The sequence below is a fragment of the Vipera berus genome (genome assembly GCF_964194415.1).
Source record: "Vipera berus genome assembly, chromosome: 3".
Classification (NCBI taxonomy): Eukaryota; Metazoa; Chordata; class Lepidosauria; order Squamata; family Viperidae; genus Vipera; species Vipera berus.
The window spans coordinates 49,663,053-49,735,141 of record NC_138204.1 but is presented as its reverse complement, the minus strand read 5'-3'; the positions used below and the strand labels follow the sequence as shown (position 1 = coordinate 49,735,141).

At 38.6% G+C, this 72,089-nt stretch overlaps 1 protein-coding gene across 5 annotated transcripts; it reads left to right on the top strand.

Moving 5' to 3' along the window:
* Nucleotides 1-19,798: 19,798 nt before the first annotated feature.
* PACSIN1 (protein kinase C and casein kinase substrate in neurons 1) lies at nt 19,799-69,616 on the top strand. 5 transcript variants are annotated; one of them, XM_081322457.1, is made up of 10 exons: nt 19,799-19,864; nt 54,494-54,624; nt 56,220-56,376; nt 57,617-57,852; nt 59,424-59,579; nt 60,322-60,497; nt 63,476-63,596; nt 63,981-64,105; nt 64,274-64,467; nt 67,600-69,616. In XM_081322457.1, the coding sequence occupies exons 2-10, from the start codon at nt 54,562-54,564 to the stop codon at nt 67,707-67,709; spliced, it is 1,338 nt and encodes a 445-aa protein (XP_081178583.1). In that variant the 5' UTR covers nt 19,799-19,864; nt 54,494-54,561; the 3' UTR covers nt 67,710-69,616. The 5 variants fall into 5 exon arrangements, with proteins under 5 accessions (XP_081178583.1, XP_081178586.1, XP_081178582.1 ...); XM_081322460.1 differs by having other exon boundaries at nt 19,813-19,864; nt 56,168-56,376; XM_081322456.1 differs by lacking the exon at nt 19,799-19,864 and adding an exon at nt 20,264-20,340.
* Nucleotides 69,617-72,089: the final 2,473 nt, after the last annotated feature.

Below are 72,089 nucleotides of genomic sequence, written 5' to 3'. Positions count from 1 at the left end.
GAATCCAAGGCAAACCATTCAATATCACAGTAGTCCAAGTCTATTCCCCAACCACCAGTGCTGAAGAGGATGAAATTGACCGGTTCTATGAAGCCCTACAGCACCTTATAGAACTAACACCCAAAAATGATGTCCTTATCATCATGGGAGATTGGAATGCTAAAGTAGGAAGCCAAAAGATAACTGGAATAACAGGCAAGTTTGGCCTTGGAGTACAAAATGAAGCAGGGCACAGGCTGATAGAATTTTGTCAAGAGAATACGATGGTCATAGAAAACACTCTTTTCCAACAACCCAAGAGACGGCTTTACACATGGACATCACCAGACGGTCAACACAGAAATCAGATTGACTATATGCTCTGCAGCCAAAGATGGAGAAGCTCTATACAGGCAGTAAAAACAAGACCAGGAGCTGACTGTGGCTCAGACCATGAGCTTCTTGTTGCAAAGTTTAGGCTTAAATTAAAGAAAGTAGGGAAAAGCGCTAGGCCAGTCAGGTATGAATTAAATCATATCCCTGTTCAATATACAGTAGAGGTGACAAATAGATTTAAGGAATTAGATCTGATAGACAGAGTGCCTGAAGAACTATGGACAGAGGTTCGCAACATTGTACAACAGGTAGCAACCAAAACCATCCCAAAGAAAAAGAAATGCAAGAAAGCAAAATGGCTGTCTGAGGAAGCTTTGCAAATAGCTGAGGAAAGGAGGGAAGCGAAAGGCAAGGGAGAAAAAGAAAGATATGCCCAACTAAATGCAGAATTCCAAAGAATAGCTAGAAGAGATAAGAATGCCTTCTTAAATGAACAATGCAAAGAAATAGAAAAAAAACAATAGAATAGGGAGGACCAGAGATCTTTTCAAGAAAATTGGAGAGATGAAGGGAACGTTTCATGCAAAAATGGGCATGATAAAGGACCAAAATGGCAGGGACCTAACAGAGGCAGAAGAGATTAAGAAGAGGTGGCAAAATTACACAGAAGAACTATACAAGAATGACCTTAACGTCCCTGATAATCACAATGAGGTGGTCACTGAGCTCGAGCCAGACATCCTAGAATGTGAGGTGAAGTGGGCCTTAGAAAAGCTGAGCAACAACAAAGCTAGTGGAGGTGACAGTATTCCAGCTGAGCTATTCAAAATCTTAAAAGACGATGCAGTAAAAGTGCTACACTCAATTTGCCAGCAAATTTGGAAAACTCAACAGTGGCCACAGGATTGGAAAAGATCAGTTTACATTCCAATTCCAAAGAAAGGCAGTGCCAAAGAATGTTCAAACTATCGCACCATTGCACTCATTTCTCATGCTAGTAAAGTTATGCTTAAAATTCTGTATACTGTCGCCTTGCCTATTTAACTTATATGCAGAGCACATCATGAGAAAGGCAGGGCTAGATGAATCAAAAGTTGGAATTAAGATTGCCGGAAGAAACATCAACAACCTAAGATATGCAGATGATACCACTCTAATGGCAGAAAGTGAAGAGGAACTAAAGAGCCTCTTGTTGCGAGTGAAGAAGGAGAGTGCAAAACTTGGGTTGAAACTAAACATTAAGAAAACCAAGATCATGGCATCTGGCCCTCTCAATTCCTGGCAAATAGATGGGGAAGAAATGGAGGTAGTGACAGATTTTATTTTCCTGGGCTCCAAGATCACTGCAGATGGGGACTGTAGCCAAGAAATTAAAAGACGCTTGCTCCTGGGGAGGAAAGCCATGGCAAATCTAGACAGCACACTAAAAAGCAGAGACATCACCCTGCCAACAAAAGTGCGTATAGTCAAGGCTATGGTCTTCCCAGTTGCAACGTATGGCAGTGAAAGCTGGACCATAAGAAAGGCTGAGCGCCAAAGAATTGAAGCCTTTGAACTATGGTGCTGGAGAAGACTCCTGGAGTCCCTTGGACTGCAAGGCGATCAAACCGGTCAGTCCTAGAGGAGATCAACCCTGACTGCTCTTTAGAAGGCCAGATCCTGAAGCTAAAACTCAAATACTTTGGCTATCTAATGAGAAGGAAGGACTCACTGGAGAAGAGCCTAATGCTGGGAAAGATTGAGGGCAATAGAAGAAGGGGATGACAGAGAATGAGGTGGCTGGATGGAGTCACTGAAGCAGTAGGCGTGAGCTTAAATGGACTCCAGAAGATGGTAGAGGACAGGAAGGCCTGGAGGAACATTGTCCATAGTGTCGCGATGGGTCGGACACGACTTCGCAACTAACAACAACAACATGGTTTCTAGTTTGTCCTAAAGACTGAGGATTGGGAAAGGTGGGCCAGACTGACATAGGGAAGTAAAAATAAGTGAGAAAAGGAGATAGCAAACTAGAAGAAGTCAAGAGGCCATGTCTAACGTTAGAGAAAAGGTCAGGATGGTAATGGAAAAGGAATGAAACATGAAGGAAATCCCCAAGAAAAGGAGAACACCCCTGATGCTTTAGCTTATTTCCTGCTTTCTCTGCAGTAATGTTTTCACCTTGTGCTGTCAGCAAGTCATTATTCAGAGCATGGCCAGGGATTGGTTGGCTAAAAATGCCTCCCTAATCTCTGGGTTGATCTTTATCCCCCCACCCCCACCCCATCTGCTGTGACCTTCCTTTCAACGTGCACAGGCTCAGAAAGAAAAGCAAGAATCTTGCCAGGCAACTGGCATCCTAGATCACAAGTGAGCCCGGCAAGGTACATTGCTGCCAACTTGACCCGCCGTGGGATACTGCTTTTCTGCCAACATCCGATGGTCACTGCAGCCCCTCTAGAGAGGTATGTTATGAGCAATCCTCTTATCCTGTTAGGGAGTCTCCACCTTATGTCATCTTGAAAATGTATTCATGCTTTGCTAGGTGGTCCAGAGGACATTTGTATGCAGTTTATGCTTTGTATGCTTTAAGTCAATCTGCTGTGCTTTCTTATGAGCATTAGGCCTGTCATCTTCCATCAGAGCAAGGTAGCATCGGATAACTGCTAAAAATCATTACACTTTCAAGATTCTGTTTCTAATTGCTATGCTGCATTACTCTATTTTGTTCATGCTTCATGGAAAATATATTTTATGGAGGCAGCACCACTCCACACAAGGGTCTCACTTTGGTTTCCGTAGCATAAAGTACTCTGTTTTTGAGTGGTTCCATTCTCCGCTGTTCAAATTACTTGAAATGGCTCTTATTTTACTATTTCAGTTTCTCTGCTTCCCTCCTAGCACGATCAAATTCATTAGATGCTATCAGGCGAACAGAGCAGCATCACGTTTATTGAGACTTGTGGACTAAGAATGTTAACGGATGAATTGTGTTTGTAGGATGCTGGGAGGTAATCATCAGCAAAAGTTGTTATAATAGGTTGTATGTGGACTGCAATGTGGCAATAGTACAATGATGGCACTATAGATGAATATGTATGTCTGTATGTATGTGGATACAGCTGGTTCGCACCAGTTCGGCAGAATCGGTAGCTAATTTTTTTTTATTGAAAAGTTTTACAATACATTTTTTTTAACAAAACAAAACCCCTCCCAGCCCCCTCCCCTCTCCCCAACCCTCCCCAACACCTCCCTCCCTTCCGCCTCCCCCCTCCCCGACTTCCCAGAGCTAAATACAGGGTATAAAAATACAAACAATCATAATCTACCTTATGCAAACAACAATAAACTATTAAATCTATCGCACTTTAACTCTTATAAAATAACTACAAGCAATGTAAATATCACATCAATACTTATTCAAATGCTAGGTGAAACTTTTTAGTCCCATATTTATTCTGGATATAATCAATCCATTTTTTCCACTCCACAATATATCTCTGTTGCGAATGGTCTTTCAAGTACGCCGAGATCTTTGCCATTTCCGCCAGGTTGGAAACTTTTAAAGTCCATTCTTCTATAGTCGGCAGTTCTTCCTTCTTCCAATATTGCCCTACTAAAAGTCTTGCTGCTAATTTTTTGTTGCCCAGGCCCAGAATGGATTTCGGGAAGTGGCAACCACACAGAGAACCGGTTGTTCACATATTTGAATCCCACCACTTTGTGGATATATTGCATAAATATTATATAGATATTTATATAGATACACACTATAATTACTGAGTTGCATCTCCATCGTTATAATACTTGGATAGTCATCAGAGAACTATTTTGAATGCCACTCTGATTTGCTTACTTTGTCTCCTTGGAAATAGACTACTGGTGCTATCCTAAGATCAGCTGTTCCATAGCTTTAAAGCTCTGGCCCATTTATAGTACTTCAACACTATCAATCTGAATCCTCTTGGATTTAGCTTTATACCTTTTTATATGGCCAACTATTTCTGAAGTAGCAGCCCAAAGGATTGAAAACAGTTTACTGTAGAGGGAAATGGTCAGCTGCTAGATTGTTTGCCCACATCTCCCTTAGGACAATCTTCCCAGGAGTTCTTTATATAATAAGGCTGCTCAGTCTTGCTACAGTATAATAACAATTCTTCCCTCCTGCATATCAGTTATTTGAAAACACATAGAGAACCTTTAACTATAATGTGCTTTAATCCAATAAAAGTGTTCAACAGAACCATTCCTTAAATAATGTTAAATTCTACAATGTCATTGAATTTGTTTTCATTCAGTTTGCTTCACCTGCTAGTAATCTATGAAATATATTTTATATTATTAAATCAAATTAAATAAAAGAAGAAATGCTCGAGGCATGTGCCATAGTATTAACAACCTAATTACCCTTGAAGTTAATATGATAAAAAATGGGGAGATTAAAATCTTACGTTATTAAACAGTACAACTCCAAACGTGTATTACTGTATATTGCTTAGAAGTCTTCTTCCTTGCTCCATCTTCAAAAGATATACACATAATTCAAATGTTCACAGACAACATGTAACAAAAATCTATTGTTGCAAATCAGACATAGACTTCTCTTCCAATGTGATATAATATTTTTAATTAATCCCATGTCTGAGATAGAGTTCCTGATTTCTTGACTCCACATATATGGGAAATAGTCAAGAGTAACATATACATGTTTAACACATAGTGACTGAATCTGAATAACTATCCTATTGATTTCAGTCCAAAATGTGGCAATTTTAGAACAGGTCTAGAGAAAATGAGGTAATGTTCATGGTACAATGTTTATCCTTATCTTAACCCAGGCAGTCATCTTCAATCTTGTGCCCTAGATGGTTTGGGAATGCATCTGGCTGTAAATTCTGGGAACTGCAATCTTATCTCATCTACAAAGCACCAAGCTAATCTGTGACAATTATGCCCATTTTTAGAAAAAAAGTGTGCTTTTCATTAGCAAATCAAAGCCAAATAAAGTTTCCTGGCACATGTCTAGATTAAAATATGTATGACTTTGTTCACTTCTATTTATGCTTTCCTTTATATCTAAATGTTAACTTTTCTAGGAATTGGTATAACCATATGCTGATCTAATTTTTATTATAGTGCCTAAGCTATGTATCTCATAATATGTTGCTTTTCTTTTGGTATCAAGAGATATATAGAGGAAATAATATTTCCAAACAAGACAAACATTTTGATCAACCATACCTTAAAGTTGTCCATCTCTCTTCATGAAGACTGCTGGACAACTCCACATGCTCCAGCTAAAAGCACAAATTGTGAATTGGTGTCTGTACAACTGAGAGCTTTGTTTACTCTGTTTTCTCCTGGATTAGCTTGACATTAATCCTGTAGTCCCATAAGGTGATCGCCAACCTGATTTAATGGTTGAAAACTAATGTGCACAAATATCCAGACATAAAACAATAGACAAAACCATTCATGCTTAATGTATTTGCCTAAAATGTTTCTAGAAGTCACTGAAAAATTATGAAAAGAAAAAAAGAGGAATGTCTACTATCTTCTTTAAACCACCATATTTTGGTGAGAGATTGCAAACATTTTTCAGAGAAGTAGCGAGAAGAGAGAGAAAGAGAGAGAATTAACAGATTTCTTATGTATTAATTTACATGAAACATAATCCACTACATTTTAGGGAATTATGGATTTTTTTCCATATAAGTGTGTTAAAGTGCCATAAAAATATTTTCTTCCTTTTAGTGCATCTAGCACTTACGTTAGTAACAGAGCTGCCTCCTATTTTAATTAGTTCTGCTTTTATTTTTCAGGCAACAGTCTTCAAAAGACATTCAGACTGTATGTTTTGTTTCAGTTAGGTAATGCCAATCTTTCAAAATTAAAACGAGTAGCTGAAGCCACAGGGAAACTTAGTGGAGTGAAATGGGCATCCATATTAAGTCTCTTATTAATCACCTTTATATAATTTTAGATGTTATTATACTTTATATAATTTCAGTATCTACTTCATAATTTATATATAGACTGCACCCTGGATCTCACTCATAGATGCTAGTTAGGTTGTTTTATAAATGTATTTTAACTTTATCTTAAATTTTATTTTGTTTATTATCTATTAAGATAGGTATGTATGTATGATGAGTACAAGAGGAGAAGTCCCAGGGCCTGAAGGAGGATGTGGAAAGTAGAAGCCAAAGTTGTCTCAGTGGAAATAGCAACACTGGTGACTGTGACTCCTAAGCTAGGAGCAACATCAGAGGTCCCTGTCCAGAAAACTACAGTGTTAGGAACAGTTAAGATACTGTACAGAACCCTCAAATTCCCAGGCCTCTAGTAGAGGACCGGAGATTAATAGGAAGAAAATAGAAATGTGACTGTTCCTATCTTTAAAAAAAAATCTTGTCGCTCTTAAGATTTTGTTCTTTTTTTATGATATCAAATAATTTTCCCTGTGATTAAGGCTTCAGTTAAAACTTCCTTCTTTAAACAACAAAGTTAAAATTTCAGAGATATAAAGAAGATTGTTTGTGGAAAGGGGAAATTTCATTATTTGGGAAAAAGAGAAAACCAAAATAAGCAACAATCACATATAGAGAATTCTAAATTACAATCAATGATGTCAATTTAACTTATTTAGCTACTTATTTCTGCTTTTAATACATAACAGGGAAAAGTCTGTGAGAGTACAGGTTAGTCTGTTGTTAGGAAAGCATAGACTGGGAATCTGAAATTAATCAAAGGCAGGTCTATATTTGATTATTGTATTAATAAGGAACGCCAACCCAATGTAAATAAGCATGGAAGAAGGTAGAGCTTTTATTTTCCAAGATTTTTATTTTCCAGTGGCATAGGGACTGTTGCCATGAAGTGAAGAAACGTCTGCTACTTGGAGAGACTAGGACAAGTCTAGACAAATATGTAGAGTCATCACACTGACAAGAAAGGCATATGCTGTCAACACTATGATTTATTTTTGGCTTGTAAAAGAAAATCTTAGAATGGTGATGCTGGAGAAAAATGATTGAGAATATATTGAAGAACATGTCATTCAATAGTATAGGAGTTGAAGTAAAACCAGAATTCTCCAATGAAACTAAAGCTTAAGAATTCTGGATGCATAATGAGAAGGCATCAGAGAAGACTCTGGTACTTTGAAAAATCAAAGGCAATAGAAAAAAAGGTCAACAGAGGTCAAGGTGGTTAATATTTTCATGAATTACACAAGAACTCTGAGAATCAGTTACTGGCAGAAAATCCTAGTAATATCTATTGGATCCCAAAGAGTAAGAAACCTCTGAACCGCTGCACAACAGCAACAAACCTGCAGCAAAAAAATAAAATAAAATAAACAACCCTGTTCAGTTTGCCCACTTCTGGATTATCTTAAATTTATACTGTCAATTATTATAGCAGTTATAGTTATCACAACTATTATAATCCTAGTTTTCAAGGACACCATATTTTAAATGGATATTACTTTATTTATTTCAAAATGTTGTACATCAACCCTGTTACATATGGGAAATCTACTTATTCTGATGAATGATGAGAATTTCTGTTGCTCCCACTGCAGCACTCTGTACAAAATATTTGCTTCACTTTTCTGTGGTCATCTTTCTGTTAAAATGAAACTGTTAAAATACTGCCCAGTTCTGTAGATTGGACTCAACTCCCATGTTGTTTACTTAGTCCCTTCATACAGAATGGCAAAGATTTCCCAAGTTATGCTTTGATTCTGCACCAGCAGTCATAGATTAATTCTTTTGCTCCTATTACATTTCCTTTATAAAGTATTGCAAGTACCTTAATAGCCACATTAAGCTTTATCTGCCCATATTGTGACTTTTTATTCCTCTTCTTTGAACTGTTTTTCTGCTTCTGCAAAACAATGCTAACTACTGCCCTTTGCAAAAAAATGCTAACTATAGCCAGCATTCTGAAATCTGACAGAAAACCAATGGCAAGATTATCTTGTCCTTCTTCACCCTTTCGTCTTCTCTTTAGCAGTAGAAGAATGATATTTTAAAATACCATATTATAAAATACTATGATACATCCATATTCGTCTCTTTTATCTTCAGAAATAGAGAGGAAATTCAGGTGGTTTCTTGCCAAACTGACATTTCTCACTGAAGTTGGCTGGACCAGTGTTTGCAACATCTAAGCAGGAAGTGATCCATAACTCATCAGTTACATATGATCACAACTGGGGTCAGAATTTCCATTGCTAACTAATGCAGTTGTTAAGTGGAAGTAGGAGGAGTGTTAAGTCCAACCCGCTGAATTCCATGGACCCTTATCTAACTCCAAGGATATGCTAACTGTCAGTTGAGAAGATTCCTGGGCATAGGCTGTTTAGCAATAAATCAGTTTAAGTGGCCCTCCAAGAGTGAAACTGGTCTTCTGGCCTGACAGTGAGTTGCCTAAAAGGTTTTACAATCTTTTTACCATGGCTGTTAAGCGAATCACTACAGTTATTAAGTGAATCATATGGCCATTAAGTGAATCCAGCTTCCCCCATTGACTTTTTTTGTTGGACGCTGGCTGGGAAAGTCACAAATGGCAATCACATGACCCCTAGATTCTGCAAGCATTGTCAATACAAACCAGTTGCCAAGCAGCTGGATTTGGGGACTGCTGAGATGGTTGTAAAGGACTGGTTGTAAGTCACTTTTTCCAGTGCCATTGTAACTTTGAATGGTCACTAGAAGAATGATTGTAAGTTAATGAATAACTGTATGGTTGTTATCTAATTTATTTGCAAACAATTTCAACATTAAATAGTCATAAATTTAATGACTAACAATTTGGTGTTTTGCCCAAAATCATAAACTTTATTCTGCCTATTAAAATCACTGTAGCATAATGGCTAAGAATGCCTCTTCCTAACTTTTTCTTTAAAGAAAAAAGCTATTCTGTACAACTCATTGCCAACTTGCAACCTGATTTCTAAAATATATAAAATAGCAAAATCAGACATATGAACCATAGGGGAAAATATTCCTAAACATGATAGCAGTGTTCCAATATCTCAGGGGCCGCCACAAAGAAGATGGAGCCAAGCTATTCTCCAAAGCACCTGAAAGCAGGACAAGAAGCAACGGATGGAAACTAGTCAAGGGGAGAAGCAACCTAGAACTAAGGAGAAATTTCCTGACAGTTAGAACAACTAACCAGTGAAACAACCTGCCTCCAGAAGTGGTGAATGCTCCAACACTGGAAGTTTTTAAGAAGAGACTGGACAGCCATTTGTCTGAAATGGTATAGGGTTTCCTGCCTTAGCAGGGGGTTGGACTAGATGACCTCCAAGGTCCCTTCCAACATAATAATAATAATAATAATAATAATAATAATAATAATAATAATAATAATAATAATAATAATAATAATAATAATAATAATAATAATAAATAAGTTGGAAGGGACCTTGGAGGTCATCTTATTATTATTATTAAATGTCTACGTATCTTTAGACAGCCAACTGAACATTTACAAAATAATTGTAAGGTTTTAGGTTTCCATTAATATCTTTTCAGGTAAGAATAAATATCAAGTCTAGGGTGAAAAGAAGCAATATAGCTGTATCTAGCTGTGGTCATAACCAATTAGAGTCTTAGATGATCTATTGGAATATTTTGCAGAGATCTGAAATACAGATACACTAATTTTTGAAGGAAGCTCTGATCAATGTTGTGCAAAGTTTGCAGCACAAGATGTCACAGGCAAAATTCTTCCATTCAGATGTTAGACCTAGAATGAGATACACCCTATATGTAAACACATCAAGATTTATTTATTCCCCCTTCCCCCCAGAAAACAAGATTCACTCAAAGAGGGCCAAAGGATGTTGCACATTTCATTAGATGTCTTGGAAAGTAGAGAGTAATTTTCTCTAGCAAATCCATTCACTGATTCCCACTGGTTATGGTGGCATGGGTGCCAGCAGGGTAATTCCAGAGCACAGCTGTTCCATTCTTGTACATATGGTTTTATAACCTAGTCTCCAACATGGCTAGCCACTACATACACAATTCTAAAACAGCATTGCTAGCAAGCTAAAATATTAAAGTCTTCATTAAAATATCAAATTGCTAAAATAAAGCATAAAGACTGCATCATAGTTCTTTATGTAATAAATAGTTCAGATTTATGTAATAAAAACAAACAGTTCAAAGTTCAGATTCAGATAAATGATAAGGTCATCATTTTCATCCTTACCCTCCCAATTCTACTATTATTAAGTCAGACGGGCACAATTTTTTTTCCATACCTACTGTTAAATACAGACCCAGTGAAAATTAAGCCAATAGCCATTTAACTGATAAAATATATTATTTGATTTAGTCAACCAGTTATTTCTTCCTCAAAACATAAATACAATACAAATATTTGTAAAATATTTTGTAAAAATACAAAAATACCAATGTCTTCTATAGAGCTCTGATCCCACGATCTGGTCATACAGAACTATTCTAATGGTCTAAACCAGGGGTAGGGAACCTTGAGCCATGAATTCTGGGAGTTGAAGTCATAAAAGAGCCAAGGATCCCTAGCCCTGGTTTAAACAGTAAAGGGGCAGCTCGTAAGACTGCTTGAGAAGGTGGGGAGTTTTTCTGAAACTGCCCTTGGTCTCTTCATCTTGATGGGAAATGTGGTTCAGAACATTTCAGGAAGGCAGTTCGGATAATTGTCCCTGCCTATATGAAGGGACGCGGTGGCTCAGTGGGTTAGGATGCTGAGCTTGTCGATCAGATGGTTGGCAGTTTGGCGGGTCGAATCCCGAGTGCCGTGTAACAGAGTGAGTGCCTGTTACTCGTCCCAGCTTCTGCCAACCTAGCAGTTCAAAAGCACGTAAAAATGCAAGTAGAAAAATAGGGACCACTCTGGTGAGAAGGTAACAGCGTTCCGTGCGCCTTTGGCGTCTAGTCATGCCGGCCACATGACCACAGAGACGTCCTCGGACAAGCGCTGGCTCTTTGGCTTTGAAACGGAGATAAGCACTGGCCCCTAGAGTCGGAAACGACTAGCACACATGTGCAGGGGAACCTTTACCTTTACCTTTATATGTAAAAGTGGACACATGTAAAGCTCAGTTCTCTATTTGGAATGATAGATCTAAGAATAAAATGAATCGGTTAAGAATATAATTCTAACAGTTATTTGAGTGTGTTAGGGTTTTTTTTATCTACTCGTGTTTACTTTAAAAAGCAGAAACTGGCAATGAATGCAGGACAAAGGAACAAGGACAGAGAAGGTGAGAAGGGTCTCAAATAAATATTTTGTCTTTGGACCTTTTAGCCTTTCTGTGGATGATATCATACAGCCCCAATAAGAAGAAATGCTTAGTTATACTTCCAATAAATTACTTGCTTCCTATATTGCTTTTCTTCTTGAATTTTAAAATGATAATGCTCTGGCTTGTGTTATTACTGGTTCAGCAATGCTGAACTGAAACAATCATTCACAAGTAAAAAGAGAAATTCCTAACTAAAGGCAATCAAACAAACCATTTTGGATGGAAACATTTAATCTATGGTTTTCATGAATTGTAATAGGTTGTCAGAAACCTGTAATTCTGCTGTTAAGAACAAAGTTGGAAATAATTCTAATTAATTGCATAATCTGTGGAGAATACTGTATGGTGAAACATACAGTTGAAACTAAATCTGTGTGACATTATAGATTTCAGGATGAAAAGAGCATAGGAAACAAACACTGATGTTTTTAAAAAATAGTTAAATGCTTTCAAGCATTTCTATCTTGAAATGAAAATCTATCTTCAGATGAAAAGGTTCCCTGAGGTCAATAAATACAAGGGGATCCTGCTGGCAGAGTTACAATCTGAAAGAGGGAAAAGGGCTAAAGAAGGAAGAGAAAAAATAAACTCAGGCAATTAACAGTTTTAAAGTTACACAAAGAAATGTTGAATGTATAAAAATGAGTGGAATTAAGAAAGTACATTTCCTCACCTCTGCTTGGCAAAGAAGACAAGCAAAAGCATCTTCCAAAATGCTTTCTATTACAAAACATTCAAAGGAAGGATTGCCTGTCTTTTTTTGGTGAATTATATGCCTGATATATTTTTATGATACAGAAACTTATGTCCAGCTTTTTTCTATTTAGGAATTACAGCACTTTAAAGAATGAACAATTAAAATTACAAACATATAGTAATTATGAATTATGTATACAGTATATGAACATGGCTTAGCAATTATACTGGTTAAATGAGGTGATGATTGTTATTTTTACTAAGCAAATGTAGTGTGTGTGTGTGTGTGTGTGTGTGTGTGTGTGTGTGTGTGTGGTGGGAATGCTTATCAGCATATCAGTCCACCCTAAGGAATTTTTAAACCGAAGACTTGCAGAACAGAGGCCTTCACAGTACTATCTGGACTGTGTCCTGCCTTTCTCACAAAAGCCAAACAGATGCAAATGCAAGTGTGATGTCTTCAGCAGAGTGTTATGCACCGTGACACAAATGATTCTATGTACCATACTGGGAGGTCTCTTGAATTGGACCTCAACAAAATTAACAACAAGGCTGAGATCTTGGGAAAATAAAAGAACCCTTTTCCTGTCCTCACAAAAAGTATCTTCCCATAAAGTCTCATGCAGCTTGCCAGCAAACTGAGCCCTTCATGTCAGGGTGCGCGCCCCTACCCGGGAAAGGGTTCCGGAAGAAGCCTGAAGGGTTGGAAATTAGCAAACAAAAGGCAGACTGTTTTTTATGGAACTAAACTGGGGTTTTGTCGGCACCTGCACAATGCCATAGCCTTTCACAATTATTCACTTTCTGAGCAAGTAACTGCAGAGGGCCCAATTATTCTGTGCTTCTAATTAAGGACACAGATAGCCAAGCATTTGTGTTCTCCAGGAAGTGGAAAAGGGATTTTTGAGATCAGCAGCTTCTTGAGTCACATCCTTATTCAAGTGAAAGTAGCAACGAGACATCTAGAATCAGCAGTCAAGATCTGCTGGCATTAAACATGAAGCAAGGTTATAGGTAACTTTGGGAACAGATAGGTGAGGAAGTGTCTTATGTGACACAGCCAAGCTAAAGTGAATGCTTCAGGCCCGGGGAGACCAGAAGAAATAGAAATAGGCAGGAACCATCAAGGGAATAATGCAACTGTAAAGGAAGCTTTCCTGATCTACCGTAATAGCCTTCAGATAAATTGGATTACAATTCCCAGCATTCCTTGGAGTGGTAATTGTCACATGTCTGTAGACTACAAAGTGGAGATTGTTTTAAAGTATGGGCCAGAGGGAGTATGTATGTTATGTTATGCTACTTGGACCTTGATATGGGCAGTAGAAAGCTTTTTTAACTGCATTGGATGTTGTCTTGGCTTCTGTGCAATTGGCATAGCCATAATTGCAATAGTGCTTGTGCCAATGTGCCAAAGTCCCATTACTTTGGCTCTGGATCAAAGCCATGAGGCTGTACAGGAGACCATTTTAATATATAAAAGAGCATCATGGCAATACTTTTTGGAAGAACAGGGTGTCTGTATAGAAATAGGATTTTTATGGCAAGTAACCATGGTTCCAAATTATATCTTTATGGACACGTGTATGTGTGAGATTTTACACACATACATACACAATGTGCCATCATATTTTTTTTACTTCAAGCGACCACATGGAAAGATTTTCTCTATCCCTGTGAGAAAGACCTTCAGAAATGAGGTAAAGAGAAGCTGCCTGGGGAACAATCCGATAAGAGAATATAGCTCATAGCAACATCTTGGGCAGAGAAAGAGGCTGAGAAAAGATCCTCCCTAATTTCTCAGACTGTACAGGAGGAAACAGTGGGAGAATTGTACTTTTAGACTAGCAAAACTGTTAATGTAGCCTTACAATACAGTAGAAGTAGCTAGTCTGGTCAGTTTCCTATCTGGTAAACCTGGTAAGGCAGACAATCCTAACTTAGTTTTTCAGGTTTTCCAATGGTGCACTCATCACCACTGCAAATTAATCCATCCACTTTGCTGCTGATCATCTTTCCTTCCACCTTTCCCAGAATTAGACTCTTTTCCAGAGAAAATTTCCATTTTCATATAATGTATCCAAAGTAGATTAATCTGAAACACAAAGAAAAATAAAAGCAATAAAAGGCCGTGAGTCCAAATGTAAGAATGGCAGAGAAAGTCTTTTCCTCTATAACAATTTTTCCATTCAGAAGAATCCCTTTAATACGTTTTTCCACAAAGAGAAACAAGGCTTGGTTAGTGATTCTGGGCAGAAAACAAACTAGCTCAGAGAACTTGATAGCCATGTGGATGCTTTTTGGCTTAAGTTCAGTCTCTTTGAGCTGATTTTTATTTTAAAAAAATATGTAGGAGGGAAACCTTTCTCAATCTGTGGGGTTTCCCTTGCTTGCTTGCAACTGGTGACAGGTTGGTCACCAGTATGGCTTATCCAAATAAGTTGAACAATGCTGTGTCTTGCATTTCATTTTGAGATACTTGTGGAACTTGAGAGGTACTTCGAGTTTTCCACGTGATGGATAGATCCACCCCTTCCTGGTTTCTTTCACAGTTGAATGAGGCATGTATGGCCCACTCAATTCAGGAAGAATTGGGGGAAAATTTATTTAGGAAGTAATCAATGCCTTTGAAGCTTCCTTCTTTGAAGGAAATTGTAATTTGCTCTCTTGAAGAAACTATTTCAGTTCTGGTATTTTTGATAACATTTGTTTTTGGGGGAAATCTGTTGAGAAAAGGGAAGGAGATTCAATTAGAAACATGTCTGAAGGGAACAAATTAGATTTCTTTCAAACAGGGTTCAACCTCAGTCATGGGACATTGAACGTTGGTCACTCTAGTCAATAATCTTTGTCCAGATTTGGATGGGGAAGTCTATTAATCTCCTGGCAGCTTTTGTTAATGCTGGTATTGATACTCCTTGGTTGCCAGCAAGATTTGGGAGTAAAGGGCACCGTGTTATATTAATGATTGTGGGGGAATAATGGTCAAACCCTTGGATGCTCCAAAGTGGGATATCACAAAGCTCAGTCCTTTCTCATTTATTATTTAACACCTAGATGGAGCTTCTGGGAAAGGTTTTGGGTGAGATGTCATCACTAGGCTGATGACACTCTTAAGGTCTGAATAGAGAGAAATAAGCTCACACTGGGGTTTTTTTGCTTTTAATTGTTGACATATTCTGCATTCATTTGGTCATCTGTATTACCCACAAACAGCCCAAATGGGTAATCAACAAATTTTGTTCTTAAATAAATACATCTGACAAAGTAAGGCAATGTTGATGTGGCTTATAGTTTATAGCTGAAGCTGCAATTCTAGGTGTCCTAGGTTAGAAGAAAACTCCATTAATTTTCCTGGGAATATCTTTAAACTGACAAACTGAAGATATGTAAAGGTATACATGTAGGAATCTTTTCAGGACTAAGAAAAGGTTCGTATACAATTTTATAAATTATATACATGACAAAAATTATGGATACTTCTCCCAGTCTTGTTTGTAACCTAACAAAGGTCTTCTACTTACATTCAAGGCAAACAAATCTGGATGGAAATATTAAAACTGAAAAGTCACTGTGATGATACAGAAGAATTATCTGTGGTGCACAACAAAGCTATTTTTTGCATGTTCATATGCAACAGCATTTTGACTTGGACCTGAGAGTGCTAAGTGTAAATGAGAATGAAACCACATGCTGTTAAATTTAAAGAACTTTCTCTCAGCTATGACTATTAACAGGAAATACTGTTTTTATTAACACATCTATATGACACTTAAATAATGGGGCACTTATCCACACTAGGTATTTACAGATGTTCTGTTTCCCCAGGATATTAATATAAAAACCTCTACTCAGATCTGCTTTAAAATTGCTAATTTTATAGATCTAAAAAAACAGTCCACATTGGAAACCAAAACCAACACGCTCAAATGAACAATTTAAGAAATTCAGCAGTTGCAACCACAACAGAAGCCCCTCATTATTTATGACCTTTGAGCATAAGAAAGCATCACTTACTTATATTTATTAATTTATCAACAAATTAAACTGGCACAAGGGGACTGTGTAGCAAATGCGCACACAGCACTTATGCAGTGCCTGTATTATACAATTATATTACCAAAGCAGTTATTTTCCTCTTTCCCAGTTACCTGAGAAGTAGAAAATTCTGTAATGCCTCTTCTCCTCATCTCCATGTTCTTTTACTCCCTGCTTAAAGCCAATAGCACTGTGGCTTACCTGAAATGAAAAATTCAAGGAAAACCTCTGAGATCTTTTAGGAAAATTTTGGATTAAAATGATAGGTAGGGAAGATGTGCTGCAAGAATGAAGGAAGAGGATACCAGATGTAAGAAATTACAGGAGGAGTTTTTAATTAGCAAAGGTACAAAGCAGTGGAAGGCAGATGGTGACAAATTTCTCAAATTCCTGCCTCAGGGGAAAATAATGTATTTGTAACTTCACACCCTCTCTTGCTAAGCTAGGAATCTGGAAAATAAGGAGACAGAGGAAGAGCACTGAAGACTGAATACCCCATTGTGCTTCATTAGGAAGACAAATGAACTCTTTAGAAGAAAGATGAGACTTTACCTGAGACAGAACATGTGCGAGAGAGAGAAAGCCACAAGGGATATGGTGTATGTTCTTAAAGCAACTTGATCTTAGTGCTTGTGAAAATAACCCTCCTTAGGAGAACTGCATCGTTACTGCAGCTGATTCTAAGGCCAAGTTTTACTGCTCCGCCTGATAATGACATTAGATCTGTAATCTCCACTTAGCTAACTGAAAGAAAAGGGTGAGAATATTTGTCAGATGTTCCCTTAGGAACTGGAAATAAAGGAATAAAGAAAGCCAGAATCAGTGGCAAAAATTATTATAAAATAAACCTGATTAGTTTGTCCCACCACGATCACTCCGAAATAGAGGAAATATAAACTTTTGTGGTGCAGAGCACCCTGACAGCCAAAAGTGATGACAGGAAGAAACCTCAATCTGCCTTCTGATTTACCAGAAAAAGTGGTCAATCAGTCAATCAAATACAAAGCAGCATTCAAAAAACTAAGTAATTCTTCACATTATCTATGTAAAACCAAAGGAATGCCTTTGTATTTGTTGCAAAACACTAACTCAACTCCAACACCTAATGATGTCCTAGACCTACAGCAGCTTTGTTGGGAAAGGGACTGGGCAGATAGTTTTATCATATTTCCGCTTGTTGCTTTAAATGAGTACATTTGTACATCTGAAGAGTACTTGGCCTTTAATGATCCTATACAGATAGTCCTTGACTTATGACCACAATGGGATAGGAATTTTGGTCTTTAAGCAATGCAGTCATCAAACCCAATTTTACAACTATTTTTACCCCAGTTTGTTAAGCAAATCCAGCTTCTCCAATTGACTTTACCTGTCAGACATCACCCACAAATCACAACCAAAAATGCTGCAACTCTCATAAATATGGGCTAGTTGCAAGGTGCCTAAATTGCAAACACACGATCATGGGGGTGGTAAAATAGTTGTAATTTAGAACTTTTTCTGAGGCCATCATAACTTTGAAATGAACAGTCATAAGGCAAGGAATAAGGTAAAGGTAAAGGTTCCCCCACACATGCGTGCTAGTTGTTTCCAACTCTAGGGGTTGGTGCTCATCTCCGTTTCAAAGCCGAAGCGCTTGTCCGAGGACATCTCCGTGGTCATGTGGCCGGCATGACTAGATGCCAAAGGTGCACGGAACGCTGTTACCTTCCCACAGTAGTGGTCCCTATTTTTCTACTTGCATTTTTACGTGCTTTCGAACTGCTAGGTTGGCAGAAGCTGGGACAAGTAACAGGCGCTCACTCTGTTACGCGGCACTTGGGATTCGACCCGCCAAACTGCCGACCTTCTGATCGACAAGCTCAGCGTCTTAACCCACTGAGCCACCATGTCCCTAGTCAAGGAATACCTGTACTATATTTTTCTGAAGAAATCTCTATTGAGTGCAGTGAAACTTTCTCTTAAGTACCCACATATAGCTTTATAGAAACTTACTTTAAGAACAAAACCATAAGAATCTTATGAAACAAATGATTAAGTGGACCTGAGAAAACAAGTTTTTTTTTGAAAGCCAAGGCCTAAATCCCACATCTTGATTCCTATTTGTAATTGGAAGAAAAGAATTCCATGAACTTCCACAACACCAAGTACATTTGAATAAATTTCATTGGGTCTTTCTTTTGGTTAGGTTACATCAAATAATACAAATTCACCACAAAGATCTCTTAGCTACACCACCATTATCTGGTTACTGATTCCTGTATCTGAAAAGGAAGAGATTAGCATCTATCCACACATCATTCTCCAAGGACAGCAGCTATTATTCTCACACATATAGGATTCTGCCTCCAGAAAAGAAATTGAAATATTTAGCATACAACACAAGCAAATTGACAGCAACCTATAGTATGTCCATCTGTTTATTATTTCATCTGTTTTCATTCAGAAAGAACTTTCAGATGAATCTTTGCAACATTTTTTCCATTTGCAGAAGATATTTGGAAAGTTCTGTGGCCCAGCTTCCAATTCTACCTTAGGTCAGCCAATCCCTCTGACTGGTTTCACAAATGAAAGCAAACATACATGTCCCAGGATAATGTTGCAGGATCCAATCTGGGTTGGTCACAGGGACCACAGTTTAGTCTTCCAGTCTCCTGCTGAGGATGGGCCCAGCTTGGAAGACTATACTTCTGACTGATTTATCCAAAAAAATCTTGGGATTATGGGTTTCTCCAAGAATATCTGAGAAAAGGCAGAATTTATACAGAAAAGTAAAAGAAAGCTTAGGAAGCAGTGTTTGGAAATGCTTTGGGATACAATATTTGGTCTCTGAATCCACGTATTTCCCTGATCTGCTCCATTAAGAATGTCCCCTGCTTATCACACTATTCTTTGGGGGACAAATATTTTCCAATTCACAATCACACAAATATCTCCAACTCTTCTGCTGGGTTCCTATTGTGCCCAACTCATGCTATGGGCAGCAAGCTTTTTCATATCATTCCTTCTTCTGGGATGTCAACTAGACTCTTATTTAATGCCCTCTTCTTTTGCCGGAAATTATTTTGTGGTCTAGAATCTTGTATGTGCCTTAAGCGTGGCTGGAGCCCTGCTAAGAGATTCCCACGATCGTCGCTTTCCTTGAGCTATCCGCAAAGGGTATCCTTAGGGTCGCCTAGGAACCAACCTGCCTGTTTCACAATCTTGCAGCTGAAGCTCCGCCGGCAATTTGGAGCTTCGACGCGTTTGTACCAATCTGAAACGGAAGCGCGGGGAAAGGGCTACGCCCGGACGGGTAAGCCGCTCGGTCCCCGGAGAATAAAACCAGGTCCTCCCGGTTGGCTGAACCGGGCCGGTGTTCTTAACAGGTCATGCGAAGGAAGCATCATTCATACACGTGTCCCATGCCTCTCTGTAGTCACGCGCCCACGCGCGTGTCACGAGATCGCGAGGGGAGGAGGAGAAAATCTGGGGAGGATTCGAGTGGGGCTGCCAGCTGCTGCCGCCGCCGCCGCCACCCGCGAGCAGGTAAGTTTCGCCTGGCGCGCTCCCACACCCCCCCCCCCCACTCCCCGGGCCTAGACGGGGCTCGGGTGTCCGTGGGCGGGCGCGCACGCGCGCGCTGGGGTAGCGGGCGGGGGCGACGGTCCCCGCAGGCAGGCTGCGCTGAGCATTACCCAGTTGCCATAGAAACCAGCAAAAAAGAGGTTGGCGGCCGGCCGGTCGGAGAAGGAGGAGGAGGAGGGATGGGAGAGGGGAGCGATTTGCCCGCAGTCTTTGCGAAGTAGCAGCTTTAGCCGCAGCTTCGCCGGAAGAAACCGACGGGCCCCCGCAGGTAAGCCCTCCTCCCTCCCTGGTAAAAAAAAGAAAGAAATGCAGCAAGGACGTGCCCGGGGCGGACCTTCGGCATCTTCCCTCTCGTTCCTCCCCCCCACCCACCCCGACCGTCCCCCGCTCCCGGTGGATCGAGGCTGGAAAGGAGGGAGCCACAGTCTGGACGTCGTGTAAGGAATAAGGGCGCGTCTGCGAGACAGTCGGGGGGTCCTGTAGCTGGCACTAGTGGGGAACTTGTTGTGCTTCACAAGTGCTTGTCCCCTTCTTTCTTAAGATCGTCGCAGCCTTGTTGTTAAGTAATTAGTGCTGCTAATGTTATTATCCCATTCCTCCTGGCATTGCACTTGGCCTGGGCTGCATCCCGCAACGAGCAGGTGTGTCTTGCTCTGTCCGACAAGAATCTGGGCTGAAATGAGTTTGGATTACAACACTGTCCCCTGATGAGGAAGGAGAGGGGAGTGTGTGGCCGAAGGGGTTGTTTCTTTCCACCCTACATATAGACTTTGATCGATTGATTCGAGGGCTGCAGAACTGGCTGCCTGCGTGGGGCAAACAGGCAAACAAAATCACCTCCCTCTGGGTATTTTCCAACTGTGGTGACGCAGTGAGACTGACCTTTCAGGCTTTAGGTGTCTGTCTGCATCATTCCCTCTTGAGGAGAAATTGCATCGCTTTTTTATGGTGGGATTGGTGGCTTTTTTTTGTTTTTAATGGTTGGTTGGTTTTCTTTTAAGTGAGGTTGGGCTGTTTGCTGTGCTTCATCACCATGATGCCCAAAGAGTCTCCAGAAAGGAGAGGGCATTCTGTTTAGGTTTGTTGTTGTTGTTGTTGTTGTTCAAAAAAGAAGAATATAACTATTTGGGAGGGGGGGAGAACAATCATCTTGTCTGTTTTCATCCACCTTTCAACCTCCCTTTTGAAATTGATATTACTAGAGCAGCCAATTAAAATTAGCAGCAGGGGAAATCAAGGCTTTTATCTATCATTTGAGTGTTATTTTAGGGATCTGCAATTCTGCCATTATTAATCTAGGAATTTGGAAGTCAGTGTGAACATAGAAGGAAGCAAGATGCGGGGAGGCCTAGGGCACAGGATATGCCAAATTCTTTTTAGCTAAGCTATGCTTCTTGCTACATAGGGTCCAGCAAGATGCCCTCCAGGTGTCTTAGAACTGCATCGCCTAAAACTTCCATGCTGGCTAGGAATTTTGCCAACTGCAATCCCATTGCATCTGGTGGGCACCAGGTTGGGAAGGTCTAGTGTAATGAATGGTTTTCTTAGAGAAAAACCTATGGGTAAACATCAGAGCTGTCCCTTCTCTCAAACAACAATCTGGGATTATGATTAAATATGCCCTGTGATTAAAAAGAGACTTTAAAATCTAGGCTTATCAGTTTAAAGGAAAGAGCAAACGTAAAAAAGATGGACTGTGTCTCGTATTATATAGCATTCTTAGATACATAATCTGAAATCAAGATCCCTTGTCTGTCTTTATGCCTTCTTGTAGGTTGATTCATGCAGGGCTGTTAGGAATATTTTGAAGTCATATTGGCATTGTGTTTCTAAAATTATAACAATGTTTGTAAGTTTGATAGTAATGGTGATCAAAATGTGACCATTATTTACTTGGGTGGATTAGGGCATGAACTGACCACCATAAGGCGAAAGCTAATCCAGCAGCATTATGTTGATGATTGTGTGCCCAAATGACCATATAAATTGACCCTTTGATGCCCATTTTTTTCAGTTGCATCATTTTTCTGGATTTTTGAGCTGTAATCTTAAACACCATTTTCTAGTCATCACTGATGCACCTAATGCAGTCAGAGAATCGTATTCCTTTGCTCCTTTATAAAAACTATAAAAAATTAGAAATCAGGATTATTTGAACTGATATGTTGTCCTTAATACATAGCACACACTCCATTTTGAACTTAATGTTGTCTGACTTTGCCTGCAGCCCTGGCTACATTCTATCCAGTAATCAGTTCTCTTCTTGGGTTTCTTGTCTTCATACCTAGTAAATACATTTCTTTTATATTAGCTTGCTTCCCCCTCCCACATGACAATTGTCTTCCTCCAAACATCATTTTGTAAGTTCTTACACAACAGACAACAAGTCCTACAAATTAGGACATGTCAATAGGATTTCTTTGGCACAAATAGCACCCTGAAACAACTCTTTGCATTGATCCTGTATATGAATAAATGCAACAGATTCAGTATTCTGTTTCATCAATTGTTAATGAAATCAGCTGAAGATATCAAGATATTTCAGAAATTCAACTTTGCCATTATTGTAAGCTCCCCTAGGAAGGGATGTGCTGTACATAAAATAGAATGAAGTGCAGTAATGAAAATATTTTAGAGATCTATGTGGAACAGAATGTGGAGAGATCATTTGGAATGTCATTCTAGTTTTCTCATTTTTGGTTATTACTCTCCCAATCTTCAAAGTGGGGAAAGAATACTGTATATGCCATAATTTATTTATTTTTATTTTTATTTTAATTCCATTTATATCCCGCCCTTCTCCGAAGACTCAGGGCGGCTTACAAGCTTAGCAGTAGCCTTCATTCTATGTATAATGCAAATAATGCAAATAATGAGGAAAATGCATGTTTTCTTTTCCAAATGCTGCATTGGGGCTTGTCCAAATGCAAGTTCCAGGGAGATTGCAATGTTTTATCTCTGCATTAATGTGGCTAAGGAGGATTGATAATAAGTTATGTGTTATGACGATAGGTATGTACCTGAGGTCTTGTCATGGAAGAACACAAATGCAATAGCTACATATTCTTCTGCTACATTGTCCTTTGTCCATCAGGTTTCACTAACTGAGAAAATCTTTCAATGGCAACTATTTTGCTATTTAGGCAATCACCTACTGATGATTTTTTTTAAAAAAAATCAGTTTTTATTATTCAAAATTGGTAAACAATACTGGTTTTTGCAAGTTTTCGTCTTTGCTCCATACCCCAGAAGGAATGAGAACACATAGATAAAGGAAATAGAGGATAGCTTCAAGTTTTATTGGAGTTATTTTGCATCCAGAATGCTGAAAAGGAAAAGAAAAAAAAGATTAGCTTAAAGCAATCAGCATTGTCCCCAAATTCCATCTTTTCCTCTGTATGGAAGGATAAATGATAGACAAGAAATAAGGAATCACAGAAAGTTAGATCATCTGAAAAGCAGAAACTGTAATTATATAATACTGTGTAATGTGTAGTATTGCCCAGAGTTATAAAATATTGGGGTGGCCTATAAATTTCATAAATAAATACCCTTATCAAAAAGAATATCTTTTTGACACATTTTCATGTTGCTTATATTTTCTCTTTTATGATGTACATGGCAAACCTACTCTGTTAAGGTCCAATGACTGCTAACCAATAAAAGAGAACTTAAGATATTAAATTATGATCAGCCATTTTGAATAGATAGCTTCCTTAACCTATGGTGAGATCCATATTGCTTTTTGAGGCCAGTTGCACAGTGACATATAAACTCTAAATAACCGACAGCTTTTTCTACTGTGGTGACTGCTTAACCATCTTTATGGATATATATTTGAATAAGAATACTTAATTTATTGTGCCCTTATAATTAATTAAAAATTAAACTGCCATTATATATCACCTGCAAGCATTCACATACATAGTTTGATTGTAATGCTTTCAGCAGTCCTGAAAGGAGGTCTGGAATAGATTCACACATTCTGTTATGCTAGCTACAAATTCTTTGTTTATTCAAAGCAGAAATCAGGCTATGATTTCATGACAATTATTTTCCTTCATAATAAAGATCTTAGGACCAAGGTTGAAAAAGAGCCACCTGCTTTAAGATTACAGAAATTACCTGATTCATTGCACAACCTTTTAACCATGATGGTACATCTTTTCCTAAGAACCATAATTGATCTGAGGCCAAAACATTTTGGTGCCTGAGGTAAAAGGGCAAACAATGTCCTCCCCTAGTGTTAGTGAGCTTTAACTAGTAAGGTATTCAAGAAAAATTGAATAATAACATCTAAGCAGGTTGTGTCAATTCTGAAACTCTCCTCTTCAGCACCCCTTGTGACTTTTTAACTTTTTAAAAATATATTTTGATATAAAAGCTTACAGAAGTTCAGTAGGACTTTTGGTCATCTGTAGGACCTTGGCATTTGTACCTACAGAGCCTTGGTGGAGCAGTGGGCTAATGCCTCCTTAAGTAACACCAGCTGCCTGCAATTAGTGCAGGTTCGCATCCCACCAGGCTCAAGGTTGACTCAGCCTTCCATCCTTCTGAGGTAGGTAAAATGAGGACCCAGATTGTTGGGGGCAATTAAGCTGACTTTGTAATAATGCCGCTTGGGGGTGTGTGTGAAAGCCCTAATAAGCAGGCATATACATAGAATGAAGGCTACTGCTAAGCTTGTAAGCCGCCCTGAGTCTTTGGAGAAGGGCGGGATATAAATGGAATTAAAATAAAAATAAAAAAATATAGCATTTTTGTTCATGAATTATTGAGACAAAAATGTATGTAGAAATATGTATTATGCTTGTTTACTACAAATACCAGTAATAGCATTAGACTTCTTGGCACAGGATTTGAATTACCTTGGTTGAGAACTGTAGTACACAAAAATACCTATACAGGACCAAGCATAGCAGTTGCTGATGCTTAAAAGCAAATTGGCTCTAATATCTTATTTCACTCATTAGCTGAATGGGGGCTGAAGCAGGAAATTTAGTGTTTCATGGCACCATAAATACAAGTGTGGGGGCTTATGCACACCGCCTGGTTATCCTGTTGTCAGAACAGGCTGGCAACCAACAGCATACCATTTACAAGACAAGTGCTATTATCATTTATTCTGTTAATTAGTATTCATAATAAAGTTCTAAAATACATAATAAACCATAAGGATAGTAAGAAGGTGTTTTAAAATGCTTGTTATGTCTTCATGAAGGTGCATTTGTTACCTTAACTTTGTGTACATAAATCCACTTAAATTGTTTTTAGTTACATGTTGTTATGTTATGTTGTTATGTTGTTATGTTATATTACTATGTTTAATGTGCCAATTAATATATTGACAATTACTTTCCTGGAAGGAAAGATGGGAGGGCACAGCAGGTGAATTATCCAATGGGAGAGCATAGTGGCCTGCTATAGCAATAGCAATATACCGCGCAATAGTGATTTACAGCACTCTCTGGATGGTTTACTGTGTCAGCATTTTGCCCCTAGCAATCTGAGTACTCATTTCACCAACCTTGGAAGGATGGAAGGCTAAGTCAACCTGCTTTCTGGGCTGATATCTGCAAATTGTTGACACAGTATGCCAGCTTGGACAGTTTAAGCAGTAAGTGCAGATGCGTCCTTGGAATATTTCAGAATGATTTTTTAAAAATGCACTTCCAGAATGTGATTCTTGATATAATGATGATGTTTAAAGATAAACATGTAATACATTATGTAAATATTTTGATCAAAAAGAATTTGGCTCTAATTCATGCTCAGAAAAGATCAAAATTAGTTGATTTTCAACTCAAAATCACTATGTCTCAGCTTAATTTATCTCAAAGGATAGTAGTCAAAATAAAAAATGGACCTTTAATTTTGAGATTACATGATTTTAAAAAGTGACATCAACTTAAGGTCTAATAGCTGCCATTAATCATGAGCAACAAATGTAGCATATATCTTATGTACCTCCACATATCTGTGATCAAGGGGAAAAATCCAGAGAAGACTGCTTTTGGCTTCATGCTTCTTTATACACGTGCAAACTTTGGAAAATTATGTTGATTAGACAGGTTCCATGTCTAATTCTGCAGGGCTTAATATAAAGTCTAATGCAATGAAGGGAAAGAAAACACCTCAAGAAATTCAGATGCAAAAGAGTTAAATCTAAATCTGACAAGCTAGATAGTGGGCAGAACCAGCACAGTCTAGTGAGACTCAGACTCTGACCAGGAGCAGGAAACTTTCCATTTTTCGCTGATGAATTTTAAAAGAGGGATGGGGCCAGCTCTGTTTTGCCTTTTGTTGTTTCCTTTCCATCTCCAGAATACAGTATCTCCATCTGACTCCTGCCAGGTAAGAATAACTTATTAGCCTAGAGAAGAAGGTGGGAGAATCAGAAGAAGTTAACTATCTAAAGAAATGTGGAGCTAGATGTGAATGAAGTTCTTTTATTAAAAAAAATCAGCATTGTGGATGGATCCAAGCTGATTTTTTAATCTGTGTTGATCTATTTTGTTCTGCCTTGGCTGAGTGTGTGTGTGTGTGTGTGTGTGTGTGTGTGAGAGAGAGAGAGAGAGAGAGAGAGAGAGGGAGGGAGGGAGAGAGAGAAGGAGAATATGTATTTGTAGTTGGAAGTTTAGCTACAAAATGAAGTATTCATATTTTTCTCTTCCTTTTCTCCCACTGCTTTGAATCTTCAGTTAGGTCCTTAATCTTAATTTATATAATAAGCCACTGGAATCTGTTTTTGAAATCAGCAATCTTATTCTGACAGGGAGATAGAGTACAACGTATGTTGGCCAATTTGCGCATCTAGTAAGGCTAGTAGGCTAAAAGCAGAGAAGTTCCTCTCCCCTCACAAATAAAGGTACACGGGGGAATGCATAATTCAGATGAACACAAAATGGTCTTATTTGCAGATGACATTTTTTTGTTTATTTTTAAGCCTCACACTACCGGCCCAGTGTTGATCAAAAGATAGATGCCTTTAGCAATATCACAGACATGTCAAACTCGTGACGTCACCTGTTGTAACGCAACGTATCGGGACAGTTTTGCCATTGCCGGCAATGGGGTGGGCGCAGCTTCCGCATGACGAATCGGGCCCACGGGCTGGCAGTTTGACTCAATCCAAATCAGAACTTGTTCCTATAGGTGAAAATTTTGTTACCCATCCATTTAAGGAATATCAGTTCTCATTTCTACTGAATCCATTAAATATCTAGATACTAAAGGATCTAACTCAGTCAGCAACATGTAATATATACTGAGATTTCTTCAGATTTTGATAGATGGGAGTTATTAAATCTTACCTTTTGGGGAAAGGGTGAATGCTTGCAAAATGAATATTATCCCCAGATTAATTTATATTACAAGAGGAATTCCAGTTTATATGTCTGGCAAGGATTTTCAGAACATAGATTGTTTAAAAAATTTCTATGGACTTCTTTAATTCCAAGAATTTCTTTACAGAAAATGCAATTACCAATTAATGAAGGAAGATTCAGCTTTCTGAATCTGAGCTTATAACATCACTTTTACCTATTGTCAATTTTTATATATTGGTAGCCAGCAATTGGTGTTAATGTTATGATTTGGGCAACTTTGAGATATACATATATGCTACCTTTGGATGGATGAAGAGCAGTAGGATCTAAATATACTACAACTCTATATGTTTAGAAACAATTATTTCAGTTAGGAAACTGTGGGATGGAACTTCTAATGAAATAAGATTTGACACAATTTTTCCCGTGCTAAACTGACTTTATAGATGGAGGAGGAAGTGTTGGATATGTTTAACGCCTTGAGTTATTTGTAAAAATAATAAAAGTGGGATGCAAATACATAAACAAATAGGAAAACCCAACTTTAACAATTGAGAAAAAGATGATGATATTAAAAAATGGGTGGAAATGGGGACATTGACCTTAAATCAACTGTTAAATGATGAGGATGTATTTTTATCATATTCTATGCTAAGAGACAAATACCATCTACTAGATACAACTTAATGGCAGCCTTTACAATTGCATCATTTGCTAACAACAGCAGCATTTTTCAGAGGTAAATTGAATTCTACAAACTTGAAGGATTCAGTCTTAGGAGAATTTAAAACTATTTTTCCATCCTATCAGAAAATGCTATTTATAACAAAATCTGCATTCCATGTCTCACTGCTGTGGCCATAATTCATTTTCCAGGTTTGTTTGCTAGCTAAATACTTGTTTATCATTTTCTGTGGATTTTTAAATAACATATATGCTTTGGCTTTTGACATTTTTTTTAAAAAAGAGGTTACAGCTTAAAAGCATTTGCATGAAGCTATGGTCTAAGCAATTAAGAAAACAGAGCTCATCAGCAAGAATTATTTTATTTTAAAATGAATTCTTAAAGCCCTGGTGTGCAATGTAACATTAAAATACATAAGTACTTATACAATAATAAGTATTTCTAGCTTAAAGTGCTTGTGCTGAAGTCAGAGAAGAAAAATACTTCCAATTCTCCAGGCAGTGGAAAGAATCAAACAGGGATTGAAAGTAGATATTCAAAGAATCAACATGAAAATGTAAACCAATGAATAAGCCCTTCTTTAGATCCAGTAATCAGAATCAGAATATTTGTATTACAAAAAAAAGTGAATTTCTTGGTTCCTGGATTTTAATATATATTTCAAGAATTCCAAAGTAAAACATCTTCTTTGATGGATCACCCCTGATATATAATATTAACGTTCTATGACAGTGACCACAATTTTATTCTGAATATCGCAAGAATCTTTTTCCAGATTACACTGAAATTTGAATTTAGTCATGACTGAAAGACAATTGCTTCTATGGAATAAGCGTACCCACTCCTTTCCTCATTAATATACTGTCAGCTCGGGTTGGGCCCTTGTAACACAACCAAATGGGATCTAGCAGGTATGCACAATAATAATTTAGAACTGTTTTGAGTGATTTTTTTTCTGTTAGTAAATTTATGTAGCTGATGTACTTTGGAGGATATTTTTGGTATAATCTAATTAACAAAGACTGAAATTGGTGGATAGTGAAGAATCTTTTGGATGTTATTTCTATTCAAGGCTGTAAATCCCTCAACACCAGTGGATGCAAAATATTTGAGGGATGATTTATTTAACTGTTTTTATCAACCCTTTATTACTTTTATAAATAACTCAACGCATCAAACATATTTCTATTTTTTGTGCAAAAAGTCTGTGAGGTGGGTTGGGCTGAGAGAGGGGGAGTGACTCAAAGTTATCCAACTGGCTTGGATGTGTATAAACTTATACTGTATAGAGTAGGTGGTCTTCCCATTGCTAGATATGATGCATCTTTAATTTAACTCAGAATGGTTTTTCTTATAATCAGCAATCGCTCAATTTCAGTTTTCCTGACTATATAATAATTTCAATTACTGGATTGTTCAGTGGTTTAAAAAGTCAGGTGTATTTCCTTTCTTTACTTTGCAGTTGAAGTTCAGGATAAAGTAGGATGAGCATCTTCATGTATCTATTAAGGCAAATTACTTTTTTTTGTGTGTGTGTGTGTTGCCATTTCAATAACAATTCAACTATTTAAATAAATATCTACCACTTCAGTATTGTGGAAGTCAAGAAAACCTTATGGCTGTAAAATCTGTTAATATCCACTCCAAAGCCACATTTTGCTCAAATATAGGCTCACTCCTGGATTAAAAGTCTGGCAATCTCACCCCTCAACTACCTTTAAAAGTTTTGGGGAAAAATATTAATGAAACCTCATTTCAAACTGATGGATAATCTTTCCTTGTGGCTTCATGTAGGTATTAAAGAGTGGCGGGGAAACAACCCTTGTGGCACACCACAGGGGAGTGAACTGTTAGTTGACTTCTCCTCCCTCATTGTTAAGCCTTCCCAGGTAAACCAAACAGAAAGTATGACCACTAAGCTAATTGTACTTTATTGTCAGAATCTTGCAAGTCTGAGCAGAAACCACAAATCTTCGACTGTCACTTCTAACAGTCTTATAGATAGGGTGGATCTTTTCTAAGTTTCAGACACCACTTTTTTAACAACCTTCCCTTAAAAGAAATGCTGCCTTTGAGGACCACTCAGAAACTTTACGTGATCGAGAATGCAACAGAATGAGCAAAGACAAACATGCCTGGATGTGTCTATGTGACACTACTACTTTGCATATTCCCTTGCACTTCCACTTGTGATTGAAGGTGCTGGCTATGAGCTATAATGCCATCCATGACATAGGAACTGGTTGTCTGAGGGACTGCATGTCTCCTATGGTGTCTGCCTGGCTGGTACCATCTGCCAAGTTTTTCTTGTTCCTAGTTCCTTTGACTAAACAATGACATCTGTCAGAACCCACATAGTGCCTTCTCTCTAGCAGCTTCTGGAATGAGGTTCCCTTGAGAGCCATGTGCTCCCATACTGACGTTGTTCCAGAAGGCTTTCAAAACCTGGCTGTGCTCCCAGACCCTGAGCTATGATGATTAGAGTGTCTTGTTAGATACATTGATGTATTGGTGTTATTGGCCAGATTTGCCATCTTGGTCTCCATCTTTTTCTGTTTTGCATTGCATTTTATCTCGATCATTTTATGAGCTGCTCAGAATGAATCTGAAGTCAGCCAGTACCTGAAGTGAATCAAATCAATAAAATAAAGAGAAGATTGACTAGACAATTGTTGTGTCTTGTTTCAATTAGAAGGGGCTCATCTGGAGATGGACTCCCACTCCTCTTTAAAGGTGCCCCCCCTGGAGAGGCACACGTAGGCGGGGCCTGAATCAAGCCTGCAAGTGGTGGAGTTCCTACCACTGATCACTCAATCCATTTCCTCAGGACTAAGCACATGTTTATGAGCTATGCTAATTCTGTGCAAAAACTCATAAAATGAAAACAGCTCCTAAACATCTCACAATTTAAACACTGTATCCTACTATAAACTTAATAATGGTCTGGTATATCTGAGATGGCACACCTTGGTTTGTAGTTACTCATAACATCAAAATCAAAATTTGCAGGTTAGATGACAAATAATGAATTTTAACAAAGTATATTGTAATTGTTTCTTCATCCAAGGAGCACTACATCAAGTGACTGAAATGTAAAGGTAGCTAAAAATGAAAGGCAAAGTCTAACCATAATTTTCCTACATATATGTGAAAATTCAAGCAGTGTAATGCCTGAACAGTCACTAATGAGAATACAGCTGGCTTTAAAAAGTGCATTTGATTTTGTTGCTATTTGGTCAACTGAGCACCTGATTCTATATACTATTCTGTGTTCATGGCAATTTTCCAAGATCTGGGGAGTTCACAGTATAATGAATATTAATTTGAAATCAATGACCATATGCAAATATGTGAGCTTTTTATTCAATAGAAATGATTAACTGAAGATTAGTTTCTAAACTCCCTACAAAATTTACATGGAATATTGATGCATATTCCTTGTCAAAGAATAAGAGATTTAAAAATTTGGGGCATTTTGGCAAAAGTTAAATTCAAATTTCTCAGTTTAGAAACAAATAGGAATTGTAAAGTTAACAAAATTCCATAGAACAGAGATCCCTTCCTGCATTCTTTTGAGCCATGTGGTAACACAGTATAGGTAGTCCTCGAGTTACAACAGTTTACTTAGCAACAGTTCAAACTTACAACATCCCCACCAAAAGTACTTATAACCTAGTCCCAAAGTTATGTATGTTGCCCTTATGATTGACCACAGAGACGCTGCAACATGCTCCCTTCTTATTTTCCCCTCATCCTGCCTGCCAGGTCTCTGCAGGCACTAGGCCTGCTTTGTAGCCCACCACATTCCCCATGCTCCTCCCTACCCATCACTGATCACTCACTTATTTTTGGAAGTTCTCCAGAGCTCAAGATGTTGGTGCAAAGCTGTTTTCCTTAGATTTCACATTCTTACATATGCTTCTGTCCGCTTTGGAAAAGTGTTTTTGCAGGAAGGATGGGAGCGTGTGGAAGAATGCGAGATCTATCGTGTCCCTGCAGGCTTTGTTTCATCCCAGTCTGGATGGCACCCCGTGTGCTCTCTATATTTTCAGCAACATTTCCTAAACACTGGAGTGGGCCAGGTCAGTGCAACTACCAGGCGCCATGCTTGCAATCCCCGTGCTCGCCTCCTGCACTGCCTTGGGTGCCAGAGCCTTTGTCCAGCAGAGAAGTGTGTGCCAGCCTTTCCCCTTCTCCGCCAAGCCCCAGCGTCTCTCACAAATGGGCGTTACATCGTTATTAGCTACAAAAAAACCCTGGAAAACGACATCAGAAGAAGCTGCCACTGTGTTGTCAACCAAATGGAATATTCTACATTATGATCTTAGACAAATCAGATCTTGAAAAATTCTGTATAATGAATGTTACTCAACAATCCATATTTTTCTATTTTAGAAAAAGGACCCTATTGACTCTGACCCTAGCTCTGAAATATTATTTGACATTGAGACATATTGTGCATTCTTTTGTTCACTGATCTTTCCCATGAGTGACGTCATTTGGAGCAAAACCATCATCATGATGCTGACATAAGTTGGAGCAAAACCATCATCACGATAGCTACTTTATGTCAACATGTACATTTAACCTAAGTGAATAAGTGAAGTGTAGATAATTCGAGCCAATTTCAAGGAATCCAGAAGTACTCATCCCTTAATCAAAGCACTAGATTTTAAAAGAGGACATGGTTATGTGCCTTCAAGGCAGAATTAATTTGTTTCTGAAACACCTTTGTTCATGTTTAAGCAATTTTAAAAGATAGAAATCAAAATTGTAATTTTCATCAAAAAAAATTGGTTCAAATAGTTTCCCTTTATCCATTCAACAAATGCTTAAATCCAGTTTGGGAATATAGTTTCCTTCCAACCAGCAGAATGATTTCTCACTGTTCCTTAAATCAAGAGACTAGTTCTCCCATTTGTTTTGCTGCAGCAATCTGCACTTTGCCCTTAGCAAAGCCCCAAGTCTACTAGAATGTCAGTAACTGTTAAATTCAGCTGATTTGCGATCAGAGCTTAGATGAATGAAAACAAACATTACATTATGCCAAAATGATGTCTCCTGGTGCAGCTCTTGCAACTGCCTTAAGGACCTCAAGCACAGAACAGGGATGACTAAGTGCTAGAATTTTCACCCTCCATTGCTTCCCTCTTGCAAAGCATCTCTTGTCTATCTCTCTCATACACCCTGACACCCCCAGCATGCCTGACTCATACTATATGCAAATAAGGGAAATTGAGGGTCTTATTGTGATGGAGGTTTTGCTTTCTTTCTGTTGAAACTGAAGTTAGAGACACAATCGTATCTTCAGGCAGAAATGTAAGATGGGCTTTGAAATGATGGGGAGTTTAAAAAGCAGAATTCCCAAGCAGGTGCTCCTTAATCTTCAACCACAACTACTTTAACAAGCATCTCCTGTTGATAAATCTGATTTAATTTGCTGAAAGAGAGCTAGTTTTCAATTTTCTTTCAAAGGGAAAGAAAAATGCAGTGAAATTTTCTTGGATGAAGTATGTCAGTTTTGCATTTATTCAAAAGATGATCAGGATGTGCAAATATCCCTCAGTTATATATTTCACAATCTTTTCCTGAACCTGTCCTTCAAATTTTTCTTGCAGCCATTTAAGGAAGCAGAGTCCTTCTCTTTCCCTCTCCTTTTTTGCGTTGGTATGACACAAGCTCTACCTCTATTCAGGATTCTATCTCTTCTTATCGGTTACCTACACTTTTGAATGGTGTTGATATTTTAGCACAATTTGTTTTAATGGCAAGAATAGGATTTTTTTTCAGAGCTCTTCAGTCCATACAGTCACCACAGAAAGCCATGGAGAGCACAACATTAATTGGGACTATTTGATTGTGTCAAATGAAACATAAAACCAGGCTTAAGATCAGTGTGGGGAGTGCATCCATGTACTTAGCTTCCATTGTATACAGTTAGGAAGATAAGATAATCTTTATTGCCATTTTTTTTTACTGTGGGCACAACGGCACACATCAAAAATGAAATTTAGTTGCCCGCCCTCAAAATGAAACACATACATGACACATACCTAAAACATACTATAAACAACATATGTATAGACCCACACCCCTACTTATACATAACAATAAAATATTAAATGCTGTCCATCTTGAATATATATATCACAAACAGGAGGGAAAAAGCAATAAGAAGGGTTTTTCTGTCGCAAAATAATGGCTGGTTCTGGGTACTGTCAGCAATGAAATACGGAAAATAGATATTATTTCCCTATTTTAGTCTATATATTGAGTTCTACATGTTAAAAAATCTACCTATGAATCATAGGAAAGTTGGTTCTAGATTAAATAAATTATGTTGATAAGAAAGTTGAATGGACAACTAAGGAGAAAATTGAACTTTTTATACTTCAGTCAAACAAGATTAGAGTAAAACCATTCTAAAGTAACAGATGCCATCTTTGTTCAAATTAGCCTAAGTACTTACACTGAGATTACACTGATATCATTGTGTTTCCTAAACAGTTTTTTTCTCTTGATGCCTGAGTCCTTAAGTAGCTAAGAAGAAAAGGCCCTGTGACTTCAGTGGAGCTGAGCTTGCCTATACATTGTCATCTCTGGTTTCATCAAACCACCCCCCTCAGGATATTGAGTGGTATCCTACCCAATATGGGAAGCCTACCCTATATTTAACTAAAGCCCTGGGGCTCATCAATATGTTTGACCTGTGGGAGAAGGCAAGGCAAAAAGAAAGATTGCATCATTCCAACACAGCTGCATAATCATTCCTCCCAGCTGCCTTTCTATCATTTGAAAGTAAAGAAGGAATTCATAGAGAGAGCATGGAGGCCTCTGTCTCCCCTGTGAGCTTTCTTGAAAAGAGAGATGCCATCTAGCGTCATAGTACTGTACATTCAAAGCACTTGAAGAGTACAAAGCTCATGCATGAATGTGGCAATAACAAGGTGCAAGTTACAATTTTGCTGAGAAGAGAGCAAAGTCTGCCACCCCAAGTCATAACATTCATGCCTCTTAAGTTCAAAATAAAAGCTAAGATTTTTGTCTGTTGCTACTGTGTTCTGGGCTTTAGTTTATGCTCCATCCCTGCTTCCAGAAAGGAAGGCGCTGGTCTTGAAATTTTTAGTGCATGATAATAGTTGAAATATTGTAGGTTATCATTAAACCAACACTTCACCTTTATTCCATGAACTGACTGGATTTTCCAAGGTGCTCAGTTATGGCTCTGGAGTCTAGACCAAGGGTGTCAAACTGACAGCCCATGGGCCGGATGCATCATGCCGAAACTGCACCCACCCCAGCTCCGGCAAGGAAAATAAAGTCGCGATACGTCATGATGTGGCGAGTTTGACACTCCTCCTCTAGACTGAGATAGAAGAGGTTTTCTGATACAAAACACCATCTTCTATATATGAAGAATGCTGCCGGCATCAAGTTCCCTTTGTCCAGTGCGCTCCCACAGGGAGGGTCTTCTCAGGGTGCCACCGGTAAGAGATTGCCGGCGGACGACACCCAGGGATAGGGCCTTCTCAGTGGGTGCGCCTGCCCTTTGGAACCAGCTGCCAGTGGAACTGAGGACTGCCCCCGACCTCCGTTCATTCCTCCGGGACCTGAAGACCTGGCTCTTCGAGCTCTCTGGCCCAGGCTGAGAATTCTAATTTTAGCTTTAATCTTAATTTTAACTGGGGTTTTATTTATGCAGGGACGAATATAATTTTTTTTAATCTGTTTTCAACTTTTGTATCTTTGTTTTTTAATTACCCTGTAAACCGCCCTGAGTCCTTCGGGAAAGGGCGGTATATAAATGTAACAAAATAAATAAATAAATAAAGAAGGATGGAAAGAGTGAGGCCATACCAGCTAGCAATTCTAAGCATTTTAAATAAAACACACTGGAGGATGCCTGATACAGAAAACTATTCAAATATTTCTCTTCGTGCCAGTGAGCATGCTAGGAACTTCTGGATGTGATTCTGATGTTTCCTTTGTGCATGCAGGCTTATTTTGGATTATGAAAGGCTACATTCCCTCTCAAAGTACTGTGTATTCATTCTACAGAGGTATTGATTGAGTGATACAATATTTCCTGTTAATAGGACAGTCTTCTGCTTTCAGTTCCTGCCTGCTCTGTCATCTTTATGTCCAAACAGAGGAATTTCGAAGTTCTCAGTCAGCACTGGACACTTTATCAATAGCCTTTCCCTGTTGAGGAAAGTAATTGATGGATTTGATTATACAAACAGTTATATTGTGCATAGAAAAAAGGAGAAAGTGAAAGGTAACCCATTTTGGAAAGAATGAGTCAGCATGGGAGCAAATTTTCATTCCTTATGTAACATCTGTCTAGAAGCTAAAGATTTTCCATATTTACCAATATTTCCAATTTAAAGGTTTAAAATCTTATGGAATCTACCACCATATCCTTCACAGCAATGCAAGAACCTCTTTCATTCTCTGCTGTCCATCTTCAGACTGCTGTTTCCTATCAGGCAGCCAACTTTATTTAGGTTGCTTTGATAGCACTAAGCATTTCTTTTTCTGTTAGAAAGATGTGACCAGTGTTGGGCATTTTCTATAAATCAGACAATAAAATGAGGAGCCTGCATTCCTGAATATGCATCTATTAGAGTATATATTTGGGGAGGGGAAACAAGACTGCTAGCAACAGCTATGTTGTAACAGCTAGTAACAGAGGCAAGATGGGTAGCCTATAAATTTTATAAATAAATAGTTTGGACATCTGTCTTAAAATATACTTTTGAAAATAGTACTGCAGAGCTGATTCACACATGCATGTAGCTAAATGACATGATAACTGAAGAGAACTGAGCATATACAGTTATACAAAGTCTAGCCCATGTCATTGGTATGCTAAATTTTAAAAGATCTTCAAAGGAAGTCTAATGCTTAGAGAGAGGGGGAGTTGGCAATATTATAATTTCCCTAAAAGGCTACATTTATAAATAAATTGTCATCCTTCCATATTCTTAAATAATTTTACATATCTTCATAAGTGTATGTCTAGAATTAGAATTCTTTATTGGCCAAGTGATTGGACACATACTTTGCACTTAAGTCTATTACTTAAGTACAAATAGAGTAATTTAATCCATCTTCTCATGTATAGCTTGAAGTGCTAAATATGTGGGTATTTATAAGTTCTGCGATATTGCTTCCAGTTTTCTAAAGAATTCTTGCTTGTAAACAGCTTTTGACTTATTGATGGCTCAGATGAATGTGTGAATATTCAGTTACAAATTAGTTATCAACCTTCCCACTTGGCACATTCTAAAAAAGGAACTCCTGCTCCAAAGGGTTCACCAAGAGTAAAACTGTATTGAAAGATCCATCTAGATACAGCAGAAGCAAAGTCAGTTCTGAGGTTTTCCCTCGGAACCGACATAAGTGAAAAAAAAAATCCCTTTTGTTCTCTGGGCCACCCACAGGTCCATTGCCCACCAATTAAACTCAGTTCTTTTGTTTCATGAAAACAGTCTGTGCCGTTTGAATAGTTGAGCAACTTGACCTTGGTGGGTAACTCTTCTCAAGCAGCAGAAGCCTCTCATGCATTCCTCCCCCCTCCCTAAGAATTTACCCAAAAAACCCCCTCCCTTTTCTGTTTGGCAAATTGCAAGCCAAAACCAGGGGCAGGCAACAATGAAGCTGAGTCAGCTTTGACAGTGTACTTAAGGTGATCCCAGGTAGTACAAATTTCTGCCTGGTAATACAAATTGTGATGCAATTTTCTTGCCATTGTATCATCTGACTATATAATCACTGAGATAGAAATGTAGGAAGTCACATTTGCTGTTGATCTATTCTATACTTTACAAGATTAAAAACAGGGATTGTTTTGTTACAGATATTGAATGCAACTTTTTAAGTGGTGAAGATTATATGTAAAGCAAAATTAATCCTGATAGGAACCCAGTTGGTATCTAAGAAAAGGATCAGTTAGTTATACGCCTGGGACCATTTCCACATAGAGCTTTGTTGTCTCTACTACATTGGCATCTTACCCCTCTGATTCCACATCATTGTTCTTCTTGGGCAGCAAAGATGATTTATTTCCAGCTTAGCTGTGATACAACATAAATTGGAAATGTTTCATTTCCCAGCTGGAAATAGTAGAACTCTGTATAATGATGAGATGACCCATTTTTCTATTGGCTGGAATATCCCAATCTCCACCCCACCCCGATACACACATTTATTAACTTTTAGCATTGTTATTCTGTTTTGAAGAGTGGAATCATTCATTGAGCAAGAGAAGGAGGATGCAGAAGATTGTCAGCTTTTATCATTATATCAACTGCATTGATTCTCATATGGGCAACAACAGTGTTGACATTGTCTGCTCCAGTGCCATTGTCTCTAATTGGTCAGCTGGAGAGAGCCCTGGGGCTTCTTAATGCTTCAAGGTCAGCTGTAATGAGAATAAATGTAAGTCACTTTCAGATTTGGTGAGTGAAACTGTTGGTGAGCCCCTGAGCTTGGAATTGCTCTGACATTACTGTACATGAATTAGATCCTATCTCTATATATCTATACTGGGGATGTCCATATGTACAATAGCAAGTTGATGGAAGCTGTAATCCAAACTTGGCACTACTAGTGTCCACCTTGTATGTTCCCTCTCTCTATAAAGAAAGGATAGCTTGCCCTAGCTGATGCTATATTGAAATGATCCATCTATATAGGCAAAGACAAACATTTCTTACAAATATGCAAATATGGAAACGGGGCCTAGAGAGCTGCTGGAGGTCTAGCCGATCCGAACCCGACCGGTTGCGGTTAAGAACCTATATTAGGTCTTATCTCGCAGCGATGAGGGTGGCGAGGTGTAATTACTTCTCCACCCTCATCGCGTCCGCAGATAATCGCCCGGCCGCCTTGTTTAGGGTGACTCGCTCACTTCTCAATCAGGAGGTGAGGGAGGATCCCTTGCAAGGTCGTGCCGAGGAATTTAGTCATCATCTGTCGGATAAAATCGCTCGGATTCGGACCGGTTTGGACTCCAGCTGGGCAGAGTCAGGCGATCAGGACACGGGCGGTCTTGTCAATGTTATCTGGGAAGAGTTTGATTCTGTGACCCCTGATGAAGTGGACAGGATTATGGGGAGGCTGAGCTCCTCCACATGTTTGTTGGACCCGTGCCCTTCCTGGCTGGTTTATGCAGCTAGGGAGAGGACACGAGGCTGGCTCCAGGCGGTTATATCTGCTTCTTTGAGTGAGGGTTATTTCCCCACCGTCTTGAAGGAGGCGGTGGTGAGACCTCTCCTCAAGAAGCCTGCCCTGGACCCAGCCGTTTTGAACAACTTTCGTCCAGTCTCCAACCTTCGCTTTCTTGCGAAGGTTGTTGAGAGTGTGGTGGCGCATCAGCTCCCTCTGGTCCTGGATGAAGCGGATTATCTGGACCCCTACCAATCGGGTTTCAGGCCCGGGTACAGCACGGAGACGGCATTGGTCGCTCTGGTGAATGATCTCTGGAGGGCGCGGGATAGGGGACATTCCTCTGTCCTAGTCCTATTAGACCTCTCAGCGGCTTTCGATACCATCGACCATGGTATCTTGCTGCGGCGTCTCAGGGGATTGGGAGTGGGAGGCACAGTTCTTCAGTGGTTCTCCTCCTATCTCCTGGGACGCTCGGAGTCGGTGTTGGCAGGGGGGCAGAGATCGGCCCCTAGGTCTCTCGTTTGTGGAGTTCCTCAGGGGTCGGTTCTCTCGCCTCTCCTGTTCAACATCTATATGAAACCGCTGGGTGAGATCATTCGTGGTTTTGGAGTTGGGTATCATCAGTATGCCGATGATACCCAACTTTTCTTTTCGACCCCAAACCACCCCAGTGATGCCCTCGCCGTGATGTCCCGTTGCCTGGAGGCGGTTCGGGTCTGGATGGGGAGGAACAGACTTCAGCTCAACCCTGACAAGACTGAGTGGCTGTGCATTCCGGCATCCCGGGACATTCCAAATGTTCCATCTCTTTCTATGGGGGGTGAGCTCTTACCCCCCGTGGATAGGGCTCGCAACTTGGGAGTCCTTCTAGATTCACGGCTTACTTTGGAAGAGCATATAGTGGCCGTGACTAGGGGGGCTTTCGCCCAGGTTCGCCTGGTGCGCCAGTTGCGGCCCTATCTGAACCGGGATGCCCTGTGTACAGTCACTCATGCGCTCGTGACCTCTCGCCTTGACTACTGTAATGCTCTCTACATGGGGCTTCCCTTGAAGACCACTCGGAGGCTCCAACTGGTACAGAATGCGGCCGCGAGAGTTGTCTTGGGAGTTTCCCGGTACTCCCATGTTACACCTTTGCTCCGCGAGCTGCATTGGTTACCAGTTGTCTTTCGGGTGAGGTTCAAGGTGTTGGTCACGATCTTTAAGGCCCTACATGGCATGGGTCCGGGTTACCTCAGGGACCACCTGCTGCCGGCATCGACTCCCCTCCGCCCTGTGCGTTCCCACAGAGAGGGCCTCCTCAGGGTGCCGCCAGTCAGGGAATGTCGACTGGTGGCCCCCAGGGGGAGGGCCTTCTCTGTGGGGGCTCCGGCTTTATGGAATCAATTGCCGGTGGAGCTCCGGATGGCACCAGACCTTCGAACTTTCCGTCGGGGCCTGAAGACCCATCTGTTCGAATTAGCTGGTCTGGCCTGATGGGGGATTATGGGCTTTTAATTGTTTTTAATCTGTACTTCTGTTTTAATTGGGCATGGATTTAATTCTTTTTAATTTTTGTATAGTGTTTCTTATGTATGCCCTGTGAACCGCCCTGAGTCCCACCAAGGAGAAGGGCGGTATATAAATCAAATAAACTATAAACTATAAACTATAAATATGCAGATAAAAAGAAAATCACATTCCATCCATGATCATTTCATTCTAATTCTCTTCTTTGATATTCTTCTGATAAAAGAACACAAGTTGAGGCTGTGGATGAATATATTCTGTGCAAACTCTTATATGCTTATTTAAATGGTTGTTTTGCTACTGTTTCTTTTTTAGCTTTGTATCTAAACAGGCAACATTGTAAGATGAGGGATTTTGGAAGGGGAAAAAAAGGCTTGTAAAGTTTAAATAAAACCAGTAAACGATCTGTTAGTTCATCAAAAACCAAGCGCACAGCTATCCTGGAAGAGCATAGAACATTTTCTTTAATAAGATGGGCTGTGCAGGGGCATACATGGGTGTGCCTCCTAAACTGGCCACCTAAATATTCATAGGTCTACATATACAGCTCAGTCCCCTGCGCTTAAAGTTGTCATCCTATTTTTTTTAGTACAAATTCTCTGTTTCCCTTTCCTCTGTACTCTTTATGCACAGATGGTTGAAAGCACATACGCAGCTGATTTTTATTTGAATTGATGCTCTTATGTTTCTGAGGTGGATGAGACATTGTAGGCAGTGTTATTTGCCAGCTTATCCTTGAGGGAAACATGGCCCAAGCTCTATCAAATCACAGCAGGGCAGTAGTTACTGCTGGAGGAGTACTGCTGGGTTCCTCTGCAGGGAACAATTGTTTCGAAAGAACCTTGACAAAGCAAATAGGCCACTGTGGTCAGGACCCATGTCCAGCACCATCAACAGAAATGTATGAGGTCATCACTTGAGAGGCCAATCTGGCCTGGATTGCATTGCTTTCCTCTTCTAACACTATTCAGGAGATGTCACTGTCATAAAAGCATGTTTCACAAACTGTCTTTTTAGATTGTAAACTAGAGAGTACAGGGTAGCTGCTTTTATTATATCAACCATTTTGGAAAACTCAATGGGCAGTTGCAACTATTGTAAATTTGGTGGCTGGATAAATTGGCCCTCAAACAGATGTTTAAATAAGTGTAGGTTGACATACTGATTACATTCCATCCTGAACAGAGATGGATAATCTAGCATAGGGAATTTGGTGGTGTCCACATATTTTGCATACTACTGCACGGTTACCTCTCCAGGAATGTGAAGCTTATAGAAGATAATATTTGTAAGTCAGGGTTGAACTGTGGGGTCATTAGTGCTACCTGAGGTTGGTAGTTTTCTTGCAGATGTTACATTACCAAATTTGGTAACATCATCAGTACTAGAAGGGAGTGGGGTTTGCTCTTTTTTAAAAATTATTATTATTTTCTTGTGGCCTGCCCTGTCAGTGTTAGGGGAAGTAGTCTTGGTGATTCCTTGATTAGACTGTTGTTTACCATTAGTTTGTTTGTCTGCATTGGTTGTTCCTTGATTGGGATATTGTTTACTTCTTGATTGTTGGTCTAGTATTAATTGGTGTTAATAGCTGCTCCTTTGGATGTTGATTGCTGGTTGGGACATGTTTCGGACTTTTTGTTGCCCTTTTGGCTTTTTGTCTCTTCAGAGTGATATGCAGATGTTGTTTATCTTTATATACCTATTGATGGCTGATTTGTCTGAGTGCCAGGCTTCCAGAAACTCTCTGATGTTTTTTGAACTTGGGTTGACATAGCATGCTCACAATTTCTCAGCTGAAACTATGGTCCGGTCTGTCCATGTGTTTGAAATTAAAGAGTTTTCATCAAAAGAAAGCTTAAGAGAGCACCATGTCTAAAGCTTTCTTGGCTTCTCTTGTGTAAGAGAACTCTCCATCGATCTTTTCTGCTGTCATTGCGACAGAAAATCACTTCTTTAAAACTTGTTGGAAAATAAATTTCTTCTAATTGAGAAATTTGGGGAAATCCTTTATCATCTCTCTACTAAAAAAAATGTTAGAGAATATTGAATACCACTTGTGCCTCGCACGTGGCAGCGCCTAGGTGATTTTGGTCTCCAAATCTAAATAGGATGGAAGATCCCAGTCTCAGGGTTATAAAGTAGGCTGGGAAGTTTAAAACATCCATAAAAGAAATCAGTAGAGAATTACTTCTATATTGCAAAAAGAAAAAAGACTATATGGACATGATTCAGGAGTTTAGCAGGAATTAAGGGAGACCTTAATGCAGTGTTTTTCGAACTTGGCAACTTTAAGATATGTGGATTTCAGCTCCCAGAAAAGGTTTACAACTGTATTTATAATGTGTCCTTCCACATTAGGACAAGATTTATTGATTAACACAGCTGTCAATAACATTTTACCTTGTATAGCAGGACAAATCCTGCAGTGGGGTTATATCAGGGCAGGAAAAGGAACACAGGGCTCTGTAAATGCAATAGGGCTGGTTGGAAGTAAGTAAAGTAAGGGCTTTCTAAAAAAGAGATTGTAACTCATGTCTAAAATTATCCATCTGCACCATTTCTATGCACGCCCATAGAGTTTTCTGTTTAAATGTAAAGACAAGAAATTCAAGAAAGGAAGAGGATGGATGCAGAGGCAAAAATATATTGGTATTTCAGTTGCATATACTTATAGTTGGATTAGGCTTCACTGAGTGTAATCAGAAACTCAAGTTTTGCCCAAATGTTTCTTAAAATGTGCTTTTGAGAAGGGACAGCTATCTTAAAAATTATTCTGAGAGGCAATTCCAAGCATTTCAGGCAGTAAGGGAACAGGAGTTCAGTCCTAGCTTTCTGTACAAGGAAGTATGTGGCATTTTCTCTGGCATTAAGCTAATGGATTTCTTGTAAAGTAAAATATGTTGGGCAGTAGATTACCCAAATTTAAATTATCATGGGGTGGAGGAAGAAAGAGAGAGAATTTGTGTTGAAGCATACAATACCGTCACTTGTAGGTATCATTAGTATTCATGAAATAGAATTCTTTCTGCTTCCTATAACACAGTGGCATCACTATTTTTCTAGCAGCCATTTCCACAGGATAAAGGGAGCATAGTAATGTTTAAGAGAATTTATTACTATTTAAAAAAAAATTCATTCAAATTGTTGATTTCATTATTTTGTTGTGTGTTTTGCTATGTATTTTTGATCAAAAACATGAAAGATACATAAGATGCTAATGTGTTAAACAAGATCAGTGTTGTTATATGACCATGCTAGCTGGGGATGACAAGGTGGGGACAGCTCCACATTTCTTGTTTGGGAAGATATTATGCCTTTCAGTCCTGCAGTAGTTTCATTTTTTGTGCAGCGTAGTTTTTCTTCCCTTCTCCTAATGATAAAGGCACGTATTCCATGACTTTCTAAAATGCCACCTATTCTCTGCAAGCAATTGACACTTTCAGCAAATGTTTATTGATTAAAAAAGTGCTTCAGCACATCTTTGCCAGAACTGGCTTCTCTTGTCTGCCTGCCAGGTGAGGTTAGTTCCTTTTGCTACTATCCAGCAAAATTACTTTTTTATGCATGCTTTATTATAGCAAAATAAAAAAAAAGGTGTTGGTTTGTATCATGAACTAAAGCTGCATTGTCTGTGAACTAAGAGGCCTAATCCTTGCTACAGTATTTTGATAGGTGTTACACAAGGAAAAAAGCTATCTATGGTTGCCAAATGAATATTAATTTATACCAGCAATTAAAGTACTGAGTCATAGTTTGAGTATGCATGCATATCTTTCTCATACATTTTGTGAATCAAAAACTGATAATCAGTTGAATGTTAAAATTCAGCAAGAATGACAACACTAATTCCGCAGTGACTGACAATAAAGGTGTTTGTGTGTGTGTGTGTGTGTGTGTGTGTGTGTGTGTGTGTGTGTGTGAGAGAGAGAGAGAGAGAGAGAGAGAGAGAGAGAGAGAGAGAGAGAGAGAGAGAGAGAGAATGTAGCCAATAAGGAGGAGAAAGAAATAAGTGCTAGGACTGTGAATCCAGTTTTATAATTTTAAAGATAAAATAGGTGTTATATTTTTTAAAATATATACTATTTCCTGATGTTTTTAAAATAATTCCAGGATTAACTTGACCTTGAAAAGGAGGTGCCAAGCAAGAATTTTAGCAATTTTAACATCCAGGCAACACTCATTCATTTGTAGCTTATATGACAAAAACCATATGATTTGGAATCTGAACCAAGGTTAAAGGCAGAACTCAATGACCACCATCACCTATGGCATAAATCAGTGTTTTTCAACCTTGGTGAGTTGAAGTCCATGCATCTTCAACTTGCCAAGGTTGAGAAGCACTGGCATAAATGACATTTCTTCACCATGGAATTTTTTAGGTATTTAGGGATTTCAACACATTTGAATTGCATCAGGTGGGATGAAGCTGTTATAAATAGTAATTTTTCTGCACCAGCAATCTATATTTCTTTGTCAAGATTTATAATCAATATTCATCAGAAAGCTGAAATCATAATTTTTCATTTTTAAGCCTTTAGTTAGAACATCTCATTCTCTGCCTCCATTAATAAAAGAGATTTTAGGAAACAAGTATATGAAAACTGAAATTAAAATGTAAAACAAATACTCAAACGTAGTGGCAAATAAAAAATTATGATTTTCCAGAAACAGGAAGTAATTACATTGTGTGTGTGTGTGTGTGTGTGTGTGTGTGTGTGTGTGTGTGTGAGAATGGGTAGAAAAGAACCCAGACTTTGTTTTTGCAGCTTTCTAATCACAAATAAGTTGGTTCTAAACATTTAGTCTGGGAAGCACCCTTAAAAAGAACTTTCTATGAACCAGGAGAATCCTAATACAATAGCAGCAGCACAGCTTTTAGGAAAACATGAGTAGACATGACAACAGGTAAGATTTTATCCTACCCTAGTGTCTGACACACACACAAACACACCTCTTCAGAGAACTGATGAGATTTTCCATTAACTAGACACACTCAGTGCAAAGAAGGACATGGAGGGTGATAAGGAATGCTAAGTAGTTTGCTTTATTTTTCTTTAGTATGGACTGGATTTAGAGTTTTTCTTTGCTTTTGTTACTGCAAGACCTGGGGTAGCTCAGAGTATAGAGAGTGAGTTTCACTTTTTATCTTCAACGTTTCTGAATTACCAGAAGTAAAGTCATTTTTCAAACTGCTTGATAGAGATCAGAGAGTGAAAACAATGATAATGCAGAAATGCCAATACACTGGGCCCTGGAACGCAAGAATCAGGCTTAAAGTCTTTGACTTACGATGAAAAATATAGAGAGATTAAGGAGAAGTATCTATGATCCTTCAGATTTGATAGACTATAACAACCAATATCTTTGACAATTACAGTTGTTTCATGCTAATGAAAAATAGAGTTTAACAGTGTTGAGGGATAACAGAGGTCCATCTCCTAATAAAATATACTAAAGAAAGTTTATATTTTTCTGTATTTATAGTGTTCAGAATTGGTATATTTGCTGCAGCCATGTTTTGAACAGTGAATATTTGCTCTGAGAGCTACTAATGGAATAAATAAGGAAAGTACATATGCCCAAGAAACTAAACTAAACAGCATTCATACATTGGGTGAGATTATAGCTTAACTATCTCTTTTATAAAATATAATTGATTTGATCTGCAAATGCATTAAACTATAAATCTTGGTTTACAAATGAAGTGAAATGAATCCGTACAATAGGCTGGACCAAATACAAACTAGCCACATTTTATTTAGTGTGTTGTATGAAGTATGACAATTCAACAACAAAACAGCAACAACAAAGAGAGAGGGACGGAAGCCCCAACCATCAAGGATACCAGATTTTTGGAGATCATATGAGCCAATGCTGATGCAATGATTTACAATTCCCAGTAAAGCATCAGTGGTCATTGAATCTGAATTTGTTTTCTCAGTCCGTATCTAAAGACTCTTATCATTTGTGCATAGTTAAAATATACATATGCTACTATGACATGTAGTTTAAATGCAAATCGAGCAGCTAAAAAAGAATGAAATAAAATAATAGTCACGAGCAGCTGCTCAGCAAGGCCAACCTCTAATGCCCCTATTAAACATTTTCTGCTGCTCTAATGTCAAATCTGCCATTTTCATTTCACATTATCATGTCTCTGAGTTGCAATCTACATGTATTTAAACAATGGCCTCTAAAATAAAAAGATTGGTGCTGTTGAGGACATTGTCGTTAATCAGCAAATACACCCCCCCATTGGTGGAGGGGCTCCATCAGAGAACATTGTGCTTATTGGAACTTGGGTTCTTTCTCTAGTTTGGCTCAGGCACAGTACTAATTAAAGAACTGAAGGAAGGAACGCAGCAACCTGTGATAGTGTCTATTTTTAATGTGCCAGAATTAAAATAGAAAACATGATTTCATGATTCATGGCACTGTACATTTGTAATAAGTTCCTGGCCAGCCCTATTCCGGGTTCAGATTAATTATGTTTGAAAACTGTTTTTCAATTTTATATATATCCATGTTAGGACAAGTGAGCAAAGCTGCATTATTGCTTCCTTTTATTCTTATCCTAATGCTCATTTATTCTGTCTCATGCACACTTTTACATATTTGCAGGTACATTCATCCTGTTATGTGTATAATCTGAGGCACTGGATTGCATATGCTATCAACTTTTTTTTTTTTTACTACTAAAATAAAACCTCTGATTAAAATCCTGAAAAGGTGTTGTGGTTTCCTGCCATTTTGAGAGTAAATATATGAAAATGGTCAAATAAACAAATCTGTAAAATAGATTTTACAGATGAAAGAAAAAGACCTAGAAATCACCTCCCAAACCAAGAGAAACACAAAATTTTGAATTTTGAAGGACATGATCTCATCCAATTTGCATTATAATCCACTGAAATTGCAGGCCCTGCCTAACCACTAAAAGGTTGCTCAGCTCTGTTGCATGTGGTTACCAGTGTTAACAGTTGTGATTTCAACAGATTCTATCCATTCCCTCTCCAGCTGCTGTGTACCAAATTTATAGGCCAGTAATTCTCAACCTGTAGTGCATGGACCTCTGGGGGGGGGCTACGATGTCATCACAGGGGGTATGGGAATTATTGAAGAAATGTTATGATTTAAGTCTTGAGTCAAGTCTTGGGAGTCCATGTCCATGGTCCATGGCCACAAAAGGAATTAAAAGGGGATCCACGGTGAAGAAAACTTTGAGAACCACTGCTATAGCTCCTCACCAAGACAGTGGAGAAAGTCTTTGGTGTCTTTACTTCTGTTTTATATCTATTTTATCTCCAACCTTTCTATTGCTCTCTTACTCTTCCTTCAGCTGATATCTCCTGTGTCCTTACTTCCACAGAATTTTTTTGTTCAATATGTGTAGCTCATCATCAGCATTCTAGTAAAGATGTCATTCTACATTCTGTTGTTTCAATGGGAAGAACAATCTGGTGGTGTACTTCTAGTAGATATGCCGTGTTTTCTTAGATTGGATAATTAGTTTACTCAGTAATTAAGTAGCTAGCTTACTTGCTGACATAAACAGACACAAATACATTGTGGTCTCATTGCTTTTCTGTGTCTGTTCACAGCTCTGATATTGCTGCTATTTCATACCTAGCCAATCAGAGATTGATAGGAAAAATTATGAAGGATAGGATTCATATGAAAAGGGACAATGGTTTTTCTCTTTTGAGAATTCTTTATTGATGCACGCTATAGGATATGTTCCTCATATGGGAGAATGATACTTGAATTAACTCTCATCTTCCACCATTGGATGACAACTGTAATAGATGGGTAATAACATCTAAGAACTGACAATAAATCATTCTAGTTCAAGAGTATGAGGAATTCCTCATGCCCTCTAGATATTTTTGGCCGTGATTTATTATCCACAGTGAACATGATCAAAGGCTAAGAACAGTGGGACTATAATTAAAAAACAGACCATTTACTTTTGCTCTATTGCCATAGCAAGGTAATGTTGCAACTTTAATGCCTGTCATGCTATCTGTATTTTGCTTTTGGTGGTACTAATAAGAAAGTGCATAGATTCAGGAAGACTGGTATATTGGTACTTATGCAAGCTGCTTCTTGACCTCTTTTTTCATAGGCATATCACTATCAAGCCTTCACTGTTTTATTTGCCAGTGGGTGTATTTTTCTGCATGGTTAATGTATAATTATGGATACGGATTATATTGTAAGTGAGCTGCTACCCTTGCCATCATGATTAGGTATATATTACAGGCATGCATGTTTCTTTACTTCAGTTATATATTCCTGAGAGCTACATGTTTTCTGCTCTTTATCTACCTATAATGTGTATTGCTGTGTCTGAGTATGCATGTGTGTATTGCCAGATGAGTTGCTCTCTCAATCCACTTATGAATCTGCACATAGCTGTGCCAACATTTGAGGAATGCAGTCAGACATTTATTTCCAAGGGTGGCCTGGACTGTAGTTTCTGATAACAGCAAACCCCCTCGAGGTGCAATTAGTTCCACTGCAGTGAGCTCTAGCTTTTGTGACGATCTCAGAAATTCCTGTAACCATTTCAGTACAGAATCCTGCATCAGTTGAGCCTGCCAAAGAAAAATTCCTCCCTCTTTTGCCCATGATTAAACTCATGGATCTCCTGTTCCAAACCAAGAGGAGCAGAAGTATTTGGGGTTAATCAGTAACTTCTTTCTTAAAGCAATCATTTTTGGCTGACCAAGATATAGTCTGTCTAGTCTTCATTTCTAAATTGTTAAGTCAGTATAAATGGATTCTTGTCACCTCTAAGCTAAATTGCATAGTACCTTAAGGGTCTTCTAGCACTGCAGATGGCAATCAGTGCATAAGCACATTGTCAAGGCTCTAGGATTTGGATGCATCAGTGTCACTTTCCAAGTGCTGCAGTTAAGCAATTCATCCCATCTTTGTTCACCTCCTAGGATTTCTGCTTGTGTCATTTTGCATTCTGGCAAACAGCTGATTTGGGGATCAAGAACATTTTGTAGCATGGACCATATAACAGTATAAAACTAAGTCAGATTTCACATGATGTTGAAACAATACACCAGAATCTTTCACCAATGAGATGAAAAGCTATGAGACATGAAACTGATTCATACATGCAAAATGCATGTTGCCACCAATAGCTCATATGGCACTTTTCCCAGCTGAGGATTTTTATATTGATACAGTGTGCTGATTGGCACCTGTGGCATTTGTTATATCCAATCCATTCCAATTGCAAATTGAAATTCTTTTTATATTGCTTCACATAATATGGTGGAAGTCACTCTGATATTTCACTTAAATACTTACAAAGTATTGTATACAAATAGGGAAACTAAGAGAAATCCTGTGTTTTTAATACAGTAATTGGTGTTCAGAGGAAGAACAAATACACTTTTTCTGTCTTGATGTACAAGAATTATACCCACAGTTTTCTTCTGCCTAATAGAAAGACCTCTGCTTTCTCTTAATCAGCCTCTCTTTTCATTGCCTTATCCCAGGGGTAGGCAACCTTGGCTCTTTTATGACTTGTGGACTTCAACTCCCAGCTGACTCAGGAATTCTGGGAGTTGAAGTCCATGAGTCATAAAAGAGCCAAGGTTGCCTACCCCTGCCTTATCCTATGCATGGATGGAAGCATAGTCTCCCCATAAGATCAAGTTGCAATTACTAGAAAAATGTCAAACCTAGGGCACTTGTAACCCAACATATTTAGATGAATTGTGCAGGGATCCAGGTTAAGGGAAGCTCGATCCAGATTAAATCCACCTTCCTTTGGGCATGATAGGAAATATATGTATGAATCTAAATAAATATTGATCAGGCACAATGTTTGCCCAGCTCAGCATCATCCGGGGAAACCATTTATACAGTAACAGGGCTGGATTCTAGATGAATGATTAGCATAATTTTCCATATATGAACTCCCATATATAAATCAGAATTGGTTTTAAAGGAGTAACAGCCCAGTGAAATGAAATGCATATTGTTTATGTAGGGATGGGAGGAAGAAGAGGTTTAAATCTACTATTGTCTCTTTTTTGTTATCATTGAGAGCATTTTTTAAAATTTCAAATTGATTTTCTTCCTGAGTTTAATTTGCTGCAGATAGAGATTGGAAAAGACTCTGGGACTGCAGAGAAAAAGGCAGATAGTTGAGGCACAACAGAAAAGAGGGCAGGATTTGGTTACATAAGAGAGAGTAGTAATATTGCTATTCCCTATCTGGTTTTCTTCATTTTTCTCATCTTCCATCTATCCTATCTACAACCATAACCATCCAAAAAAGGTGCCGGAACTCCGTTCTGGGCATTCTATGACAAAAAAAGCCCTGTTTACATGTATCTAGGACTTTAGTTTCCATCATCCCTGTCCAGCATATTTAACAGATGTTTTCGCTGAGAATAAGGGTTGCAACTGAATGACAAAACTTAAGAAGTTTATGGTTGACTGTTTATGGTTGACTGTGTTCTATAAAAGAGGAGGTGGAATTGCTCTCTATATAAGAAATAATTACATCTCTATAGAAATAGAGCACAACAATGATGAAAACTGTAAACACCCAACCAAACAGAAGAAATAAATGAACTTTTTGCTGGTCAAGTACGTAAGAAACACATCACAATAGCAATGGGGGACTATTACTACATTTATGGCTTAGAAACTAACAAATTTTGTAAGAAGCTGTGGCCTTCCTGTCTCTTGCGTAACAGGAGAACAATCTAAAAAAAAGAGTTGCCCAAAGAAAAGGATATAGAAGCACAAACTGATATAGCTATCCTTAGTAAGGTGGGTAACTTGAAATGGCTGAGTAAATACAAATGTACTTTTCAAGTGGACAGTTATTTGAAGTTACAACTCCCAAAACATCTTAGGGAGATATTTATGAGAGCAAGATTCGAACAGCTTGACACAATGGTCAGATATGGGAGATTTCATACTATACCGTACAATGAGTGTCTCTGCATTTACGGAGCGGCAGAGGTAGAGGACCTGGCTCACATCCTATTTGACTGTTGTCTGTATAAGAGGGTGAGAGACAGGTATCTTGGTCTATATACCAAACGAATGACCCATTGGGATCCCCATATCAAAATAACTTACCTTATGTCCGGTCAGAACTTGAAAATAACATTTAATGTAGCACAGTATTTAAACAAAATGATCCGGTTAAGATCTGCATATTTTAATTTAATTTATTGAGATTTCTATACCGCCCTTCTCCCTAGGGGACTCAGGGCGGTTCACAGGGCATATATAAATAACAATACAAAAATTAAAAAACAATTAAATCAATGCCCAAGTTAAAATAAGAATGATAAAACAAGCCTATAAAAACCCATATACCCCCATCAGGCCAGACCCGCTAGTTCAAATAAATGGGTCTTCAACCCGCGACGGAAGGATCGGAGGTCTGATGCCGTCCGGAGCTCAACCGGCAGTTGGTTCCATAATGCCGGGGCACCCACAGAGAAGGCCCTCCCCCTGGGGGCCACCAGTCGACATTCCTTGACCGGAGGCACCCTGAGGAGGCCCTCTCTGTGGGCACGCACAGGGCGGAGGGGAGTCGACGCCGGCAGCAGGTGGTCCTCGAGGTATCGCGGACCCATGCCATGTAGGGACTTAAAGATCATAACCAAAACCTTGAACCTTACCCGGAAGACAACTGGTAACCAATGCAGCTCACGGAGCAAAGGTGTAACATGGGAGTACCGGGAAACTCCCAAGACAACTCTCGCGGCCGCATTCTGTACCAGTTGGAGCCTCCGAGTAGTCTTCAAGGGAAGCCCCATGTAGAGAGCATTACAGTAGTCTAGGCGAGAGGTCACGAGCGCATGAGTGACCGTACATAAGGCCTCCCGGTCCAGATAGGGCCGCAACTGGCGCACCAGGCGAACCTGGGCAAAAGCCCCCCTAGTCACGGCCACTATATGATCCTCCAAAGTGAGTCGTGAGTCTAGGAGGACTCCCAAGTTGCGAGCCCTATCCACAGGGGGTAAAAGCTCACCCCCCCATAGAAAGAGATGGAACATCCCAGGTGTCCCGGGAAGCCGGAATGTACAGCCACTCAGTCTTGTCAGGGTTGAGTTGAAGTCTGTTCCTCCCCATCCAGACCCAAATCACTGGGGTGGTTTGGGGTAGATTGCAAGGGCGACTCCGAAATATAATGTTATCATATTTTATCTCTATCTTAAATTATTGTACATTATTACAATTTCATTTTAGATTGTATTTTATTACTATTTCATCTTAAATTGTATTTTATTTTAATTCCATTTTAAATTGTATTTTATCAAATTCCATTTTGGATTGCTCTTATCAAGTTTTGGTGACGGTTTGTTGCTGGAACTTTGCACTTTGATATGGCCCAAGGGCTAATCAATAAAGTTGTTGTTGTTGTTGCTTAGAATGAGGATGGCCATTTACATCTCCAGAGTCAAACATGCCTCTATCAATCTTGGAGCCCTCATCCAGAGCTCCTCCAAAGTGGGCAGGATCAAAGTTTCAACACATTTGAGATTGATAGTTTGCCTTAAGAGATTGATCAATATCAATACATCAAAATAAACAAAAAAGAAAGAAATTGCCAAAGTTGGGTCTATTCTTAGAAGCAAAATAAATCCCCCTAAATCCTCCCTCAACTCCCAAAATACAGCCAAATATTTTGAACAGGTCATTCCAATGACATGATATCACCAGCCTTAGTCTCTAGCTGCAAAAAAAACAAACCCTCATTACCTTATTTATCAAGCCACTGTGAAGCAAATTATGAATTAATGCAACAGAATTCAGTTATACACACAAACACACACACAAAAAACACTGTACTGCAGGCAAAATCTTCTTTCAATACCAGCCTGATCAAATCTATTGTATTCAGTTGAGTTTAAAATTGTTCATTCGGTGCTGAAAAATCTGGGTAACTACAAAACGATACCAAAAGGATACAGAATGCTTAGCCATTTAAAGATATGTGTAATATTTGCACCCCAAATCCAGTAGTCCTAATAATCTTGAACTATAAGCAATATTCTTGTCTTCTTCAATTAGCAAGCTCCAATTTGATTTTATCATTTTGGATTTAAGACAATTTTAGAACATTCTGTAGGAATTTTAATGTTTAACTTTAATATTAAAGAAAGTATTTCCCTGAAGAATAACTTTGCAATGTAACTTTGCAATTGTAATCACGCAAAAGCCTGGTAAAGGGCCGATTCTAGTAAGTTTTCCCAGCAATGTTCTTGTTTGTGTCATGTGACCTGCTACTGAAGATATCACAAAATATTTATGGAATATTGAAAGCAACAAAAGCGCATAGCAGTCCTCTTTGGGAACCTTGCTTACACTGTGTATATTTCTGTCATGTACAATTATTTTTTGTAACTGATGAAATATTTCTAAATTCTCTTTATGAAGTGCTTCTTATTTAGCAGATGTTTCCAGAAAGTTGGAACAAGTTTTTCAGGTTTTACTTTTAAGCTTTACTATCTGACATGGTGGCATTTAATTTATTATGCCTGGAAACTGCTGATATGGAGAAAGACCTTATGTCCCTTGTTGCTTGTTCTGAAAGATAATAATGCACATTGAAAAGGATTCCCGTAATAAATGACCTCTGGGGGGAAAAAGAAGACAAATCCAGACAAATAGATTTGTATCCTGCTGAGAGAAAATGTTTGAAAAGTGGGTGTGCTGGATAAATAAAAAAAAAATTCAGAACATGGTGCTGTTTACCATAAGGCAAAAGGTGGAAGGTTCACATAAATAGGAAGATAATAGAAAATCATGCATTTTGTCTCCCAGAAGGGCTCTTCCTGTTTTCAGGAAAAATTCAGATGATTATTTCTCCTACATATTTGTGTTCTTTCCTTGCAGCGCATGAGGTCTGGTCCTGTTGGCATAGTGGCTGACCCCTTGGTGATAAATAACCAGGGCCACAAACAATGTCAACTTCCTGTGATGAGTCTGTGGCATCCATTGAAGAAGTAACTGACAGCTTCTGGGAGGTAAGGACCTCCCCTTTACATGAAAAAATGTTCGTGATTGGCTGACTTAACTTAGTAAGAACCAGCCAAATGCAAAACAGCTTTACCTCTTGAGGAGGCTGAAACCCCAAGGAACTAGGGAACACAGTCACTTCAAAAAGTAAATATTTTTAGAAAGCTTCCATGAGAAGTTTCCAAGGTTCTATGAGATTTTTCACATTTCTTCCCCTGATATCAGAGACCTCCACGGGAAAAAAAAAATCAAATCCTTGCCTGTTTCCTCCAGAAGCTTTCTAGAGAAGTCCTTGTGGAGAGGAGATGCAAAGAAAAAAAAGCTGCATTCTGCTTTTTTGATCTGAACAATCCCCCTCTGTCTGATCAGCATGCTAGATGTGATGTTTCTGAAGCTGGCATTAATAAATTCCACCTCTCTGCAGTGAGAAAGAGATCTCATAAACAGATACTTTAAAATGATTCAGAAAGAACGAAAGAAAGGATGGGCCACAAACATTTCTCTGTCCTGCTGGGGCCTAAAGTGCTTTACATATACCAACGCCTTTGATAGCAGAGTATTTCTCAGATTAAAGTTGGTTTGCACCACCAACATCCAGGTGTTGGCAATTAGTTGTTTCTTTTTAAAACAGATGTTCAAAAACTACACATTCAGTCTGCTGAAATACATGTCAAAATGACAAGCATTATTATTGAGAAGGAGTCTAGAAATTGTATTATGACAACAATAATAATTTTTACTTATGACCATTAACTTATGAAATACTTTGGTAGGATTTCTACCTTAAAAGATAAAATATACTTAAATTATAATAAATTAGTGATAAATAATTTTGCTGATCAAAAAGGAGGCCATATTCGGCCATTTAGTAAGAGAGTGATGTTGTAAATTTAGGCTTAGTAAAAGTTATGTTGAAGTTGCTAAAAAAATAAGTGCATTGGCTTTGCTCTCATTCTTAGTCAAGTTAGTCCTAATTTGCCAGGTAGCCAAACCTGATTGGCTGGTTAAAAATACAGCAACGTCACATTCATGGAATGATTTCTAATTAAGTGGGGAATCATTGTGATGAAAGAGCAAAAAAGTTCAGGCTAAATTAGAGAAGAATGGTAGAGTGGCAGATTGCACAATCATTGTGAGCACATACAAAAAAAATGTTTTCCCTGTTTTGCAGGAGAGGAATCAGGAAATGTACTCTTTACCCCAAAAATATACCTTTCATGCTGAAAAGAGAATAGTTGAATTTTAGCATTGCACTATGGCAGAGTTCTAAGACCTTACAATAATTGCAAAATGTCCCAGTGCTACATCAGGTAGCAGATTCCGAGGGTCTTACTTAGTAAGCCTTCTGATTCCTTCCCAGTACTTGTGCAAATGCAGCAAATTTCACCTATCGGGTATCTGTTGTTTGAAGGGAAGAGTCAGACTCAGAATGTTCTGTAAAGAGGCAGAAGAATACCCATGGCAATCACATTTTTAAGAGTTTTTCCTTTTTTGAAATCAAATGCCCCTCTTTTCCTCTATCTCTCCTGTTCTCCACCCTCTGGCCTCCAGGATGATTCCTGGAACTACACTTATTCCAGGCAACTATTCATGTGTCTGGCAGGTGGGGAATTATAAGCGGACAGTGAAGCGGATTGATGATGGATATCGGCTTTGCAATGATCTGATGAACTGTGTCCATGAACGGGCCAAGATTGAGAAGTCGTATGCTCAGCAGCTGGTTGATTGGGCCAAGAGGTGGAGGCAACTGGTAGAAAAAGGTATTCTAACTCTTTCCTTGTAATAGCATAGAAGAAGAGTAGGCTGGGAAGGAGCTTTTTCAAAGGCAAAAGGTTGAGGGTATTGCAATCTACACAACTGTATCAGTTTTTTTCTCTTGGTTTAACCTGGACAATATGGGGGAGAAGAGACCCCAAGGAGTTTTTTTCTTTCAGTTATTTTCGTTTATTTTAAAAGGAAAGCATGACTGTTCATAAACTGTTGTTACCCTATATTTGAAGTTTGTAAGTTTCCTTAAAGGCAGTTTTGTGGGCCTTTCTAGGCAATCACTTCTTAATTTTGACAGATATTACTTCCAGATAAAAGTGTGGCCCAAGATTATTGCAATAAAACAGTTCAGATTTAAGAATAGTATGTAATATATTTATTAAGCCATTCAGTCAAAATGAGCCAGAGCACTACTAGAAGTTCACAAGTTTAGCTAAATATTACAGTTAAATGAAATGCATGCTTATTAAGAACCTAATCCAGTTCAGTGGAACTTCCTTTCCTGAAATGTATATACTGTATAAGTATAATCTTACTTGTAAATATATCGCAGTACATATCCAGTAGTAGCATGGTATCCTTTTCTGCATGATGAAGGAATAACAAAAGGGAGCAAGCTTATAGGCAAACTGATGTCTTCCAAGCTTTTGCACCTTGAATACCGATCAGATCTGATAGCATGATCGATGGCAAGGGGCTATGTATTTCATAATCCAAAACATCTGGAGGGCAGCAGGTTGTCAATGTTTAGCTTCATAAACAGCAGGCTCTTGCAATTGCTTTGAGGACTGAGGAACTGAATCCTGGGAGGAATGAGTATTTAACCATCTGCCATTACCACTTCTTCTGTCTTCAAAGCAGCCTTGATGTTGTTTATTAAAAAATAAACTCCCTGATCTTCCACTTTAGGACTTTTAGGATGGCTCTCATGATTACTGATTTAAATATCAGTATAAGTAAATATGAGTCACGTAAAGTGATTGGATCTTTTACAATCACAAATAATGATCACAAAATCTGCAACTAGGGTATCTGAGACGCTCTGAGAGTCTCCCTTAGGCTTCATCACTGCAGGCTTCTCAGCTCTCTCAACAATTCATTTGTTAATAAAGTAAACAGTCTCTCAACTTTTGAAAGCATTATAGGAGCCTTCAGTCTGTACAGAAAAAAATGGGCTGTTATTTCCGGATGCTGAGCCATTATCCCACCCTTACTGGTAATGTTTCTGCATAGGTCCCCAATATGGCAGTTTGGAAAAGGCATGGATGGCCATAATGACAGAGGCTGACAAAGTCAGCGAGCTACACCAAGAAGTTAAGAATAGTTTACTGAACGATGATTTTGAAAAGGTGAAGAACTGGCAGAAGGATGCTTTCCACAAACAGATCATTGGAGGCTTCAAGGAGGCCAAGGAAGCAGAAGATGGTTTTCGGAAAGCACAGAAACCCTGGGCCAAGAAGATGAAGGAGGTAGGAAGGAGTGGACGAGAGAAGATAACAAAGGACCTCTTAACTCTAGTTACTTTACAAAGGAAAGAAATCCATCAATTTCCATGGACAGAGGTTGAGATAGCCTTTCTTTCATTGATAACAATTTTCCAGTTATGTTGAGATGAAAACTTCCCATTGTCAGACTGACTGGGATTTTGGGAGCTGCAGTGCAGAATCCTATACATTTGGGGGGCAGCAAATTAGCATGGGATGAAAACATGTCTGTTGATTCTTAAGATAACCAAGGCAGTATAATAAGAAAATCTTAATGCAACATGGAAAGGAAATGTTAGTGTTGGGCCATCGATTTATAAAATCCCTTTCTTTGTGGTTTAGATCAGGAGCTTTCAAACTTTTCTAGATTGCAGAACCTAACAGTAAAGAAAAAACAAAATTTCCTAGAATTTCTGACCAAGAGGCAAAGTTTTAGTTCAGAATTTCTCATTCTTGGTCATTGAAGTCCACACCTCTTCAAGTGGCCAAGGTTGAGAAACATTGCTCTAGTTTGGCTGCATTCAGTTGAACCTTTTCCCCCACGTTCCAGCCTTTCATAGAACCCATCAGCCTCTTGTGCAATCATGAAAACTGTGAGTTGAATTACATCCATAGATACTACATGAAGTAATACCTATATGCAGATAAAAATGATAAAAAATTTCTCAAGTTGAACTTAGTACCTAAAAAATGCAGCCCTGCAGTTTTGTCAGCAGTGATACAAATGTAGTAGGCCATGATATTCTTCCAAAATAAGTTTTAAAATAAGTTTTAAAAAAACTAATCTATAGCCCTGGAATTCCCAGTGATTCACCCATCCAACTATAAATTAAGGTCAACCTTAATTAGCTTCTGAGATCAGCCAGCGTTGACTGGGTTGCTGTCTCTTGCTGAGGTGATATCCCTATGGAAATAATATTTATCACTTTCTACCAACCTGCATGGCTCAGTTCATGGCTACAAACTACATGTTTTGGCTTCTCAATTCCCACCAGGCTCAAGGTTGACTCAGCCTTCCATCCTTCCAAGGTAGGTAAAATGAGGACCCAGATTGTTGGGGGCAATTAAGCTGACTTTGTAATAATGCCGCTTGGGGTGTGTGTGAAAGCCCTAATAAGCAGGCATATACATAGAATGAAGGCTACTGCTAAGCTTGTAAGCCACCCTGAGTCTTCGGAGAAGGGCGGGATATAAATGGAATTTTTTAAAAAAAATACATTAAAGCACAAAAATTAGGCCATGTATTTTATTCAGTTTATGGTGATAGCAAGCCATCTCATAATACAGTTATTCTTAAAATATTTTATTTATTTGGTGCCCTCCAGATGATTTGGTCTGCAATTCCCATTATCTCCAGCCAAGATCACCCTAGGTCATAGACTTCATTAAGGAAATTTGAGAATTTCTAATGGGAAGGGATTGCCTGTTGGATGCTACAGTGGGGAACATTAGTTATAATCTCTATGCAGAAGATTCATGAGTGGCAAGGATTTGATAATTTATGCTAACTCTCTGAAATAATTTGTCTGGGTTCTTTCTCTTCTCTCTCAAACCAGCTGGAAACAGCCAAGAAAGTCTATCACTTGGCATGCAAAGAGGAGAAACTCGCTATGACCCGGGAAGCTAATAGCAAAGCTGAGCAATCTATTACTCCAGACCAGCAAAAGAAGCTTCAAGACAAAGTGGAAAAATGCAAGCAAGATGTACAAAAGGTAGGAATGACCTTCACCAAAATAACTCAAAGTTAATACTCATCATTTTATATGAACAAGCAACAATCTATGTACACAATCACTCTCACATGCAGAAATATATAACTGCCCACAAGAAAAATAGTCATCTTCATATTTAGATATAGATAAAGATGTAAGCATACATATCAAATATGTATGTAGACGAGATATATTGATCACCTCAGAAAGTACAATTCACTTTTAAATTGTAGCAATTATTTATTTTTGTGTATTATTTAAGGCCCAATAATTACTTTCCATATCAGCTGCTGTTCCTTCTTTTTTGAATCTCAAACAGAAATCCTCTCCAAAGACTATTCAGTTACACTGTCACAAGTTCACACATGGTGACTGCATTTTCTAAATTCAGAATTAACTTGGAACTTTGTTTCTTATTTGTATAACAAGTTCCAGGAACAATATTAAAGCATGCTTCCAATAGAGATGGCTGCAGCTGACATTAATTACAGCTGAGATTAATCTTTAATTCAGTGCTGATATGGAATAAACTCATAATTGAAATCTTTATGCAAGTTTATTTGGGATTATGCCTTATTTTATTTATTATTTCTATGGATAATCTATAAATAATGTCAATCAATGTTATATTTAAAAGAGCAAAATAATACATGCCTACCTACCCAGAAAATCTTGCATGGATAGGATTGAGTAGTGGCCTTAGTCAGGGAAACTTAACTATATCCCTTTGTTATCTGGACAGGCTCTGGAGAAATATGAGAAGGTTGTGGAGGAGGTGAATAAGGGTACTCCACAGTATATGGAGAGCATGGAACAGGTCTTTGAGCAATGCCAGCAGTTTGAAGAGAAGAGGCTTAATTTCCTGAAAGAGGTGCTGTTAGATATCAAGCGACACCTGAACCTGGCAGAGAACAGCAGGTAGAATTATTATTATTATTATTATTATTATTATTATTATTATTATTATTATTATTATTATTATTATTATTATTATTATTATTATTATTATTATTATTGCTTTTTTGTGATAGAACACACCGGAACAGAGTTCCGGCACCTTTTTTCGATGGATTTTCCAAGTTTTAAAAGTAACTTTTGGAAATTTGATGATTGGTCCACATGGACTTGAATTGCCCTGTTGAGCGTAGCAGGTCGGCAGCAAAATCATTAAAATGGTGCATGCATGCTGCTTGTGTGTCGAGTCCGATACATGTGTACTTCGTCCGCACTGGTTGTGATGGCGCTGCTTGGCTTGTGGCACTGCTCGGCTTGTGATTGGTCGTGTGGTCACGCGCTGAGTGCTTACTGCGGGTGGCGACCGTTATTTTTCATTACACAACTGATGTGTGTTGGTGTGTGTATAGTGATTGACTACATGCGACAGGTAAATTTAAGGACTGAATATATATTTTTTAAAATAAAAGATAAACAAGATGTGAGTTCTGGTACCTTTTTTCTTACAAAAAAGCACTGATTATTATTATTATTGTTGTTGATCATCGCACAGTCAACCAGATGTTCAGACTGGATTTGGCATTTTTGTCTACCTATTGAGTCCTTATCAAGGACCTGGGATAGGCAGACATAGATATTTGAATTTATGGTATTGCAGATATTGTCGCAGGATGGAAGCTGTTCCCAGTAAGGCCGCCTTTTGCAATTGACTGATGGCGAATTTGTCAATGCCAGTGGTATCCAAGTGGTGCTCCAGTTGTTTTGGGATTGCACCCAAGGCACCTATTACTATTGGTACTATCTTGCTTGCCTTTGCCATAATCCTTCTAATTCTATTTGTAGGTTTTTGTAGTTTGTTACCTTCTCCAGTTCTTTCTCTTCTATTCTGCTATCTCCAGGCACTGCCACATCCACTATCCAGACTTTTTTGTCTTTCTTATTGACAATTGTTAAGTACGGGATGTTATTTGGCAGGTGCTTGTCTGTTTGAATTCTAAAGTCCCAGAGCAATTTAACATTTTCATTTTCTATGATTTTCTCTGTTTTACGGTACCACCAGTTCTTGCTTGCAGGCAAATGATATTTCTTGCAGATCTTCCAATGCACCATTTTGCTACCTTGTCATGCTGTGCGATCTTCTTGCAGAATTCAAACTGGATTTGGCATTTTTATCCACCTTTCAAGTCCCTTCCCAAAGACCTGGAATAGGGAGAGGTGGATGTTTAATGGTGTTAAAAGTCTTGTCGCAGGAGGGAAGCTGTTCCATGTAAAGCTGCTTTTTGCAATTGACTGATGGTGAATGTGTCAATGCCAGTGGTGCTCCAATTGTTTGGGATTGCACCCAAACTGTCTATCACTATTGGTACTACCTATGCTTGCTTTTGCCACAGTTGGTTTATTTCTATTTGCAGGTCTTTGTATTGTTATTATTGTTATTGTTATTATTATTCTATTCTGCTTTTTATAAAAACATAAAAACTGAAGCAACCAAGCAAGCTCTGAACATTACTCCATCTTCTCTGTAATGTAATGTTTATGTGTGTGTGGGGGGGGGGGGGGAAATAACCACCTCCCATAATAAAATATGGGAGCCACAAAAGTGGAAGTTGATTTTGTTAGCAGCTCTGTAAAACTTCATGAATGAAACAAAGTGATTCCCCATTCAAAGTCTGGTCTGGAGGCATCTTTCTTATTTTAAGGACAATGTTGGGAGCATTAAATGTGTTGCTAGCACCCCCTTGTGCTTTATTAGAACAAGTTGAGTGGTCAGTTTTCCTTTTTTTAATGAAGATTCTACAGAGATTTTTGGACTCTGTCTTCTATCATCTGCTCCCGAGACTGCAGGCTGGGTGTTGCTAAAAAAAAGCCCACCAAGAAGGTATATTGGGGAACGTAGTTGCTTGCATATAGCCTTAGGAGTGGATTTTCTTAACTTTGTATTAGGGAATTGTTATGTGTGTCTCCAGACTTGGTTTCAGTGTAAATAAGGATGTCATCAAGATAAACCCAAACTCCCATGTATAAATGATCATGGAACACTTGATTTATCAATTGCATAAACACAAGGGGGGGGGCTGCAGTCCAAAAGACATCACTTTAAATTGGAAGTTTCCCAACGGGCAATTAAAATCTGTTGTCCTCCTTCCTAATCTGGATCCGGTAATAGATCAGTCACAGTCCTGCTTTTTCTTTCCCCTGCAGGAGAGAGACTCTTTCTTTCTGAGAAGAGCTGGACTGTCAGCTCTAAAAATGAGCATGGCTATAGCCATTTTCCCTATTCATTTTAGGTTGACACATAGAATGGAGGGAGGGAGTTTTCCAGATGCTTTGCTAGTCTAAATAAACTTTTATCCCATGGGAACCAAGGTCATCAGCTGCTCCCGATGTGGTACACATTAATTTAACGAAATATAAGGGCTACTATCACAGATTAGGTACATACAGCCTATTTATCTCACAATCTCATTATTGTCTTTTCTGAGACATAAAGCGTTTAAAGATTTCAGAAATATTTTCTAATCCTAAGTAGAACTTTTTCCATGCCAAACCAGTTGCAGAACCATCAACATTTTCCTCATTAACAGATTTTTTTCTTGGAAACAAAATGCTGGGAGGAATAATGGAACCTATATAAAATTTGTTTATAGAAAGTAAGCCGCCCTGAGTCTTCGGAGAAGGGCGGGATATAAATGTAATAAAAATAAATAAATAATAAATAAATAAATAAATAAATAAATGGGATTTAAATGTTGTAGAATGAATGGCAATGAATAAAAGTATAAATCACTAAAATTCTGTGAATATGGCAAGGTGATTATGCCATAATATTCTCATTTAGTTTCTCTACTTGCTTTGCTACTAAGCTTCTTTGTCTAATGTGTCTAATGGTGGTTTCTTACTTCAATCCTGTGTTTATTACTTTATCTATTTGTAACATGCAGCTATTCTAAAGTCTACCGTGAGCTGGAGCAGACCATTCGTATGGCCGATGCACAAGAAGACCTTCGGTGGTTCCGCAACACCTCTGGTCCTGGGATGCCAATGAACTGGCCTCAATTAGAAGTAAGAAGCTGTCGCAGGATGATGCCTCCAAGGATGGCTGCACTGCCAAGCTATAGGTTATAGATTCATGGCTATTAGTCATGATGTATATCTGGAGCTTCAGGGTTGAGAAAGCCATGGTCCATGTGCCTAGAAAAACTAAGGCATAAGACATTGCTGTGCCCTGATGCTGCTCCCTGCAATGGAATTCTGCCTCTCTGAATACTGAAGTGACTTCAGAATAGCTTCTATGTCCTACTTCTGGTTTTACCAGAACCACGTGGTAAACTACCGCAAGAAGTAGAATGTGTTTATTATGTTCTTAAGACTGGAGCTGAGTCATAGTGCAGTTGGAGTATTGGAAACTGAGGCTTTGGGGTTAGGTAAATGTTGTTTCATCTGCAGGAATGGAATCCAGATGCAACACAAACAATAAACCGAAGAGAGAAGCCTAAAAAGAACGAGGGAGGCAACACACCCAATGCCAGTGGAGTTGGGGAAGCAGCAGCACAGGGAGGAGATCGTGGCAGGTAAGCGTATGAGATATTTCCAGTTTGAGACTGGCAAGATAGTATGTTTAAAATAGACATGGGCATCATGCACCAGAGTCTCACTATGTCCAGTTGTCCCACAGAATTAGTTATGTCGGAGATATATGCAGTAATGTCATTTCTTACGATGCCATGTTCCATTACCAGTGTCAGCAGTTATGAACGTGGTCAAGCCTACGCTGCAGAATGGTCAGATGATGAGAGTGGCAACACTTACAACTCCAATGAAGCCAATGGTGGTGCCAATTCCTTTGAAGAAGAAACAGCCGGGAAAGGTGTCCGTGTACGAGCTCTGTATGATTACGATGGGCAAGAGCAGGATGAGCTGAGTTTCAAAGCAGGTATGGCGTGAACAGTGGTATGCTCAGGTTGCTCAATAAGTAATGAGGAAATTTGTCCTTCTGGAAAGCAAAGATCAAAAGTCTTCTATCAAAGTGTCTTTTTAAAGACATTTCTTTAATTTCTTAAATGGGTGCATTGCAGTAAGGCATTCAAGTTGCATATTTTCTAGCCATTAACAAATTCTAAAAATATAACTGAAACGAAATCTAATAATGGCAGACATAACTTTCCTTTTTATCTATAATGTCATATTAATACAAATTGTAACTCTCTTATATTTATTGCAAGAGGGCCCTGTTCAATTACTTGTAGTGGGAGCTGTAGCTCTCAAATATGTTGTATCAAGTGCATTTAAATGCACTTATTCCTACTGTCATATACTTGTAATCTCCTGCTCTTTTGGCAAATTCTCTTAAAGAAAGACATGTTGGTGGTTTTGCTAGCAATTACCTCATAGGTGCAGTTAATGTACAAATGACCTTAAAGTGTTGCTACCCCTTAGATATTAGAAGTTTTTTTCTTTGACCACATGCATTTTCTCCACTAAAGCACTGCCTGGGGAATTCTCAAGACTGATTTTTTTAAATCCCATTTATATCCCGCCCTTCTCCGAAGACTCAGGGCGGCTTACAATCTAAAGCACAATGTGCTTAGCAATAGCCTTCATTCTATGTATATACCTGCTTATTAGGGCTTTCAGGGGGGCCCCAGTGGCATTTTTACAAAGTCAGCTTATTGCCCCCAACAATCTGGGTCCTCATTTTACCTACCTCAGAAGGATGGAATACTGAGTCAACCTTGAGCCTGGTGGGATGCGAACCTGCACTAATTGCAGGCAGCTGGTGTTACTTAAGGAGGCATTAGCCCACTGCTCCACCAAGGCTCTTGATTGAAAATTTAACCTGAACAAAAAAGGAGATAATGTTAGAAAGTGGCTCAAAATTAAATTAAATTAAATTAAATAGAACATACTATTTTAGGATCATATCTCTCTGGGTATTCATGAGGATGGGGAGGAGGCAGGAGGAAATAACCTTCTGTGCATCATAAAAGGTAAAGGTAAAGATTCCCCTGCACATGCATGCTAGTCGTTTCCAACTCTAGGGGCCGGTGCTCATATCTGTTTCAAAGCCGAAGAGCCAGCAGTTGTCCAAGAACGTCTCCGCATGACTAAACACCAAAGGCGCACGGAACGCTGTTACCTTCCCACCGTAGTGGTCCCTATTTTTCTACTTGCATTTTTACGTGCTTTCGAACTGCTAGGTTGGCAGAAGCTGGGACGAGTAACAGGCGCTCACTCTGTTACATGGCAGTTGGGATTCAACCCGCCAAACTGCTGACCTTCTGATCGACAAGCTTAGCGTCCTAACCCACTGAGCCACCGCATCCCTAAATGCATTCTACACATGGTCAAAACTAAGTCATAAAAATCTAGATTAAAATCCATGAGTTTTCTGTTATAGTTGGATGCTATGGATAACTTTAATTGAAAATCCTATAGTCTGTTATAAAAGGATTATTAGGAAGTATTTGTTTCTATGTTTTATTTTGGCATAGTTATAGATACATAACTATTTGGGGAAGCAATATATAACTTTTCTAGCATTTCTTTGGGGATATTCTAGTTTTAGAAACATTCATGAAAACTGCTATTGTGTATTTTAGAGCCAAATTGGTTTTCTTTCATTCCAAATATCATACAAAAGTGATAGCAAAAAGGTCAACCATTCTGCAGCTAAAACAATTTCTAGCAGCATTCCATATCTTCCAGAAAAAGTTTTTGATCCATTGGTATGACCTAAAGTGACTTGACAGATCTCATTTCCAAGCCTCTCCAACATTATTAGTTACAGTTATGAAAATAAAGTTATTTATATTTTCATTAATAAGGGTAAAATGTTTGTTCAGGCACTTTCTCATCAAATTGTACTCCAAAATGGCTGTAAATCCATTTTAATGGAGGTGGTGGACCTTAAGCAGGTTGGGATGAGTAACAGGCACTCACTCTGTTACACGGCACTCGGGATTCGACCCACCAAACTGCCGACCATCTGATTGACAAGCTCAGCGTCCTAACCCATTGAGCCACCGCGTCCCTATTCTGTGCATCATATCACCGCACAAATAATGCAAAGTACATATCTTATGTCAGCTGCATGAGGACATCATGATGCATATGATGTCGTTATGGCTTCTACAGGACACCTGTGCATATATTCCTTGAAGTACCGTATATACCTGTCAGTGCCATTCAGTTCCTACACTTGTACAGGGATCATGAACAATGTGCCCTTTTATTATAGTTGTTAGCAATAGGTAGAAGCAATTAGCTACAGGAGCCAGTTATTGTGAGATAACTTTATCAAACTAATATGGCCATGTGAGAAACTAGTTTTTTATATGCACAAAGTTCAGATATAAGGTAAAATGACTTTCTGCATCACCAATATTTTCACTTACTTCTTATGTCAAGTCATTTTATTTGATAGTTGGTCATTTCACTGGATATGAATCCAACTTGTGGTTTCTAAACAACAATATGCAAACATAGTGAATTGTAATTTATTCAACAAGCCATTGCTAACAAAATCATGGTTTAACTTGATGGGGTCATTGTGCCAATTAAGCTTACATTAGCATCTGTTTAAGGGAATTAGTTGATAGCAAACTACATATTACACTTGCATATACTAAGGTTGTGCAGTGCTTCAGAGCTGATGCCAACAAAAAAAACAACACTTTCTGCAGCATGTAACAGCACAGAGGTAACACCTGTCTGCCACTTTTTGAAATGGCCATGACATTTGGGGGATACTTTGACCACTGCAAATGCAGCAGTACAATCCAGAGCACTTTGCAGTCCTAAGAAAAAATCATATTTTGTTTTTAATAAAAAGGCAGTCTTATAATATGAAGGTACACTATATTCTTTTCCCACTGACCTTTTTCTCATTAAATCACATGTCCTCTTGCTTCTTCCTGCATAGGTTTTACACATGTGTCTCAACATCAAATACACAAGAGAACTCAGGGTATGGGAACACTGTTGAGAGATAGGGTGAAATTAATTAGAGAGGGAATATCAGATTGATAGTGTGCTCCCAATTTGTAATTTATTATTGTTTTTCTAGGTGATGAATTAACCAAATTAGGTGAAGAAGATGAACAAGGGTGGTGCAAAGGACGTCTGGACAACGGGCAACTTGGTCTTTATCCAGCTAACTATGTGGAGTCTATCTAATTCTTTCATGTTCTCCTTGTGCTGCCAGAATTCAACCCTCTCCAGTCCACCATCTGTCTATACCAGCCAAGTAGCCATCTTGCTCTACAGTCATTCACTCAGCACAGTTAGAGTTCCAAACATATTTTCCAATCAATCTTTTATTTTTTTAATTACATCTCTAAAAGTATTTTGTGGTAGGTTTACTATTTTAGTTTCTTAAAGAAATGAGATATGAAAAGTCAACACTGTCACTGGCGGGCTTGTCTTGTAAGGAAAAGCCAATACTTCAAGCCTTTAAAGCCTAACCCATAAGGCTTCTGATTGGTTGGGTTTTAATTATAAAATGTAGCAAAGAAACATTCCAAATGGCTTATTCTGTCTAGCATTTAAGCTCTGGGGAAAATACAATTCATCCTCATTGAAAAACCAAATCAAGCAAAAATAAGGAGAGAGGAAATATAGTTTTTTATTTCTTATTTTTCACTCACTCCTCTATAGTATATTTCTTACCTATTTCTATTCTAAGAGCAAAAGACAAGATATATTTGTTCTTTCCAAGAAGTCTCAGTCAGCATTTTTTTTGCTGTAATAGTCTACATTGATCATCCAGCAATCATCCAGAACAATTGCAGTAACTGAAAGATATGCCATGTGTGATATGTTATGAATTAAAACATCTGTTCCATGCCAATTTCCTCTATGCCACTAAAATATGTGGCTTGTTCTTCTTTTGAGTTTAGATGGGGTTGTTGAACTTGAGGAACACCCAATAAAACTCATTAGAACTGGCTTCTTTCTCTCATCTTCTTTTGAGGAATTGAACTGCATTCCTGGGGTCATGAGTGAATGTATCCCTTTTGAAATACAAAGATAAATCAGAAAGTGTTATTTCTAGCCTGAGTACAGGACTTAAAAGGAGATGCAAAATTATGAAAACTAATTACCATTTATACACTTAAACAGATATTGCACCAGGAAAAGAAATGCACTTATTGTAAATTGGTATTTTTGGTATTGTTGAAGTAAAGTCCTTGTATGTTCTTGAGCAGTGGAAAATGAGCCTAATTAGGCACCTTTTTTAACCTGAACACAAAGAGGCTTTATTAGAGAAATATACAGGTGATAGCAAAGTAACATCCCTTTCAAATGAGAATCAAGAGAATGGATGTGTGTGAGGACAAAAGCAGGCAGAAAGCAACTTGAGATTAGCAGTTTCACAAATTAAGAGTAGGCAAAGTAAGGGATAAACAGGAAAGACACAGAAAATTCCTATTTTATTGCCCCTTGCAATTGTAGGTCATGAGATTTACAGAGCCAGTGCAACTGAAGTCACTGTTCCAACACCCTTTTCACCAGTTCATTCACCAAGCCACAACTTCCATCTTGTATTTGTCTCTCTCAGGTAGGGACTCGTGATTTGCAATTTGCCTCAGGAAGTCTGTTTCCATTGATATATTAGCATCATTGGCTTCAGTCACCCTGAAGTTGATCCCTTTTTTTTTTGTTGTTTCTGTTTGAGGAAGTAGCTTCCATCCTTCTCTTTCTATCTCAATGCCAGAATGTTAAGACATGCTACCAGATCTTTCATGTTTATTTCTTTGTTGAGGTTCTGTGCTATTTCTTGTAAATCCTAATTGTGGTAGCAGATAACTAAATCATTCCAAAGGAATTTCATCTGTTGTTTTTATATCTGGAATAAAGAGCCAGCTTTAACTTGTTAGAAGCTTTTTTAAAATTTCAGGTTCTTGTTCCTTGCTTTGACCGCAGATACTGTACTGTTCTGAAGTTTGCACAGTAAGTCTTCCTTTCTTGGTTCCTCAAAACCAGGTGACTGCTCCACATAGATGTCTTCCTTGATTTATCCATGCAGAAATGCAAACTTTACACCAAGGTGATGCACCTGCATATTCCCAGCTGTTGCTATACTGAGCAGTGTTTATATTGAAGTGTTATGGCAAAAGTCTCCTCATAGTTTTCCTTAGTTAGTCTATTGAAATAACCAAGGTCAAAAAACAGAAGCAGCAGAGATTTCTTTATTGTAGTAGAGTAAAATACCACTCCTGTATATTGCAGTCCTGACAGAATTTCTCTCCACCACATTTTATGCCAGACAAAGTCAAGATGAGATTATTTTGAGTTATTTTCTCAGAATCGAGTAAACTTTTCTCCTCCTGTAGCAATTCCTTGCTCTCTTCCCAACACCAGATCTACATTTTTTCACTCCATATTTTTTAATATATCCCTTTGCCTTGTGACTTTATAGCGCTGGGCGTCCACTTCTGCATTGCATTAGATCTTGAAAACCCATTTTCATCCCATTATTTTCTTTCCTTGCAGGTCATTTAATGAGTTTTCAAGTACTCTTCTGAAATGTTTTGATTTCCTTTCTTTCAGGATTTTTTCATTGTTTAGATTTGTTAGCAAACCCTTACTAAATGTCTTTCCAAAAACAAGACTCTTTTATCTGTTCCTTTTGGGTTATGTAGGAAGAACTTCAGGGTGAAACTATTTTGCTGGATCTCTCTGAACATCACAGCTGCAATGATTCAGTTTGTGTTTCTGGATCTGATGTGCCGTTGGATAATTAGCGCATGATGAAAATTTCCATTGAAGCAAATGGTTTCAGGTTGATCATCCAGATGTAAGGAATATCCTTCAAGGTATATTCTGAACAAAATAAGCCATGCTGTATGTTTGTGTGGAGAGATCTGGGATTCTCTATCCCTGCAGTACTGTTGGTATCCAGGCAACAAGACTTCACATCTAATACTGAGTTTGGTCCTTTTTATTTTTGATCCATAGGTTTAGACTTCAGAACGAAATGCTCTAATATTGTAATAGGCTGGCAAATATACCCTAGTTTGGGCTTCTTTCCGTGCCACAACGTATGGGGCATTGTATTTGTGGCCTTATTAGTAATGCGTTCTTGGGAAGAGGCAGTGATGACTTCTTCCAATGCATCCTGTCAAGACACACTCTGAGAGAGAGAGGTTCCCTGAAGATGGGCTCCAGCACGAGTCTGATAAAATTTATGGTCCCAGTGACCGACCGATGGTTGGATCCTGCAACATTGTCCCGGGACGCATATATTCGCCTTCATTCATAACTTCTTCCATCCAGAAATTATTTGCCAGTCCTGGATCTTGCAGTATGAACTTCATTTCTCTTAGAGAGAGGTTTCCTCTTAGCTGTGCCATTTGTTCTGGCATATAAAACGTAATAATTTCATGTAATTCCTTGTTCCTTCAAGTACTTTTTTATGTTACCCACCATGTATTCACCCACCTTATTTGTGTATAGAACCTGGGGCTTTCAGTCAAATTTGTTGCTTACCAAAGACATTTATACGTATCTTAAATTCTTTTCGTAAACTGAGCAAGTAGCAAGTTATAAAGCTAAAGTAAATTGTTTATAAACATGAATAGGTATTTGTTTCTGCCTGTTGTCATTACTTCATTGGCCTATAAATATTGGCTGGACCAGTTCCAGGAACTGCTTAATCAATTTTTCTTTCCTCTCTTGGGCATTTCAACTGCGCTGCATATGGTTGCATTCTCAATCATTTTGCTAAATATCAAATTTCTGAATAGCATCTGGGTTCTTATATCCCATTCTTCTGTGCCATGGGCTTAAACAGGTTATGTGACTGCATTGTTTGGCTGCTTTTGCCTTAGCCACAGCACTGTTTATTTCAAACAATGCATTTTCTGAGAGGGTCCCTTTCATCATTCTCCATTTTGAGGTACACACACACATTGCCTTTAAATTTTACTTCACACTGTTCCTTTGTCATAGACTTTAATGAGAGCAAACTGAACAATCTTGCTAATCTCTCCTTGTTGAAATGAGTTTTTGTCCTTCTGCTAAACAGCCAATGTGTGACAAATACAATAAATCTTTCATTTTCTTAATTAGGTTTGCATGCTGCACAAGAATCCACACACAGTTTATCCTCTGATAGAGAATGAGACTTTTGGGTTATTTTCATCATTTTATTATTGATGGTCCATTTTCCTTGTGCTGCAATGAGTCATACACCTTCTTCCTTGCAGTTCATCTTGACATCTAGAAACAAAATTATAACTAGTAGCCAGCATGGGTTTGTTAAAAATAGATCATGCCAAACCAATCTTATTTCATTCTTTGACAAAGTGACTAAATTAGTAGACCAGTGAAATGCTGTGGACATCGTATACTTAGACTTCAGCAAGGCATTCAACAAAGTAGACCACCATCTACCTCTTGGTAAACTAGAAAAATGTGGGATAGACAGCATCACCATCAGATAGATTTTCAACTGGCTGACAAACCATACCCAATGAGTTGTCCTTAATGGTACTACATCTACATGGAGGGAAGTAAGCCATGCAGTACCACAAGGTTCGGTCTTAGGCCCAG

Excerpts from the sequence above, each read along its gene's own strand:
- PACSIN1 (XM_081322457.1), top strand. The coding sequence starts at position 54,562 with ATGTCAACTTCCTGTGATGAGTCTGTGGCATCCATTGAAGAAGTAACT. Across the intron at positions 54,625-56,219 it reads TAACTGACAGCTTCTGGGAG|GTGGGGAATTATAAGCGGAC; the intron begins GTAAGGACCTCC and ends TGTGTCTGGCAG. Across the intron at positions 63,597-63,980 it reads TGAACTGGCCTCAATTAGAA|GAATGGAATCCAGATGCAAC; the intron begins GTAAGAAGCTGT and ends TTTCATCTGCAG.